At 37.7% G+C, this 72089-nt stretch overlaps 3 protein-coding genes across 3 annotated transcripts; all 3 read left to right on the top strand.

Moving 5' to 3' along the window:
* Positions 1-36364: 36364 nt before the first annotated feature.
* LOC139127151 (uncharacterized) lies at positions 36365-37768 on the top strand. The gene has a single exon (XM_070693071.1). The coding sequence runs from the start codon at positions 36365-36367 to the stop codon at positions 37766-37768; it is 1404 nt and encodes a 467-aa protein (XP_070549172.1).
* Positions 37769-38510: 742 nt separating this feature from the next.
* LOC139127150 (uncharacterized) lies at positions 38511-39734 on the top strand. Its single transcript, XM_070693070.1, has one exon. The coding sequence runs from the start codon at positions 38511-38513 to the stop codon at positions 39732-39734; it is 1224 nt and encodes a 407-aa protein (XP_070549171.1).
* A 2846-nt stretch (positions 39735-42580) lies between these two features.
* On the top strand, positions 42581-44269 carry LOC139127149 (uncharacterized). The gene has a single exon (XM_070693068.1). The coding sequence runs from the start codon at positions 42581-42583 to the stop codon at positions 44267-44269; it is 1689 nt and encodes a 562-aa protein (XP_070549169.1).
* Positions 44270-72089: the final 27820 nt, after the last annotated feature.

Raw genomic sequence — 72089 nt, 5'->3', positions numbered from 1 at the left:
TACCACGGTGAGACCACAGTTGCTGAAACTGTACCATTAGTAGCGATGGAGACAAAATCAGAAAGTCAAATACAGTGTGGTGCAGGACACTTCGCTGAAGCAGTGCAGGACAATGTAGTAGATCCGGCACAAAATGAAATGATGGAAAAGCCAGAAACAGAAGACTGCATTTCAAGAACACTGCCAGGAGAAGGAGAGTACACCCTTCAGTGCAGTAGTGAGACTCAGCATGAAGCATCACAGTCTGATCAAAGTGTAGTGATCACTTCATCAGAATCAAACTTAGCACAGATGCAGTCATGTTCAGACACCTATGTAGATGGAGAGTTGAGCGTAGCACAGAGCTCTGTCGCAGGAAACGAGACAACGTTGTGTGACCAGAGTACAGGAGAAGAAACTATACAGGAGGAGACAGCTCAGCGATATCCTGTCAGAGTGAGACGACAACCTGATAGATTGATGTACTATTGCATGACTTTGTTGTGTCATTTCATAAGGACAAGATCAGATTTCATGGGTAAAACAAGTCAAACTGACCGTTGTGTCGGCCCAGTAATTTTAAAAAATCATTAAATAGGTGTTATAGTTTTAGGTGTTACGGTTGAACGATAGGGACATCGTTCCATAAACTGTGGCCAGGTGTTACTTGCATTGAATATATTTATGGTTAGAATTTCTTTTATTCATTTGTTTAAGCATGCATTTTCATAGTTTCAGTCATATGAAAACTCTATACATTACACTCAATGGGAACTGTCATAAACGCCCTCTTGTGTCAGACATGTAAGGGAAAGTCCCCGAGTTTGACCTTTGACACGGCAACTCACATGGACTTGATCTATCTTTGACATAGGTAAGCGCTCTCTCTTTAAACGTTTATTTATCAGCTTATAACCTAGCCATCCGTCATCAAAACATGCATCAAAGTGTTACTTGAGATCTAGAGTCAACTTTATTGTGTTTATCGTGAAGATTTATTAGGATTGAGTAGTTATTTTTGAAGTTTAAAACTTGTTGTACTTTTGACACGGCAACTCACATGGACTTGATCTATCTTTGACATAGGGAAATAAAGACACCGTGGCCGCTTCGGCGGTTGAGCGCACCAAACGAATTCTATCGGCGTGTGTGTGTCTGCGTCCGCTCTTCCCGCGGGAGGTGTGAGGGCCCTAGTTTACGCCCGTCCCACACGATGCCCCGATCTAAGCGCCACAAGTGTAAAATTCTGAAAAGAAAATCACCTGCTAACAATTTTAAATAGACAATTCAAATCTCTTTCAGTTACATTGAACACTTTACATTGGCACATGTATCTTAATTTTGGGGTAAAAACCTATAAATAAATAGTTTTTGGTACAATATTCTAAATTGTGTCGTCTAGATTTACATTGCCATGAGTAGTTTTGATATTGCAGTATGAAATACTGGTGATTAAGTTAAAGGCAATGCACCTGTACTAATATCTACAATTCGGGGAAAAAAAACACTGAAATTTCAAGTTATTGGTAAAAATGTTGGTTTCTTGTCAATATTTCATATTTCTAAGATTTTTTTGTTAATTTCCAGTAAACAACATTCAGAAAAAAATCAATACATGTGAAGGATAACACATTGGCATGGATCTCCCTTGTTTTAGAGAAAATGTGTGAAAAAGCATATCTTTTTTTGTCAAAAATCTCCCTTGTGACCGTATTCTTATAGGTTAAGTATTTCTTTTCTTTATACAAATACTATTAACAAATATTTGAAGCACATACCAAGTATCTCAAAGATCCTATACAACGAAATGCTATTTCTAGAGCCCTTTTCAGGGTTTGGCCCACAGACTAATCACTGTAATAATATCAATGAAATTCAGTTACAGTTGCATGGGGAATGTGTTACGAGAAATCAACTCGAAGAATAAAAGGAATAATTATTGTTATCCTCATAATTAAATGAGTGCGTAGACCGAAGGATCTTTGGGTCTGCCATCTTGAAGGATAAATAGTAAATTTTGCCGCATTGCATGCTCCATTAGTATCGCTAGCTGTTGCATAAAGTTTAAGGTCGTTATCTGTGACACTTCTATCTGTCTTCGCAAGCTGCGCTGTGTCAGATATACGTTTCTTCCAGACAAAACAATCGCGCTGCTTGCTATGATTACTATGATTGCGATTATTTTTCAGTACCTTTGTTGTTCGTTCCCCATGTTAAATTGCCCGGTTACTGAACAACTATTTTTTTTTCAGATTGAAGATTTTGTTGATCTCTCCTGTCTGTTGCATCTATAATAGGTAACTGTACGCAGTATGTTGTAAGTTCGAACCCGGTTGAAAACACCGTATTTTAACTTTAAGGGACAAAGTCGCCCAGTTTTCATGAATTTTGTTTGATACAAGATACTACTTATTTTGTTTGACATGCTAAAAACTGTATGAATGGGTGACCATGCATATATTTGACGCCCGTTTTAGACACGATAAAGGAAAGCAACGCGAAAATGAATTAATGGTCATGACCATTAATTCATTTCGACACGGTTTCATTTATTTTGTCCAAACCTGGGGTCGAATATTTGCTCTGCTTTTTGTGGAATAAAATCGATGTTCTCCCCTGTGACATGCTGTTGAAGCTTTGTTTAGAGACATATGAAGATAAAGAAATTGAGCATGCAAAGAAGCTGCTATTTGACAACTGCAGCGATGACAAAAAAAAACGTTTCATTCGACGTCAAGGTCAGAATAAGCCTAGCAGTAATGTCCTTGATATGCTGACGAGGTTACACGAATTTGACGAGAACAGTGTCCCGTGCTTTGTAGCACAAGACCTGTCTTATGGCGCGTAATCCATGCCAAAATTAACACCTTACATTTTGAGCCAAACTTCATTCAACTCTCGCCCAATTCGACCCAACTGTGGCCGACTTCATTCAGCTCTCGCCAAATTCAACCCAACTGTGGCCGACTTCATTCAGCTCTCGCCCAATTCGACCCAACTGTGGCCAACTTCATTCAGCTCTCGCCAAATTCCATCCAATATTGTCGCCAACCTATCCAACTTTCAAGAAACTCAATGCGACTCGTTAAATGCATTCGCTTTGCGCCGCGACTCGTTTGAATCATGCTCCCTAGATTACCTTTGAAGCTCAACTCATTTGATGACTCTGCATTCGTCTTGCTTTTTGAGCTGAACGCATTCGTGTCGGGGGATATTCCGTGTTTGGGGGGGGGGCTTGGTTGGGGCGAACCATTTTTGAAATGGGCCCACAGCATGCAGCATCCGATTTAAATGAAGGCACTTTTGAGTTGAAACAAACCACACGTGATTTAGAGTCCATTGCATTTACTTTACTTATGTGAAGCTGATTCTATGTTATGTTATCATCTCTGATTTACTTCCAATTGACCATGCCAGAATGTGGTTCATGGCAGCCGACCCATCATTAAAGTGACCAACTTTCCCATACAACACGAGACATCACAACGCGTCATAGCGACGTCACATGACGTCATTAAAATATTCAGGTGTTTTCTGTCATTGTCCTGGGGATCCAAAAATTTAGCCCGGAAGTTTTTATGTTAATTTTCTGGGAACTTAAAATCCAATAACTTCACATGTTATAGTGAAGCCCATCACACAACTTCATGGTTGGACCATTGTGTTTTCACAGTCACCGCGCATAACTGCATCTCTGATATCAGCATTCTTCAACAGTATATTGCTTCCGATTATTTCCCTATTAGTGTGTGTTGTTGTCTTGATAATCTACAGAAAATGATTCCAGCATACACAGTCCGTTAACTCTGCAAATATAAATTGGTCTTGTATGGATAAAAACTCTCTTAAACAGTATTGTGCATCAACAGGCAGTAAGCTTTGTGATATTGATATAGTTAGTGAAGCATTCGTTTGTCGTGATTCGCATTGTAAACTTCATCTCATGCTGCTGCAATAGATACTTTATATGATGATATTGTGAAAGCATTACGTCTTGCTACTGATACACCTTCCAAAAAGCCTGCCAGCAGTGCACAAAGGTGTGTTCCTGGGTGGAATCAACTTGTGAGAGATTACCACTCAGTAGCGAGAGATGCATTTCTCCCTTGGCGTAACCATGGAAGCCCTCGGTATGACCCTATCTTTGAAATTATGAGAAAAGCGCGTGCAAAATTCAAATATGCTTTAAAGCAATGCAGAAAAAATGAAGATCAAATGAGAGCCAATGCTATTGCAGATGCTCTAATTAAAAAAGAAAATAGACAGTTTTGGAAACATGTTGGAGGCTCCAAAAGTCTTCACCTCTTTCATCTTCAGTTGGGGACTGTATTGGTCATACAGAGATTGCACAGATGTGGCGCGACCTCTTCTCAGGGCTGTTGTCATCTTTCACTAATGTCACTAACTTTTGTACAGGAAAATATTTGTAATGTAGTTTTGATCACCATATGATCGTTAGACCTGCTGAAATAATTTATGTCCTTCACAAGCTTACTGTCGCAAGGCTGCAGCTGCAGGACCTAACAATATAACTTCAGAGCATATGAAATATGCGCATTGCCGTTTATCTATCTTATTATCGATCCTGTTCTCTGAAATTTATGTTCACGGTTATTTACCTTCTCATATGATGGACACTACTTTAGTTCCACTTTTGAACGATAAAAACGGTGATGTCACTAATTCCAACAATTACCGTCCAATTGCAATTACTACTCCCATCTCCAAACTGTACGAAATGATTATTTTGAAAGATGTAAGCAATTTCTCAGCAACAGTGATCATCAGTTTAGTTTTAAAGAAAACCACTCAACTGACATGTGTATGTTTATTTGAAAGAGGTCATTGATTTTTGCAATCGACATAAAAGTACTGTATTTTTGTGCTTTCTTGATGTGACAAAAACAATTGACAGGATTAATCACTGGACCTGGTTTCGTAAATTGATTGACAGATCTGTTCCACTTTTTATTGTTAAAAAAAATAGTTTTCTGGTACAGACACCAAGGTCTTCGTGTCAGATGGTGTTCAGTGCTTTCAGAGAGCTTTCCAGTCAAAAATGGTGTCAGACAGGGGGAATTCTTTCCCATGGCTTTTTGCAGTATATCTAGATAAGCTACGTAATGACCTTGATGGAACATATTTGGTTGTTTCCTTGCAGGAAAATGTGTTAATCATCTCGTGTATGCAGACGATATTTTCTTATATGTCCCTAAGTTAAGGGTCTTAATGTGTCAGTTAAAAAAGCTGTAGTTATATGCTGCTGTCCACGATATTATCTTTTATGGGAAGAAACCGAAGTGCTTGTTTGTAAAACAACCAAGCTAAAACAATTCACGTTTACCTCATATCTTAATGATACTGTGTTGAAATTTGTTGAGAAACATAAGTATTTGGGAGTCATCTTCAACCATTTTGGAAATGACAATGACGACATAATGCGCCAAATGAGATCGCTGTATTCTCTGGCAAATTCACTAATTTCATAGCTGTTCAACTCTGTTCAAAACTAGGCTTTTCCAAACTCTCTGTTCTTCGATGTTCTGCGCCCATTTATGGAGTGTCTTCTCCAAAAGAAGTATGAGTGACATTCTGTTGCTTATAATAATAGTTATATAATCCTTTTGAATATTAAGCAAAGATTGAGCATAAGTGAAACACTTGTACGTTATCACATTTTGACCTTTGACAGTAAATTTCGTGCGGCTAGGTCTGGGTTTTATCTTAGAAGTACAAATACTTTAGTCTGCTCAGCCTTTGCTGGTTATGTTATTAAAGGGAGTAGATGGTGGAAATGTTTTATGACAGATTGTTTATAAGGTTTTACCTTGCTTGTAGAATCTCTCTATTGTATTGTGGAGACATTTTATGGAAGCATGTAGGTTATTGTCTTCGTAATTGTCTGTTTTTCTTTCAACTTTACATTTTTCTATGAGCTGGTTCTCGAAATAAAGGTTATTATTATTATAAACTGTGCCAAAGAAATCAGATGTTGCACAGAGGTGACCTTAAAGGATCAATACTAAGGTTACTAAGATTGCCGAATATGGTGAAATACTCGTACAGACTAATTAGGCCATGGGCTGGATGGGGTCTACATCACCTGTAATACACTAAACCTAATATATGTTATCACCTGCCGAAATGTCGTCAACAGTATGTTTGTGAAACGAAAATAGAGTTTAAAAAACGTATATATGAGCATGTTTACACCATTCGCAATAGAAAAATCCACTCTGGTCTCCCAACAGTTCAACAAAGCCGGTCACAAATGTGTTAGGTATACACGTACGTATACTAATAAAATGCAAATTTACAGTGCACACTTAGTGTGCAAAGGTCTGCATTATGCATAGTCATGATCTGCATAGAAATACGCTACACATATCAACATATTGGAATGTTCCATATACAAAGATATACATTGCGTATGCAATTAATATAGTGTTCGATATACATCAATATACATAAATATGCTAAGCGCATATCATATAGAGCATTTTGTCCAGTGTAGATGTTTTCAGGGAAAAAAACTGATTGATAGCATTATCTGGTAACCACAGTATGTGCATGAACATTCTGAGTATAAAGACACCCTGTCAGTTATTAATGTCATGCAATATAAAAAGGGTGGTCTAGTCCAAATCTCTGACCGTGCTCAAGAATTCGTTGTAGCATTGGAGAAACAGAGAGTTTCATTAATGACCACTGCCAATTTCAATTCTAACAAATCAAACTTGATGGGTTGGGTATGCAGCTATTTGCTAAAGAACATTAGTTTACAGGAACAGTTTTCATCAATAGTTGATCAAACAGAAGACCTGTGCAATACTAACTGCAGCAATGCAGAAGTCAATCCCTTGTTTACGAAGTGTATGCTGATATTGCTCATCGCTATGTCAACATGGGTGCTGGGCAATTACTGACAGATCAGATATGTCAAATGAAACTAAAAAGACAGAGCCACACAGGAAAAAGATCATGCAACGTGACCAGAAATCAAACGAAAGGAATGCCAGAATAGACATTGAGACTCTTAAGAATGACCACAGTGATGAGAAATATGTCACCCATGCAATGCTCGCTGCAAAAATAGCTGAAAACCCCAAGTATTTCGCATCATACCTGTGCACAAAAGATAAAATCAAAATAATATTTGGCCTGTATGATGAACGCTATATACAATGATTCCACAAGGACAAATTAAATGACATTTCTGTGCACAAGATCAAAGTTGACAAAAAATGTCTGGGCCAGACAGACTGTTTTAACATAGACTATAGAGGGGGCTCAAGTAAAATGTACAAGTTAATACATAGGTGTTTTCTAAAATGTCAAAAGACATTGCAAACAGCATTTATTTTACATTATTCCAGTGCACAAATGGTCATTCTCATGATTAGGTACAGTAGCTGTTAAGTTTTGAAAAAATTGAAAAAATCTAAGCAAAAATTACAGCTTCTATATCTGTAAAGGTACATTGTCTATAACTGTAAGTGTCAACAGTTGAAACAATGGTGAGTTCTTCATATAGTTGACAACTATATGAAGAATTCAGCATTGTGTACGTTTCGCTTAAATTGACCACTTTATTATCTATGCACCTAGCTACTTTCGTATTTTACCCACGTACAATTTTCAAGTCCATGAGATAGAAACAGAGAGAATGGCACAAAACAATATCATTTAACCCTTTCAGAACTGACCTTCTGAACTCACTAGTCCAAGCCCTATATATAGGGGTGAAAATTCTGTATAATTCAACTATTTAAATTTTTAATGATTTTTTTGAATTGAGTCAAAATGGTTTTATGGTAACGTATTTAAGGAGAGGGCTCTTTTTACAAATCTAGTAAATATAATAATAATAATAATAATAATGATAATAATAATAATAATAATAATAATAATAATAATAATAATAATAATTAATATAATATATATATATAGAAATAATAACGCGAATAATAATAGTTTCACTTTCAATGAAAATTTCACCATAAGGGTATTTCTGGTCGAAAAGACCAAATATGATATCGATTTCACTGCCCATGTTTCCATGGTAACTATTTTAGGGATTGAAAATTTCAGTTTTTCTAATATCCCATGAAAAGTTACTTTGATTGATATAAAATTACCTAGTGGGGGAGTTCAGGTTAGAGAACACAAAAACAGACTTGTCTTAATGTTTCGAGTTGCCATGGTAACTATTCTGGGATTAAAAATGTTACTCTTTCCCTAATTCCTATTAAAGACTATTGATTGATGTAAAAAAAAAATGATAATAAGGGTTTTTTCTGGTTAGCACACCAAAACAATCACACTCATTTTAATGTGAGATGTTTCCATGGTAACCCTTCAGTTTTTCAAAGATTCCACCAGAAATCCAGTAACCAACAGAATATGTTATATCAAAGGGATATTTTGGGTTAGAAAGTCCAAATATCCAGTGTAAAAATCCAGTAATCAACAGAAATATTATACCAAAGGGTTATTTTGGGTTAGAAAGACAAAACATGATATCAATTTTTACTGCCCTGTACCCATAGTAACGTATTTGCGATTTAAAATTTCAAAGTTTTCCAAATTCCATTAAAAGTAATCCCAGTTACTATGCAAATGCTCTCCTAAGTGTATTTATCACAGCATGAACTCCATGTTCATTTTTGTTTCATGTTGCCATGGTAACCATTTAGGTAACCAGTTTTTTTTTATTTAAAACCATGCATATTTTAGATCAGGGGTATCTTTTTCGTTAAACAGACAAGAAAAGGCTATTTTACAAGATTCTGCCCATGAAGTGAATTTTCTAGTCTTTTGATGTGTATACTTGCACACCTTTATTACCCAAGGAAACCTGGTATAATGGACGACAGTGGGACTCAAAAGTTTTGTGACCTAAAACATCCCGTTTCACTCTCAGAGTTGTATGCAACACTGCATGAAAACCCAATAATTCAGATAAATTCACATTAATGAGTTGCCTGTATTATAGTATAATACACGTGAATTCACATGAATCCACATGAATACAGGCCTGCTGAATACAAAAAATGGATTCTTGACTGTATTCATCTGTATATGCACTCTTCAGCTAAAATACAGGCAATAATCCATGCTAATACAGTAAGTATTATAGGGTTTTTATGCAGTGCAAATTTTAAGTCGCCATGACAACCTGGCAACAACATTGCCTTTTCAGCACTGACACATACTGTAGCAGGGCTAAAAATTGGCCATGGCCCTTCTGCCGGGAGGAGGCATAATTTCTGTGTCATTGTGATGGATACATTATTATCAAAATGCAACGAGAATGCGTTTTTATTGGCCATCGTTTCCTGTGCCTGTCATTCAAGCACGTCAGTTCAGATATTGAAACTCTGTTGCAAAGTTCCACCGCACGGCCGGTCGTCTTCGTAATTTCCAGAACAAAGTCACATGTGCCCAGCTGTGTTTGACTGTGTTTATCTACCTCGTCCCAAAGTGACGGACGGATCTTTCAACCTTTCAGCTTGGTGAAACACGCATTTATTGATTCGCCAAAGGCCTGTGGATTCGCTTATTTTTGCACAAGTGCTACATGGACACAGGAAAAAGTTCGACTCACCTAGCCCTCTCGATTGTTGAATACAACCACGGTCCATTATGAGAGTTTCCGAATCAAAAACTGTAGCCGTGCTCGAATACACATGTCTTCTCATTAAATTACGTCATTCTTGACATACAAGATCTTGTACAGAGTTAGCATTCCAAACCTGTCATCTTTTTTTTTCAAAGTTTGGAGAAGGGCGGTATTTCCATCTGAATGATTGAACGACGTGAAACGCAAAATTCCATCGCATATTATCCGGCAATATGTACACTGTACAGTAGAAATACTGTGTACTCTGCAGCCAGTGCAGGTACGTATTTTACGGTATAAGCTTATACCTCACAAAATGGCCACAGGCGGCGTGAACTTTCTGAAAGGATTTCCTAAACGTCCTACTTGGTACCTTAGAGACTTACATGTGATGTCCTGGAAAGTATTCTCTGCAATAATTCCAGTTTCTGTCAACATGCACACATTTTATAGCTGAACGACATGATAGCACGAGACAGTTCTACGGTATACGGTACTGTACACATTCTCGATCTCGCGCTCGCAGGCTCAATTGCGCATGCTCATACTGGCAGACTACGTCACCTGTGTTTTGCTTCCGGCGCGGCCGACTTGGCAACTTAGGTTGAGCAAACAAATAACGAACAGCCGAACGCACTCTCGAGACGATTGCTCGCCGTGCGCGTGTTGTTGCTCGAATTCTGACCCATAAACATTTAAAAAATGTATTCAAATGTGATAGTGAAAGCTGTTCTCAATTAACAAGGTGGCATACTCAGCATAGCTGGATGTTTATCGCTAGTTTACCTTTGACCTCGCGATATTTGCAGGAGAAGTTTCTTATAGCACGGACAACTTGATAACATAAAGCATGGCGGTCTGTAAGTATTTTCATTAATGTGTTGTGTAATTTACGAGGTTCAGATTTTAAGTAAATCAATTTTAACAAGATTGAAACCGATTTAACCGTGTCCGCAGTGATTTAATCTGTACATTTTATGGCGTGATTTGTCATGGGTTATTTTTTATACGTGTGGGTTTTTATTTACTTTTGTATGTGCGTTGCAGATGAGCATAGTTTTCGGACCATCACGCATGTCTCCCTGGTAACGGGTTTGTTTACACACTGGCATATTTTCTGGCGCCTTTTCAATCGTCTGTTGGCCTACACTTTGAAAATGTCATTATGCTCGTGTGCTAAAAAACCGGTGTCGTATTTGTGCACGGAAAATAAATGGCACAAGTTATCCATGCTCCAATTTTATCGTGGAGTTAAAGAATTGTTTCAGAGTACAGGTTAGTGAAGACATTCTGACGTTCACCCGTCCAATTTTTGTTGTCTCTGTAAGAGAGTCATTGCTTCATGGCAGCAGGCAGAAAGCAATAACAAAACCTATCGGCCAGGGACACACGTAGTGAAATGGTCCAGACACTGTAGAGTAGGGAGATGTGCGGTGTGTGATGCATTGTGTAAGGATGGAAAGAAAAAGAAAGACAGTAAAAACAGGGGCAGACCAAGTCAATACCAAGGCAGTGACATTTCTGGTATCACTGGCAAGGAGACAGGAAAGACGGGGAAACTAGAGAGTGAAACTCATGGCAGTACAAATCTAACAGCAGCTGTAAAACAGAGGGCAGGAAAAAAGATGAGAAGATTCATTCCCTTGCAGAGACAGTGGTTCAATGATCTCATTGAAGAAATGGAGTGTCCCATTTGCAAAGACATAATAGATGGACCAATACAACTCTTGTGTAATGGACCAAATGTGTTTTGTGCTGAATGTTTGTGTCAGTGGTTGCAAGTTTCTTCATCCTGTCCTGTGTGCCGTCTCTCTATTATGTGTGAATCTATTGTAAGTCCCCATTGCCTTTGCAAACATGCTATCAAATGCCACAGTCACATGTGATTATGGGAATGTCGGTTGTAAGTCAGTTGTGCCACTGCAACACAACACGGAACGGTGTGTTTACCAGTCCATTGCTGGAGACCACTGCTACTCGTCAGTGAGCCCATTTCCCTTCAGAAGCCACCCTACTCCAGTCCCAATTCCTGACCCAATCAATACCGAGACATCAAATGATGAAACATCGAGGGATAGGCAGAACAATATATGTGCAGTGAAGGCCGCAGAAATTGTGTTGCAGAATGTATCAGCGGTGCATATGCTGCCACAGTATGAAGAAATGGCAACAACACTTGTCAAGAAAAAAATAGAAGCAAACAGAAGTGATGATAGTTTGATAAAGGTTAAAACCAAGGGCCAGGTGAGTTTTTTACCAGCATTACTCTTGCTGATCTATACCCACATATCAATATACAGTTAGATTTTGGAGTAAATTCTTCTGATAAAGCTACCATGGAATATGATAATTTGTATTTGTAATAACATTTATTTGGTTTTGTAGTACATGTGTGACCTGGTAGTGGTTCAACAAATTAATTTAATCAAGTAATAAGCTAGTACAATTTCATGAATATCACCCACATACTTTTGAAAGATAAATTTGGTTTTTCAATTTTTGGTGGATTTTTTTTCAGCCATTGTGTTTGACATATACACCAAAGCCACGAAAAACAACCTCAGAAGCTAGCACTAGGACAAGACGTCAGAGGGTGTTGCAGTTAAGTCAGAGGAGAGACATTGTCAGTGGTGGTGATGCGATGCTGCAGCTGAGTGAGAGGAGGTGAGACACCAACAAAAGGACAAGAAGGAAAATCCTCCAGATCTTGGGACTCACTCCTGACATACCTCCAGGTGCAGGCTTTCACTTGAAAGTCGCTGGAACAACATGGGCTGCCATGAGGAAATTACGGCGTTACTTCAAGGCATGGCATGTGAATATTGAAAGTGACGTAGTGTTATGCAGGTCATTTTCCCCCACACTCATCATGACCTGAGTTTAATTGGCCTGGAACATTCTCAAGGTCACTGTCCTTCTTGACCTCACAACCATGAATTTAATTAGTCATGTTTGGAATTTTCTGGAAATTTAATTAGTTGTGTAAGAGAGAGAATTTTAGAACAGTAATTAGCATGTCAATAAAAGTTCTAGATTGTTCTTATATGCTCTTAAATAAGCACAAGAGTATTAATATCGGGACAGCAGGCTTGCACTTGCAGTCAGACTTTTGGGATTGTGTGCAAACTCTATTATGATCATGTAGAGAAAGACTGTGGATAAGTAATCTTGTTATTACATATTACTGAATATATGTGTTACTGTCGTCTTTGCATCTAATTCATATTTGTCTTCAGGTCTAGCAAACTTACCTGGCATTGTACAATACCTACCAGTGAAATTTGGATAAAGTTAGGTAGGGACAAGGGTCAGGGAACCTGAGAATGGTTTACCAAGTTGCTAACATCAGTAATCCAAATGTAGCAGATAATACAGTGATTTGGAGTACATTTGCAGCACCTGATACCTATTACAATTTAGAAATAGCTTTAGCTGTTAACAGAGGTCAGGTAGACAAACTGGATGGCACAAAGTGGAAGTAAGGCTAAACATGCATACTGTGTTTTACTAAACAATGAACAGATTGTACCGTATATCTATTTTGGTACAATATTTGGATTTAAGATACATACATATTGGTTATCCAAGTTTAATACATGCATTCTACTGATGATCCAAAAATCTGAAAAACAATGTACAAATCTGACCAAAGTTATGCAGCATAAATATGATTCCTACATTAAATAGTACAAAAGGCAAAGTAGTTTTCTTGCATGTACAAAATGCATTGATGTGTAGAAACATGGGCATTAATTTCGAATGGTGTGGACAATTGTTTTACATTTCACTTTGATTTATTTCAGGGACAAGACACTATTAGCACGGATGATGGGAGATTATGAGTATCTGGCCAAGAGTTATGGATTGCCTTGACCAAATGGTATGAAATGTATACTTGCATGCTATAATTTATACATAAGAAAAGTTGAGGCACTGACAGGACAGGCAGTTTATTGTGTACACTTCGGTTTTACCCATGATATTATATGTGTACGTCCTTGACCTATCAGTTTGCAATATGTGCGTCTGTTAATAATCAGCATGCATTGTGTATGATATGCTGTAGAACACAATTATGATAATTTGTTGTAGTTTTTCGTTGACTTAAGACATTCACAGCTAACACTGGTTAGTCAGATAAATTTAAGGAAGGGGTACACAGTGGGTCAGATCTTGATAAATATTTGCAAGCTATTGACAAATGATTCTTTTCCTCTGTAGAAATTCTTGTGTTTATTTCTCAATTTAATTCTTACACATAGTATTACTATGCTATGTATACTGGCAATGCAAAATGTAGTAACCATGAATTTCTTTGAAATAAATATTTAAATTGATAAGTTTGCATATTACAGGTACATCCTCTCCAAGAGTTCACACATGCACATCAAATTGACTTCATGAACACCAGTCATGTCTATACCCACTAAGGTTTTTAAGTAATTATGTCAGTTTTTGTTCCTTGTCTTCCTCAAATTGAAATATTTTAGGGAAATATTTTTGCGTATGCTGTGTGATCAGCAAGGAACAAGCACAGTTGCCGAAGGAGGAACAACCATTGTCATCAATGAAGAAGAGAACCCTTGATGATATCAGAAAATGTCACAGTGAATTTCTTTCAACTGGTGGAAACCTAAGGCATGCCATGCAGCACTACAATAGTATCAGAAAGCAACTTTTCAATGTACCACTGCACAGAGTATGTACTAATAATTCAATCCACTATGTTGTTTGCTTCCATTGACCAACTAAACATATAGCTCTGTTCTGTTTCAATCAGTTCACTTTACCTTTCTCTGAACAGTTCATCAGACCACACTGTAAACTATCTACATGTATGCTTGCCATTATGTCCATAACGGTGTGCATAAATAGAAGTTTATTAGTTAAGCTATATGCGAAAACAAGTTGAAAATGAAGCCAGCACATATGTCAACATTTGTGATCAATCTAGTTGTTGTATATTTGTATGTAGTGTTTTCTTCATAAATAGGTAGGTATGAACGTTACAAGATATTGTCATACATTAAAAGTAAAATATACATGTGCTAACCCTTATATTTTATCACAGGTTGCAGTCTCAGGGTTGCACATCAGTCCTGGCTTGTTTAATAAAAGTTTTTCACCATGATGGAAGCTAGCTGTGCATTTCTGGATATCAAGATCACAAGCTGGTAGATAAATACAATATCTCTCTTCGACAAATGATCACTGATGGCATCGGTGACATTGGGCCTTAGTTAGTGACCACTACCTATCTGACTTACAGATTGATATATGGCGGGTGCCACATGTGGGGCAGGATGCGCTTACTATTTTCGAAACACCTGACATCACTTCTTGGTCTTTTGGCCAGAGGTCCATATATCTTTCTTTCATGAATTTGACTTTGTTTGTGTACCGTCTATTTACTGTCTGTTCTGTGCTGTTTTGTGTCAATGTTTACAACTATTGTCTTACAAATTTGACCTAGTGTTATTGGATTATGGATTGGTATGATTGCGATTATCACCACGACTCTGGAGAGAGATGATGACATTGATGAACCCGTGCTGGATTTGACACATATGTGGCAATGTTGAAACAAGTCGAGACATTACAGTGTGAAGCGAAAGAACTCCAAGAAGATGCTAAGACCTTGGCTGATAGTGTTGAAAAGGCTCTCCTTGCTGATGATGACTGTGACGATGATGATGATGATGACAACAGTGAAGATGATAGCAGACCGCCACTAATGACCTTGAGCAAAGTTAAAAAAGCCCAGGAGAAAGTGCTGGAACTCAGTGAAGAAGCTGACAGTAAGGTTAGTATTTATGAATAGAAGACCATACTACATTAACAAAATAAAAATACATGATTTTGTGCTAATTTTGAAATCTTGTGAAACACAATTAATTTCAGTGGAAGTGAGTTGCTAGCCAAGTCAAACTTTTTATCAAACTGGAATACTTAGTTGCCATGTTAAGTAAACATGTAATGTTTGTTTAGCATGGTGTTAAATTTCCTGTATCATGTGAGAACACCAACAGATAACCTGTCTAGTGACTTGAGATCTCAGAGGGTCTCCTTCATCTTTGAAATGGCATATTGATACAAGAAGTAAGATCATTTGTGTGATGATAAGCAATAGCATTGCAAATGTCAAGTGCACAGTCATGTCTATGCTGCATTTTCAGAATTTTGGCTTGTGCACATTTGTAGTGCAATCATTACTTTCCAGACATCACAGTGTTTATCTTTGTTTTCTTAGATATCTGAAGCTACAGACTTAAAAGCAAAACTGCCAAAACAATGTGGTTTTGTAGTCTGCGGTAATGACCAAGCTCTGCAGTCATTTGGTGTTGGACGTCTATCTTACCACGGGAAGGCATTCATCGGAAATCATGTGAATAAGTGCTGTAAAGTATGTGTTTTACAACTGCACACTGTTTTCTTGCTAAAGTCCTTAAAAGGTTCAGTATTCTACTTGTCATGATTTTCAAGCTTTCGGTGTCAGATTTATTGTGTGTTATATATATATATATATATATATATATATATATATATATATATATATTATATATATATATATACTACAAACATGTATTTCGTCTACATTATTTTGACCTACTTTCTGTGAAACAACTCTGTTTGCTTCTTTGAAAGAAAGTTATCATATCCTTTTTTATTTTTTGTGTTTCAGGAAGACAACATTCAAAGGTTGTGCAAGAGCGTCATCAGGACCACAGCAAGAATATGCCCACAGCTGAATGAACAGGCTGCACACATTTGTGGTCTGTATAAGCCAACATTTTCAAAATTTGCAGCCTGCCATAATCTTTAGAGTACAAGCAATAGAATGTCAGATGAATATATTAGCATTCTCAGTTCAAACATATCACATTTAATGGCAAATTACAGAGAAAACTTTCCTTATGAAAGTGTACCCCCAAAATGCATATGTTAGAAGACCATGTCATCCCTCAGATTGAAAACACAGGGTTTGCCTTTGGTTTCCTCACAGAACGGTGTAGAGAGTATCCATCATGAGATTAGGAAGGGAATGGACCGGTATAGTAAAGTACCTGGCCATAATGGTTTAAAGAAATTAGATCTTATGGTAAGGGAGCATCATGTGATGACCAATCCCAGTCATGTGAAAGTGCCAAAAACATAAAGGGGTTCATACAGAACCAAATAAGCAACGTAAATAATGAAGGCCATAGTGAAAAAGTAAAGATAAATCATGATAAAATAAACATGTAAAGAAAAATTAATTAAGTCAATAACAAACCCATATGTTAATAAAAACATGAAACCTGGTTCTTTCTATGAATCATATTTTTACTAAATTGATGCTTGTATTTTAGTCCCCACAGATACCGTCTGGGGGGACGTATAGGTTTGGTCATGTCCGTGCGTCCGTGCGTGTGTCAGTGTGTGCGTTTGTCCGTCCATGCATCCGTCCGTTCACAGAGATATCTCAGAGATACATGGAGCGATTTCATTCAAAACTTTGTACAAGGATTACTTGATATGCCATACATATGCACGTCAATTTGTTTTGTCATATGATCCAATATGGCCACCGTGCGGCCATTTTATTACAATTTTTTATGTACGGAGCCATAACTCGGACATGTTTCAACCGATTTTATTGAAAGTTGGTACAAGGACATTGACCTTCATCATACATATGCACATCAATTTGTTTCACAACATGATCCAATATGGCTGCCATGCGGCAATCTTAAGGAGCCCTCATTATTTACGGCCTGGGGGGTCGGAGGAATTGCTTTCGAAACTCCAAAATTTCGAGTAACCCCCCCTGCCAACCATGACGTGTTTGAGTAACCCCCCTCTCTGCTACAGTAAATTTGAGTGACCCCCTGACCCCCCCCCACCCCCACCCCCACCCCCTCCAAAAAATGGGAAAGTTAAATATCTATACAGTAAAATGGATTGCTGCTGCAACAGGCTCTGTACAGACCCTTATTAAACCCTGTGGTATAGGTCTTTGTCGGAAGGAGGTTCCAATTGCTGTGGCAGGGGCTGATGTACAGGTCTGTATCCAGTGCTCTGGTGACATGCAGTTATTCTGTAGGATTTTTTTTCAAGAGGGGAAGATATGGTGCAAAAGCACCACAAGAGAGCGCATAAGCGGTCGCAGGGGGAGGTCAGGAGGGGGTGTCCCCCCTCCTGCCATTGGAGCTTTTGAAAAATAGAGATTAAAATGGTGTTATTTGGTGGCACTTTGGGAGTATTTTTTTCGTATAAAAAACTCAAAGGAAAATAAATCTGAGACAGTATTCCAAAACTTATATTTCAGTTCACTGATTTCAACTATATTTTTGAAACCGAAAAAATAGCCACAGACATACATTTATTCACATTTATTATTTATTATTATTTTCCTGCAATAAAAGATTGGTTTGTTGTCAAGGCATTCAACTGGTTTTAAACTTTATAGCATCAGAATAAGCTTGCTTTACACATTTTCCCCTATCGGTAACCTATACAATGAAGAATATAGAAAGCAGACGTTTCTCATTAATGATCAGGCAAGTATATCAATCTTTAATCAGGAAATACTGAAAAATGTACTCAGTACTAGCCTCTAACATAAGGCTTGCCACGTCGAATCACTGATCATTCTCGTCTGAAGATCACAATAACGTGAAACACATAGTGTAATGAGATTTTACTTTCTACTTAAAACCACCTGTATTATGATATATATATATATATATATATATATATATATATATATATATATATATATATATATATATATATATTATGTGTGTGTGTGTGTGTGTGTGTGTGTGTGTGTACACAAATACCGGGTATGAATATACATATCTTTACTATTATTGTTGTATTAATTCGTAACTCCACTAAATGCTTCAATACATGTCAACAAAATTGAGTAGCCCCCCTTTCTTGTTCTCAACTTTTGAGCAACCCCCCCTTGTAGCTTTCGATTTTTTGAGTGACCCCCCTCAGATTCCTCCGACCCCCCAGGCCATAAATAATGACGACTCCCTTATTACAATTTTGTCATGTACGGAGCTATAACTCAGGCATATCTCAACCGATTTTATTCAAAGTCGGTACAAGGACACTGACCTATGTCATACATATGCATGTCAAATTGTTTCATGATATGATCCAATATGGCTGCATGGCAGCCATTTTGTTACAATTTTTTCATGTCATTAGCCATAACTCAGGCCCGTCTAAATGGGTTTTATTCAAACTTTGTACAAGGACTTTGACCTATGTCATAGTGCATATGCACGTCAATATGGCTGCCATGCCTCCATTTTTACAATTTTTTCATGTACGGAGCAATTACTCAATCATATCTCCACCGATTTTATTCAAAGTTGTTACAAGGACATTGGCTCATGTTATACATATGTATATCGATTTGTTTCACGATATGATCCAATATGACCACATGGCAGCCATTTTGTTATGTTTTTTTTTTCATGTCGAAAGCCATAACTCTGGCAAGTTTCAACCGATTTTATTCAAAGTTGGTACATGGACATTGACTTATGTCATACATATGCATGTAGATTTTTTAGACAGTAAGATTAAATATGGCTGCATGGCGGCCATTTTGTTACGATCTTTTCATGTTCAGAGCCATAACTCAGACATCTTTCCACCAGTATCATTCAAAGTTGGTATAAGGACATTGACCTATGTCATACATATGCACATCGATTTGTTGAACGGCATGTAGCAGTATCATGTCAATTACCTAAGTTTCATAATTAGACTGATATGTCGAGAAATACTGCATCAGATTTCATGAAACTTGGTACAGATGTTAAGCTTACATTGCTTTAACAATGTCAATTTGTATTTTTTCAGTTTCTGTGTACCTTTCCTTTTCGTTTCCTATATTTTTTTGTTTAGCTCTTTATTTCTCCTTTTTTTTAAATGCAACTTTTGTGGGATAATTTACTTTTGATATCCAGAGAGTTTGTTAAAGATGTTCGCCCGAAACTTTGTTACGGTACATGTAATTTATTTGAGTCTTGTCACTTCAAGAAGTAAAAAAAAAAAGTTTTATTCTATATGCACGTGCCTGTTTTGATCATTTATGTTATGGTTTGAAGTAATTTTTAATAACATTACAGTTAATTTGCCATTGTGCTGTTAAAAATCACCGTACAATACAAATAAGGCAATAATACATTGATTTCTGCCTATATGATGAAAAAGGTGCCTCTCTAATTTTTGCCGTTTGTGGCGCTGTTCTGTGGCTTCCGATTGAATGTGTATCCGTAAAGTTCGCACACAAGTTAAAAGTCTGCTCCTGCTGGTATCGCTTAAAAATGCTTTGAGTCACTTTTCCGACAAGCATCTAATTAATTACTCCTTGCCTAATGATATCCCTCTCTCCGTACAGTATCATGCATAATTCTGCGCGCACGTACAACAATCAGCGCTTCAATGAACTAGTGTTATTACATTTCTATATAATACTTACAGCCCCTAAACTTGTAATAATAATAATAATAATAATAATAATAATAATATTATTATTATTATTATTATTATTATTATTATTATTATTATTATTATTATTATTATTTTTATTATTACAAGTTTAGGGCTATAAGTATTATATAGAAATCTAATAACGTTCATTGAAGTTGTGTTGGAATTCTGAAAAAGAGGTGTTGTTTATTTTAATTTGTCAATGGGTGACTTCCAATTGTTGTACGCGCAGTGCAGAATTATGCGTCATACTGTTCGGAGAGAGGGGGATATCATTAACACAAGGGGTAATGCTTGTCGGAAAAGTGACATTTAGCAGTTTAAGCGATACCAGCAGGCCTAGACTTTTTACTTTTGTGCGAACTTCATGGATACACGTTCAATCAGTTCAATTTAATTTTTTGTTTTCTTCCATCAAAACTCACGACTATGAAAAAGATTTCCAACATAAATTACGAACCTCTCTCTCTCTCTCTCTCTCTCTCTCTCTCTCTCTCTCTCTCTGCAGTGAAATTTCTTTTCTGCGACCACCAAACCTCGTAAGCGTCATATTGGCATTGCAGAATAAACATTTTTTTGCATCTCGCATGTTTCGCCCTGCCAGAGTAGCCTGGCAGAGACCGTGCGATTTGCGTTCTTCACTGTTGGAACACGCGCAATTCACGCGCACGCCCTTCAGAGAGCATGCGCAATTGAGTCTATGTGCGCGTGTCAGTAATACTCGTGCTATCGTGTCGTTGAACAGTTGAATGTTGACAGAAACTGGAATTACTGCCGAGAATACTTTTCAGGATATCACATGTGAGTGTTGAGGTACCAAGTAGGACGTTTAGGAAATCCTTCCAGAAAGTTCAAGCCGCCTTTGGCCATTTTGTGGAGTATAAGCTTAAAGCTTACGGAACTGCAGCGTATACAGTATTTCTACTGTACATATTGCCGGAACATATGCGATGGAATTTTGCGTTTCACGTCGTTCAATCATTCAGATGGAAATGCCGCCCTTCTCCAAACTTTGAAAAAAAAACAGGGTGACAGACTTTGGAATGCTAACTCTTGCATAACAATGACGTAATTTAATGAGAAGACATTTGTATTCGAGCACGGCTACAGTTCTTGATTCGAGAACTCTCATCATGGCTGATTCACTGAAACAGCAATGGAGACGGTGAGTCGAACTTTTTCCTATGGATAATGTCCATGTAGCACTTGTGCAAAAATAAGCGAATCCATAGGCATTTGGCGAATCAATAAATGCGTTTTTCACCAAGCTGAAAGGTCGAAAGATTAATTATTTTTGTCGCATGTCAATAGTTTGATATGACTATCGCCTTTTACAATAATACTGGCTATTCATTGAGCATTGTGCTACAGGTCAAAATCTTATTCCTCAGGTTGATATACATATGTAGAGATTTTATAGAAACTATTCCATAGCTATTTACATTTCTTTATCACTTTTTGCGGTTTTGCGGTTTCCTGTTTTTTGTAAGCCGATTAGCCGGCACACGCTAAAACGACTAATCTTTGCCGCGGTTTTCTATAATTGTGAGTTGGCACACGCCAAAACGATTAGTCTATTGCGTTCGTATTTCTGGGCACGTTTATTCTCACTGTTTACCTCCAGTTGGTTAGCAACCGAAGTTTAATTGACAGCCGATTCTTTATATTTAGGGTAAATTGTTGCAATAAGTGTTTCCTACGACGTTCGCACAAGTGAGGGCCCTATACTATGTCAAGTAGGGCAGTATTAATAAACGTGAAACATTTATCTTGTAATTTCCCCCTTGTCTTGGCCTGCTGGATTTAAAAAAAGTGTTTAAAGGTATATAGGCACCATGTTCAAATTTAGCCGTTGCTACCATGGAAAGGGATCTAGCTAATCATAGAGTTTATGGGGTCACGCCAGGTCACACTAAAATAATGCACCACTACATGGTCATAATTTTACTATAGTTAAACAATCAGAAATATATAATTTGTCTTCATTATTCTTCTTGGAATGAGGCAAAGAAATCATTAATTGTAAATCCATAAAATAAATAAGTACCAGTGAATCATGTGTTAAATAAAAAAACTGCGCTACTGTTACTGCTTGTGATAAATAATGGTTCATTGGGTGCTAAGGGAAATGGGGTTCATAAAATTAATTTGAGATACTAGTAGAATTAATTTTATCACATAAAATTAATTCGAAGGCATCAACTTGATTCGATGAATGCATAATAAGTTAGTAATATACAATGTATCACTTATTTGAGATGACTGCATGAAACAAAATTAAGAATGTTTGAACAATTATTTATTTCTGCTCTATATAAAATTAATTCTAACACACTAAAATTAATGGAAAACATAATTTTGACCAGAAAGGCCCCAATATACATTATCTTTATTATTATACACCTGCTTCTGCAATCTATGGAGTTTTCTTCGTACAGTAAATTTCGGTATCAGAGGACACAGAGTCCAATAACTTTGACGCGGAGTACAATAACTTTTGGTGTTTTTGGACACTATTTGACCTTTGACCTCAAAACACCATTACGTCAATGCGGGGAACTTCTATAAACATTCGGTACTTCACAACGTTAGTAGTGGTGAATCAAAAGCCTGTGAATTCAGGTGAAATTATGCTGTCGACCTACAATTTCTAACACGTACACTGCGCTGCGGGGGTTTGAAATTTCGTTCTGTGTGCTTACCGGATGCGCTTAACGCGTTCTCAGTTTGCTTGCGATCGCTCAGTGCAGTGCGGGACAGGCATCCCCGAAAAAGCTTTAATTTTGATTTTTTCAAGGTAAAATTGGATTTAAAAAGGTGTATAATAATCAGGTTATTCCCAAAATACCGGGATTTATGTCCGAGTACATTTTTAATAGGAATTAGGGAAAAAGTAACATTTTCAATGCCAAAATAGTTACCATGGCAACTTGAAACATTAAAATAAGTCTGGTTTTTGTGTTCTCTGACCCTAACTCCCACCATTAGATAATTTTCATATCAATCAAAGTAACTTTTCATGGGATATTAGAAAAATTGAAATTTTCAACCCCTAAAATGGTTACCATGGAAACATGGGGCAGTGAAATCGATATCATATTTGGTTTTTTCGACCAAAAATACCCTAAATGTGAAATTGTCACGGAAATTGAACCTATTATTATTCGCGTTATTATTTCTATATAATACTTATATTAATTATTAGTATTATTATTATTAGAAGTTTGGGGGCTATAAGTATTCTATAGAAGTCTAATAACAGTTCATTGAAACTGTGGTTGTAGATGCAGCGCAGAATTATGCATAATGCTGTACGGAGCCGGAGAGAGGGGGGTATCATTAAGCAAAGGGTAATTAAATGCTTGTCGGAAAAGTGACACTAAGCAGTTTACGCGTTACCAGCAGGCCTAGACTTTTAACTTTACGGATACACATTCAATCGGTTCAATTTAATTTTGTTTTTCTTCCATCAAAAGTCACTATGAAAAAGATTTAAAATATAAATTAACAATCTCTCTCTCTCTCTCTCTCTCTCTCTCTCTCTCTCTCTCTCTCTCTCTCTCTCTCTCTCTCTCTCTCTCTCTCTCTCTCTCTCTCTCTCTCTCTCTCTGTGCAGTGAAATTGCTATGCTGCAACCACCGAACGAATGTTTTCCATACATTAGGGGTAACATTAAAAGTTCGTTATATAAATCTAACTTAATTGGCAAGCTTAACAATTTCACTGCGTAATTAATTTTTATACGTGCATTCCTGTGCGTAGTTTTCTATGGATATATGGCCTTATAGATATTGATTTACATGCATGAGCTGTATCTTTGTAATTATACGAGTATTCGGGACAATTTTTTCAGTGAGTATTGCAATATGACAGAGCATCATAAAAAAGAACAAAAGGATATGTGACACATCTAGAAGGTCACGTGATAATGGCGGCCATATTGGATTTTACAAAAAAAATTCAAAAACTGTTGTATTTTTTGTTATTTCAATATATAAATATATTTTTTTTCAGCGTAACACTTTAAAAATTACTGCTTACATTTTATTAACTCAAATTAAGTAGGGGGAACACATACTCTAAAACATATTCCACATAAATGAGATTAATATGCATATTTATTACAAGTTCATCTTCGAACAACAGGTATCATCTGACATTCAAAAGAGAGATATATTATATATAAGCTTATATACTGGTAGCTAGTCCGATGTGTAATTGTCATTGATGTCGTACAACATCCACAGGATACCCCATCAACATTTGTGACGTCGGTCACCGACCCTTTGTCGCACTTTTCTCTCAGCATGCTCAGCTGGCCTACCTTCCTGTCTTGCTTGCAATCTCTGTCTTTGCTCAACTGGTTCGGGAACATATTCAAGTTTGGTATTAGAGTTGTTATTTGAAATTTGACTTCCGTTATCTCCGTCGAGTTCAGTTTCACGATCAGTGACAATTCCACTATCACTCTCTAGAAAAACATGCTCAAGCGTTAGTCAGTGTTAAACTGTGCCCGCGTCGCCATTTTTAAATACCCTGTGAAAGAAAAACAACAACTGATCACACGATCCTTACAAATCACGGCCGAGAAATGATCGAATATGGCGGCATTTGTTTACAAATTTGGCGTGCATGCTCATTTAGGTTTGACCTCTACCTCGTACACTACGCTAGGCTTGAGGAAATAGTAAACAAACATCATGTAATCAGACAAAGCCAACGTACAGTGCGGACGCACATAGGCGATTTTTCCGTTGTTGCTAGGCGTGTCTATTCCAGATTCTGTCGTCGCTAAGGCGAGACGACGGGCGCCACCGAGTCGAAGCTGACTGACAGGGCGACACATCAGGTAAGCTGAGCTCTCCAAATTTCATTAAATTTTGACCGTTAAATTAGATAAATATGTTTTAAGTGCGTTGGTTCTAGTAGATTGATGGTCCGACAGTTGTTTTGATGGCTTTTCCCCAAACATTTGACATTTTTTTCGGAAATACGACAAAAACTTTCAATGTCAATTGTGGGTGGGTTGTGACATATCTTGCAGAAACTTTCGAAATTAATACCGTCGTTTGAGAAGTTAAGATTTCCGTCTCATGGGTTTAATTTGTAAAGTTTTGGTAAATTTATTATCCTTACTCATCATTTAATGTGCTGTAGCAAAATCGGACTTGGGGAAAATCAGATGGCAGTCTGAGAGCGATTTATTTTCAGCTATGTACAAACCGGAAGTGAGCCGATGAGCCCGTACAACATGTCTGGTAATCGATTGTAGCTAAAATAATATTGCAGGGTTAAACGGAACTGTTATTTTGCAGAACATCTCTTTGGGATGAGTGAAAAATCTTCCTCCGTATCTGACAGTTTCATTAGTTTCCATTGCAACATTCTGTAGAGAAATAATATTTCTTCCCTTTTCATAAAAAAATATATACAAAGATCTGATGACAAGCTCTCTGTTTGATATGCTCAAAGCTGCATTCTAAAATATAAAAGCATCTGTTTATGTGTAGGATAAAAATACTTGTGTCAATAATATGTACATGCATAAAACTCGTAAGGCTGCGTTCACAAAAAAACGGTTAAGGGGGCTGGAGGAATTCAGGGGGATTCGAAAATTTTTGGGTAGTAGAGGGACTTGAAAATTTTGCTCTAAGCTTACCTGTAGAGGGAACTTGAAAATTTTTTGGTTCCCTTTTATGTTTTACATTTTCCAATTCAAAGTTTTTGTAGGTAATTCAATGAAAAATAAATACCATTTTTATGTCATCGAATTGTTGTAATGTTAGTAATAATTTAACAAAATCTAGAACCATTTTTGTCACATTTCATGACTTTTATCTCGAAAAAATCTAAACGTGTGATTTGTCGTAAAAAGCCAAATGAGCCTAGTTACATAGGGCAGAAGCTGCAAATGTTGATGATTTTTGCAATATTTCTATGTAATATATCAACTACAGTTTCTTGCTGTCTCCCTACAGCATGCTCAAACACTCTAATATTCAGTTTGTCAACAAAACCTGTATATATAAATATGTATTTGGTGACAATTTAATTAGAGTTGAGACTGACAGTCAGTGATACAAATGCATGGTACTCATACACAGGCTGTGATAGCAAGCTGAATACTGGACAGTTCAAGATGCTGTAGGGAGTAGAACAAGAACTCAGTTGTTGTATAAACTGAACAAAAATATTGTCAAAATTATCAAAGTATCACTATCAGATTCTGCCCTGCTACTGTAGTGTCACTGTTACTGCATACCTGAGCAGTGCAGAGATAGCTCTGACTCTGATGTACACGGTAGTTGAAGAAGAGTTTCGGTCAAATGACGATCATGACAGTGGTCAGTGAAACATACAGGCCAGGGAGCAACATATGGAAGACCAGGAGACTTGAAAAGTTATCGCGAATTTTTGAATTGTGGCATATGAGAATAATCAAATATTAAAGAAAAAGATGGGGTCACAATGCTTGATTTTCTATATTTTCATATTCTTGTCATAAAATAATACAAAAGTAAAACTTTGAACAGTGAGGACTAAATGAAAAAAATATGTGACTAAATGGAATTATTTATTTTTTAACCAAATTTGCCATTATTACACCCAAAATTTCAGAGATAAAAACATTTATTTGATGGAATTTTTTAGCCATCCAGTATTTCCATTTCGAGTAGCATCTAATTCATATGTCTTGTACTTTTGAAACAAATTTTTGGTAAGTCACTGTGCTCAGTTTTTGACAACATGGCAATGAGCCAGAATTCACAATTTGCCTACTCTCTCATGATCGTCATTTTTTGTCCTCTTGGGCAGCAACAATTGACCTGGACAGAGTTGGATGAACTCAAGATGGCATAGACCGATAAATCCAAAAAGTTCACTGATGCCTTTAAGATGAATCAATTTAAGAACTTGTCTCAGGAATATGACTTTACAAAGTGCTAATAGCAGGTAGTGTTGAACATCTGTGAGCGAAACGCCGCAATACGTGATTTTTTCTTCATACACATCCTTCGCAAATATGTGGGATTGTGATAGTTAGGGGTGGGGAACTTGAAAAATTTTGATCATATAGAGGGGGGCATTTGAAAATTATTTAGGGTATTGAGGGGGATCTGAAAAAAATAAGATTATAATCGCGATTCATTCAGCCCCCCCCCCCCAATCGTTATTTGTGAACGCAGCCTAAGTCTCAAGACACCACAGTAAATGACTAGGTGTTGGAACAGGTGATGATGTGAGAGCTCTATGTGATCTATGTATTGACAGTTAGACATGTATCTAATGACTAAATACCGGTAGGCTAGTAGACCCGACTGTATTGTGCTCAGGGATATTAGCTGAGAAAAGTCTAGTACACCAGGCAGGATAACCACTAAGTAGGCAGATGACCTGACTGTATTGTGCTCAGAGATATTAGCTGAGAAAAGTCTGATAGACCCGGCAGGATAACCACCAAGTAGGCAGATGGCCTAGCTGGCTAACAGTATAGTGTATATAGAAATCTTGGCCTTGAATACAGGAATACTGCTAGGTAGGATGAGAAGTGACTTGAACAGATGCATGGATGTTGTACATTATTGATACACAATAGAAAGAGAAAGTCCAGCAGTAGATAACGAACAATATCATTATATTAGGAAATCACTAAATAGCAGGGAGAACTAACAAGTACCTTTGAAGTGAATAGGGTATTTAGGGGAAGGTATGCTCATTTACATAGTCATAGTACATGTATAGCAAGAAAATTATTGATTCAGTTGATACTAATGTAATTTACCACGTTAATATGCATGTACATTAAGAAGACCCAAGGTGTATTTTTTTAATTGGATACATACCTAAACATGCTATTTATACTTCTCATTTAATGTATTGTCATTACATTTGTTTTCTACTTGCAGATCACGGAACATCTATACAGTGAAAGAACTGGCACAGCAAGTGCAAGAAGAATGTTTTGCTTTTTTTGATTTAATTATGCAATAAAATGTTAACCTTAACAATATTCCTGACTGTCCGGCAATTTTATTTAGTTGTGGCAATATGGAAGCTTGGAATAAGTGTTGAATGTGTTTCAAAAATTGTCTGGGTGTAGTACCCTTAGATAAATTACAAAATGCAGGACACAGAAATATTTTATTCTATCTGAAATGAATACCAAGATGCCTAAATCAAAGTCTCAGCAGTCCTGCAATCATTTTTGAAGGCAATATATGTCTGGATGTGCGCTTAGACATAAGAGCAAATAATACCTGAAATATACAGTAAAGCCCCATTAGCTGTATCTTTTCTACACATGAACTTTGCAATGCTCACCAAAATATACTATCTGATTTTCAAAGATAGCTTTTGCATTCTCTGTCATTACTTGAATCCATTTGGAAGCCAAAAATTATTGTATTGTTAAAAGTCTAAGTTGTACATCTTCACCAATTTTGAAAACTTTTTTATCACATTTTGGGAAGAACTTTGGCTTTAGTCACTTTTGATTGGAAATCATATTAAAAATAATCCTAAAAATACAGCTTAAATGTGCCTTAAAGCAAAACACCTTTTTTTCCTTTGTTAAAAGAAAGGAAAAATCATTTATAACAAGTTACAAAATGGATACGAAGCATGATTTCTGAACAAAACGGCAATGATGATGAAAAATGAAATTCTAAAAAAACGACAGAGATGGCAAAGGTCATCGGTAGAGGGCGGCTTTATTTACTCGCTAGGTCATGGTCGATGGTGTTTTGGGCCAGTTTTGGGCACATTTTAAGTTAACATTTCCGTCTCACGGCTTTAATACAAAAACCGAATACGTAGTCTCAAAGCTCAGTATCTGAGCTATCGATCACTGGCCAAATCTAACTTGGGGACGACAAGGTGACGGAGTAAAACGTTAAAATTTAGGGCGGTATGAGTAATTTTGAGGGTAGGAACGCACGCGACAACTTTGTTTTTCACTATATTTTTTCACAAAATGGACAATTTTGTGTCAAAAGTCTGTACCGCCCTATAGGTTACGTTGATATCTTCCATAGTATTTAGTTTTTACGGCACATGGAACACGGGTAGACAGACCCTAAGCGAAAAATCTCCATGGTTTCTATTGCAGAATGCGGCGATATAAATTTGAATTTTTTCGTTCCATACCCCCACGTAGAGAAGTTCGATTTGGTGCGTTCCGACTATGTGCGTCGCCACTGATATATCGAACGCATATAGACGTGTACGTTCTTGGCGCGTTTACTCGCCTCCCGCAGTCTGACCGGGTTGGCTTAGAATGCGCCCTCCCGCGGTGAAAGTGTTAAGGCAGGTCTCAGACCCCCCTCCCCCCACTCTAACTTAACTGACTTAAAATTGGAAAACATTTCAGACACGTGTCCTGTACTAATTCTTTCATAAACAAGTCATTGACAATGACATAGTCCCCACTTGTAATTGGAGTATTAGTCTTGAGGGGGCAGGGAAATGAGGTCATTAAGAAGTATCACTAAAGTGTATATGTTCAGATCTATGGACACATAGGTCTATGTCATTGTTCCCAATTTGAAACAAGAGGCATGTCTAAGTTATGGTTCTAAATCGGGAAAAAAGATCAAACCTCTAGCTGTATTGGCCAGCCAAGAAATACATATATGCATAATAAATGAGGTACAAGATGTGACATCTTAAGGTCTATTATCCTATCAAAATTGAAGCGTAAAGAACTTGTGATTACTGAGTTATGCATATATATGCATATTCAAGGTCGAAGGTCATCAAGGTCACGTGACATTTTGAAAAAAAACATTGTATTGCTAATTAATCCATATATGCCAAAATTCAGACCTCTAGCTCTATTGGCTTGCCCACAATTATATATGGGCATAATTAACGAGTAAAGCATGTGTTGTCATAAGGTCTCCCATCCTACTAAATATAAAGGACATAGCACTTGTGGTTACTTATTTATTGACATAATCGTGTATTTTAGGTAAAAGGTTATCGAGGTCACATGACATTTTGTCAAAAAGTTTCTATCCTATAGTCTATCCCTATATACTAAAAATCATACATTTACCTCTATTGGCTTGTTCAAAATTAGATATGCACATAATGAATGAGGTACAATATGTGGCGTCATAAGGTGTCCCATCATACCAAATATGAAGGGTGTAGCACTTGTGGTTCCTGAGTTATGGACAAATATGTATATTTGGGGTCAAAGGTCACCGAGGTCATGTGACATTTTGTCAAAAAAATTTAATGCTAAGTTATCCCTACATACCAAAAATCAGACCTCTAGCTCTCTGGGTCTCTCAAGATTAGATATGCACATAATTAATGAGGAACAATATGTGGCGTCATAAGGTGTCCCATCATACCATATATGAAGGGTGTAGCACTTGTGGTTACTGAGTTATGGACAAATATGTATATTTGAGGTAAAAGGTCACCAAGGTCACGTGACATTTTGTAAAAAAAATTGTATTGCTAAGTTATGCCTATATACCAAAAATCAGACCTCTAGCTCTATTCGCTCACTCAAAATTAGATATGTGCATAATTAATGAGGTACAATATGTGGCGTAAAAAGTTGTCCCATCATACCAAATATGAAGGGTGTAGCATTTGTGGTTACTGAGTTTTGGACAAATATGTATATTTGAGGTCAAAGGTCATTGAGGTCACATTACATTTTTTCAAAATAATTGTATTGCTAAGTTATCCCTATATACCAAAAATCAGACCTCTAGCTCTTTTGGCTCGCTCAAAATTACATATGCGCATAATTAACGAGGTACAATATGTGGCGTCATAAGGTGTCCCATCATACCAAATATGAAGAGTGTAGCACTTGTGGTTACTGAGTTATGGACAAATATGTATATTTGAGGTCAAAGGTCATTGAGATCACTTGACATTTTGTCAAAAAAATTGTATTGCTAAGTTATCCCTACATACCAAAAATCAGACCTCTGGCTCTATTGGCTCGCTCAAAATTAGATATGCACATAATTAATGAGGGACAATATGTGGTGTCATAAGGTGTCCCATCATACCAAATATGAAGGGTGTAGCATTAGTGATTACTGAGTTATGGACAAATATGTATATTTGAACTTAAAGGTCACCAAGGTCACGTGACATTTTGTCAAAAAAATTGTTTTGCTAAGTTATCCATATATACCAAAAATCAGACCTCTAGCTCTATTGGCTCGCTCAAAATTAGATATGCACATAATTAATGAGGTACAATATGTGGCGTCATAGGGTGTCCCATCATACCATATATGAAAGGTTTACCACTTGTGGTTACTGAGTTATGGACAAATATGTATATTCGAGGTCAAAGGTCACCAAGGTCACATGACATTTTGTCAAAGTGTCTGAGATATCTGCGTGAACGGATGGACTCACGGACTGACATGACCCAATCTATGAGCCCCCTGGACTTTATCTGTGGGGACTAAAAACTGTGTCACTGCATCCTTTTTGCAATATGAATACGATGAGAAACTGAATTTTATTTATCTTGGTCTTATACATGGGAGCCTATGTACTGCCTTATACATGGGAGTCTATGGACTGCCTTATACATGGGAGTCTATGGACTGCCTTATACATGGGAGTCTATGGTCTGCCTTATACATGGGAGTCTATGGTCTGCCTTATACATGGGAGTCTATGGAGGTGAACCCTGGGGACTAATAAACATTTATTTTATTTACTCCGATCAGTAAGAGCATGAAGAAAGGAGAGAAATGATAGAGAAAACTGTGTGAAAATCTCAGTAATACTTTATGGGTCGCCTGTGCTTATACATGGGAATCTATGGACTGCCTTATACATGGGGGTCTATGGAGGTGAAAACTAGTGTGAAAATCTCAGTAATACTTTATGGGTCGCCTGTGCTTATACATGGGAGTCTATGGACTGCCTTATACATGGGGGTCTATGGAGGTGAAAACTAAAAAGTCCTCTAACATGGCCAAATTTGATCGCATTGTGAAACAAATCGACGTGCATCTGTATGAGGTAGGGTACTGTCCTTGAACCAAGTTTGAACAAATCGCTCCAGGCGTCTATGAGATATCTGCGTGAACGGACGGACGGACGCACGCACGCACGCACACACGGACGGACGCACGGACATGACCAAACCTATAAGTCCCCCCTGACGGTGTCCGTGGGGACTAACTACCAATGTACCAATGTACAATGGAGACATTCTGATGTATAATTTAAAACTTATTCAGACTTACTTCGTAAGCGTCATATTGGCATTCCAGAATAAACATTTTTCTGCATTTCGCATGTTTTGCCCTGACAGTGTAGTCTGGCAGACCCGGGGGCAGACCCTGCGATTCGCGTTTTCTCTGTTGGAACACGTGCGCGCCCTTCAGAGACACGACGCGAATCCCAGAGCATGCGCAATTGAGAGTGCGTGGCGTGACAGTAGAACGTCTCCGATCGCGATCTCGTGCTATCGTGTCGTTGAGCTTAAAAAATGATGGAATGTTGCCAGAAACTGGAATTACTGCAGAGAATACTTTCAGGATATTACATGTGAGTGCCTAAGGTACCAAGTAGGACGTTTAGAAAATCCTTTCAGAAAGTTCACGCCGTCTGTGGCCATTTTGTGAAGTATAAGCTTATAAAGCTTACGTAACTGCAGCGTATACAGTATTTCTACTGACAGTACTGTGTGCCGTAACATATGCGATAGAATTTTGCGTTTCACGTCGTTCAATCATTCAGATGGAAATGCCGCCATTCTCCAAACTTTGAAAAAAAACAGGGTGACAGACTTTGGAATGCTAATTCTTGTATAACAATGACGTAATTTAATGAGAAGATATTTGTATTCGAGCACGGCTACAGTTTTTGATTCGAGAACTCTCATTATGGACCGTGGTTGTATTCAACAATCGAGAGGGCTAGGGTGAGTCGAACTTTTTCATATGTCCATGTAGCACTTGTGCACTCACTTTCGGACGAGCTAGATATATGCAGTCAAACCCAGCTGGGCACAGAAATTTGCCATAATATGACTTTGTTCTGGAAATTACGAAGACAACCGGCCGTGCGGTGGAACTTTGCAACAAAGTTTCAATATCTGAACTGGCGTACTTGAATGACAGACACAGGAAACGATGGCCAATAAAAACGCATTCTCGTTGCATTTTGATAATAATGTATCAATCACAATGACACAGAAATTATGCCTCCTCCCGACAGAAGGGCCATGGCCTATTTTTAGCCCTGCTACACTATGTCTTAGTGCTGAAAAGGCCATGTTGTTGTCAGGTTGTCATGGCGACTTTTAAAATTTGCATACAACTCTGAGCGTTAAACGGGTTGTTAATAGGTCACAAAACTTTTGAGTCCCACTGTCGTCTATTATACCTGTTTCCTTGGGTATTAAAGGTGTGCAAGTATACACATCAAAAGACAAGAAAATTCACTTCATGGGCAGAATCTTGTAAAATAGCCTTTTCTTGTCTGGTTAACGAAAAAAATACCCCTGATCTAAAATATGCATGGGCTACAAGCCACTGTCACTGGGCTACCAACTTCAGAAAATGGTAGCCCAAGTGGACTACCAGGGAAAAAAGTTAATTTCGAGCCCTGGGCAGTATTAAACATGAAACATTTAACTTGTAATATTTCCCCCTTGTCTTGGCCTGCTGGGTTTAAAAAAGTGTTTAAAGGTATACAGGCACCATATTCAAATTTAGCCGTTGCTACCATGGAAAGGGGAGATCTAGCTAATCATAGAGTTTATGGGGTCATGCCAGGTCACACAAAAAATAATGCACCACTACATGGTCATAATTTTACTTTAGTTAAACAATCAGAAATAATTTTTCTTCATTATTCTTCCTGGAATGAGGCAAAGAAATCAAAATAAATTATTATAAAATGAATATTAATACGTCGTTAATTATAATATATAAAATAAATAAGCACCAGTGAATTATGTTTTAAATAAAAAAACTGTGCGCTACTGTTACTGCCTGTGATAAATAATGGTACATTAGGTGATAAGGGTAATTGGGTCATAAATTAATTTGGGATATTAGTAGAATTAATTTTAGCACAAAATTAAGTCGTAGTGTTACAGCCAAATTGCCTTATTACCTTTTGGTGCATTTCAAGCTGGAACAGCTGTTTTCTTTGTTCTCCAAATTCAACTTTCTTTTTACCTTCTAAGAAATTTGTATATGGCCCTTTAGAGGCCAGGAGTGTGTCTCCTTTGATGCCATTGTCTTTGAGGTTGTGACCTCAATCAATTACATAACAGCTGGAGGTAATTTTGAAAGCAGGGTGAAAGCATGGTGTGATGTGGCAACTTTGTTCAGAGAGCTGATAAATTTCTAGGTAATGTTTGAATGATGCTGAACCAACAAATTGAATGAAACGTCAACCGCCCGGTGGCTTTAATTATATTGGTAAGCTTTAAGCTGTTTTAAGTTGTGTATTTTGATACAGAAATTATGAAGCCATGCATTTTGAAATGGACCAGGTTGGAAACATTCTGTATGAGCAACAGAGATTGTTGTGTACGTATTTCTCGTTCCAAAATTTTTGTATTTCTTTATTTTGGCGTAGGAGCACATTTGACGACATTGGCTATTTGAAATGAATTTTGGTTTTTGCATGAACAGTGGGACATATGAATTTTGGTTTTTGCATGAACAGTGGGACATTTCTTCAGTCTTTGATGTACAAAATGGACACGTACAATGGAACAATTATTTGAATATTATGAACATCTTCATATGCATTTTGGCGCTGATTGTAGGTTTTTTCTTCTGTCACTGTGCATGTATTTCCTAATATTTATTGTTCCTTTTAGTTAATGTGTTAGTCCAGAGCAGTGCTGACCCAGACTGAGCCAGCCTAGCAGAAATAAAAGAGAAAATAAGTAACGACTGAATGGAATACTGTGTGTCCTTGAAGATACTCAGGTCAGATTATTTAATTTATTATCATAGAGGACTAACTCAATTAGCAACAGAGTTACAACTGGGTAGTTTTCGTCAGAAGAGGTCACCACTGCAGTACGCAGAAATGGCACCTACATTTCATTAACAATATAAAGCAATTGGTGAAGCAAGTCTGTACTCTGCTGTGGCTGATGGTATTAAATACTGACCGATACAAAATTGATATTGGAAGATATTCCTACTGTTGACAAGTGAACTTGTTTTTTCTGATAACATGGCAGACCTTAATCCTAATATCATGGAGGACTCTGTCAAACGAAAGAGAACATTGACTGAAAGGGGGCTAGAATACAACCGGGAGCAAAGGAAGCAAAAGAGAAGTTACATAGCTCAGAAACTGAGACGTAAGCAAGATGAAATTACTCGCATGATAGACGAAGTTGAAAACATAGATGTCATTAAGAAAGGGTATTCCGAATGGATGACATTATATGGTAAACTCTTGGATAGTAATCATGCATATTATGATCTACTTGGTATGGAAGAACGAGATGCTGATTTTTACAGTGGTTCGAAAAACTTGATGACTCATGTAGGAAATTCAAAGATCTGGTGGCTAGTAAGATTGAATAAACCACTGAAAGAGAATTCATCAACTGCTTCAAGGAATTGCTGATGTAGATAGTACAATTGATAGTACAAGGAGAATCAGCCAAGAGACAGCAAGCTGTATGGAAACAATTAGAAGAATTAAAACATAAAGATAAGATTGAAATGCAGAAGAAGCAACATGAATTAGAAGAATTGAAACGACAAGAGGAGATAGCATTATCAGAAGCTAGAATGAAAGTACTCGAGCAATATGATGATGAGAAATTAACAATCTCTTCTAAAGCTAGTCAACATGGAGCAACCCCAAAAATGAGTATACCTGGAGAGACCCTTGGTGCAAACCCGATTGTCCAGTCATCAGCGACAATATTAGACCAATGTCAACAACTCTTATCACCACCAGTAGCCACTGGTACATACCAGTATTTATCTAAGAATGGTACCTGTGGAGAATCAACATGTACTGGTATGCCCCACAATCCAAGTGCAAGAAGAGCATTGGATGTAGAATTTTCAGCCAATCAAAATGATGATGATATCAGTCCTACATATCCAAGTGGTGCTAACAGATCTTCTTCAGATGTAATTATGGCAGTAGTACAACAGATGAAAAAAACCGTATGTTGATATACAAAAATTTGGAGGAAATCCATTGGAATTTACGAAGTTTAAACGCCAATTTAATACTAGAATCATTGCAAACACAAATAACGATGACGAAAAAATGAACTACTTGGAACAATATACAACTGGAGAAGCAAATGAAATCGTTAAGGAATACAGCTTCCTGGATGCAAGCACCGGATATATGGCAGCATTTGAAGAACTTGACCGACGGTATGGAAATAAAGAGCTGATTGCTGCAGAATACATCAAGAAAGCACAGCATTGGCCTAACATCAAAGCTGATGATAAAGGATATGCAGTTAAAGTACCAGACAAGGAGTTATTAGAAAATGGTGGGAAGATTTGGTACATACCCCACCATGGGGTTTATCATCCTAAAAAACCGAAGAAAATACGGGTAGTGTTTGACTGCTCAGCCAAGTATCATGGCGTGTCTTTAAATGACTTACTGTTGCAGGGGCCAGACCTGTCTAATAGTCTCCTTGGAGTATTGTTGAGATTCCGACAGGAGAGGGTAGCTGTAATGTCGGATATTGAAGCCATGTTCCACCAGGTTAAAGTGCCACAAGACGATTGTGATTGTTTAAGATTCTATTGGTGGCCAAATGGAGATTTGAATAGAGATCCAGCAGTATATAAAATGGTAGTGCATTTGTTCGGAGCTGTGTCTTCTCCCAGCTGTGCTAATATGGCATTGCGCAAAACCGCTGAATACAATAGAGGTCAGTCATCACTGGAAATAATCAATACCATACTGAAGAATTTCTATGTTGACGACTGTCTCAAGTCAGTAAACTCAGAAGAGAAAGCAATTACCCTGGTGCAAGAGTTGGTAGATGCTTGCCAGAATGGTGGATTTCATTTAACAAAATGGATAAGTAATAGTAGAGCTGTCATAGAATCTATTCCAATCAATGAAAGAGCCAGTGAGGTAAAGCCATTGAATCTTCTGTATGATGACCTGCCGACTGAACGTGCATTAGGAGTCTATTGGTCAGCAGAAGAGGTTACACTAGGATGTAAAACAATCGTACAAGCGCGACCAGTAAATAGAAGAGGTATACTCTCGATTGTAAGCTCTGTATATGATCCACTTGGTCTTGTGGGCCCATTCATACTACCGGCTAAGATATTACTGCAAGATTTGTGTTATCACAAAATTGGATGGGATCAAGCTATATTACCAGCACAAGCAAAAAGATGGCAGCAGTGGTTGTCAGACTTGAAGCAACTAGAAAAATTCAAAGTGGAAAGATGTTACAAACCAGCAGGATTTGGAGAGGTGAAATCATACCAATTACACAATTTTTCTGATGCTAGCGAGAAGGGATATGGTACAGTGACCTATCTACGTATTACCAATGCACAGGGGCAAGTACACTGCTGTTTGGTCATGGGAAAATCTAGAGTCTCTCCGTTGAAGAAAACTACAATTCCAAGAATGGAACTCACGCAGCAGCACTTGCTGTCCGTATCAAGAGAAGATTGCAGCAAGAGTTAGACTACCCCATAGATGAAACTTTCTTTTGGACAGACAGTATGTCGGTTCTCAGATACTGTGCTAATGAGACAACACGCTTCAAGACATTCGTTGCAAATCGTGTAACTGTGATTCGTGAGGGCTCTGAAACAGCACACTTGAGATATATAGATACCAAATCCAATCCTGCGGATTATGTGTCGAGAGGTCTGACAGCACATGAACTCCTACAAAATAGGATATGGACCCAGGGACCAGCGTTTCTATGGAAACATGAAGATGAATGGCCTAAGAATGCAGTTATTTCCAAATGTATTCCCGATGATGACTCAGAAATCAAAGGGAATGTCAATGTATCAATGGTTGATGAGTCTACAACAACTATGAGTAAGTTAATTGCCCACACTTCCAGCTGGATAAAATTACGGAAAATGGTAGGATGGATTCTAATTGGTATGAAGAATCTACAATCCTGGGCTTCACAGTGTAAGAGCTCCGAGAAAATATGAAAAAATTGGAGCCAGATGCAATAAAACGAGAGATATTAGTAAATGAAAGAATGAAACAGACGAAGTACAAGGCTATGCTACAATCAAAGAAGAACATCAAAACAAATACCTTTCTACCAGCAGAAGTACTTGAAAAAGCAGAACGAGCAATCATAGGTTTTGTACAGCGCCAACACTTTGCCCAAGAGATTGAAAGTGTACAGAATAATCAACCAATCTAGAAATCTAGTCCAATATATAGATTAGATCCAATTATGAAAGACAGCCTTCTGCGTATTGGTGGACGATTAAGCCATGCTATGCTGCCATATGAAGTCAAACATCCTATGCTCCTACCAAGAGGATCCCTAGTTTCCACTTTAATTCTACAAGATATACACAGACAGGTTGGACACCTGGGACGAAATTCAATGCTGGACAAACTTCGGCAGAAATACTGGATACTACAAGCAAATACAGCGGTTAGACAGATTATTTCCAGATGTACCATCTGCAGACGTTATCGCGCACAAGTAGGTGAACAAATGATGGCAGACCTACCGAAAGATAGACTAACTCCAAATGAACCACCTTTTAGTCGAACAGGAGTAGACTATTTTGGACCCATTGAAGTTAAACGTGGCAGAACCACAGTAAAGCGGTATGGTGTTGTATTCACCTGTTTGAATATGCGAGCTATTCACCTGGAGGTTGCCTACTCGCTGGATACAAATTCCTTTATTAATGCACTACGAAGGTTTATTGCCAGAAGAGGACAAGTAAAAGTTCTCAGATCTGATAATGGTACAAATTTGGTTGGTGCTGAAAGAGAATTGCGAGAAGCAATAAATAATTGGAATCAAGTGAAAATTGGAACAGCGCTTGGCCAGAAGAATATAACATGGCAATTCAATCCTCCTTCTGGCTCGCATTTTGGTGGCATATGGGAGCGTCAAATCCGTACAATTAGAAAGGTACTGTTCTCACTACTAAAAGAACAAATGGTACATCTAAATGACGAAGCTCTCCAGACCTTATTCTGTGAAATAGAAGCTATTGTAAATGGTCGTCCTATTACTAAAGTCTCAGATGACCCAAATGACCTTGGAGCGCTTACTCCCAACCATTTGCTGATGCTACAAGCAAATCAAACATCACCTCCTGATGTATTCAGTAAAGATGACTGCTACGTACGACGTCAGTGGCGACAAATACAATATCTAACAGACGTATTCTGGAGAAGATGGATAAGAGAATACCTACCAATGCTGCAGGAGCGACAGAAATGGACAAAGCCAAGAAGAAATCTACAAGTCGGAGATATTGTTCTCGTGATTGACAACACTATACCAAGAAACTCATGGCCTATGGCAAAAATCACTGAAATCATGCAGGATCACAGAGGTCTTGTCAGAGTTGCTCGAGTGAAGACCAGAATGAATACACTTGTACGGCCAGTGGACAAATTATGCATGATTTTAGAAGCTGAAGACACTTAAATCAGCTTGTGTAAGAACAATTTGAAAATAGTTAAAAAATTGCTGTTTGAATGTCGTTTGAGTTGATCTTGGCTGTTTAGCTAACTTGTTTGTAAATGTTCAAATGTTTATTTTGCAACATTTAGAGGGCCGGGATGTTACAGCCAAATTGCCTTATTACCTTTTGGTGCATTTCAAGCTGAAACAGCTATTATTCTTTGATATCTAAATTTAACTTTGTTTTAACCTTCTAAGAAATTTGTATATGGCCCTCTGGAGGCCAGGAGTGTGTCTCCTTTGATGCCATTGTCTTTGAGGTTGTGACCTCAATCAATTACATAACAGCTTGAGGTAATTGAAAGCAGGGTGAAAGCTTGGTGTGATGTGGCAACTTTGTTCAGAGAGCTGATAAATTTCTAGGTAATGTTTGAATGATGCTGAACCAACAAATGGAATGAAACGTCAACCGCCCGGTGGCTTTAATTATATTGGTAAGCTTTAAGCTGTTTTAAGTTGTGTATTTTGATACAGAAATTATGAAGCCATGCATTTTGAAATGGACCAGGTTGGAAACATTCTGTATGAGCAACAGAGATTGTTGTGTACGTATTTCTCGTTCCAAAATTTTTGTATTTCTTTATTTTGGCGTAGGAGCACATTTGACGACATTGGCTATTTGAAATGAATTTTGGTTTTTGCATGAACAGTGGGACATATGAATTTTGGTTTTTGCATGAACAGTGGGACATTTCTTCAGTCTTTGATGTACAAAATGGACACGTACAATGGAACAATTATTTGAATATTATGAACATCTTCATATGCATTTTGGCGCTGATTGTAGGTTTTTTCTTCTGTCACTGTGCATGTATTTCCTAATATTTATTGTTCCTTTTAGTTAATGTGTTAGTCCAGAGCAGTGCTGACCCAGACTGAGCCAGCCTAGCAGAAATAAAAGAGAAAATAAGTAACGACTGAATGGAATACTGTGTGTCCTTTGAAGATACTCAGGTCAGATTATTTAATTTATTATCATAGAGGACTAACTCAATTAGCAACAGAGTTACAACTGGGTAGTTTTCGTCAGAAGAGGTCACCACTGCAGTACGCAGAAATGGCACCTACATTTCATTAACAATATAAAGCAATTGGTGAAGCAAGTCTGTACTCTGCTGTGGCTGATGGTATTAAATACTGACCGATACAAAATTGATATTGGAAGATATTCCTACTGTTGACAAGTGAACTTGTTTTTTCTGATAACATGGCAGACCTTAATCCTAATATCATGGAGGACTCTGTCAAACGAAAGAGAACATTGACTGAAAGGGGGCTAGAATACAACCGGGAGCAAAGGAAGCAAAAGAGAAGTTACATAGCTCAGAAACTGAGACGTAAGCAAGATGAAATTACTCGCATGATAGACGAAGTTGAAAACATAGATGTCATTAAGAAAGGGTATTCCGAATGGATGACATTATATGGTAAACTCTTGGATAGTAATCATGCATATTATGATCTACTTGGTATGGAAGAACGAGATGCTGATTTTTTACAGTGGTTCGAAAAACTTGATGACTCATGTAGGAAATTCAAAGATCTGGTGGCTAGTAAGATTGAATATACCACTGAAAGAGAAATTCATCACTGCTTCAAGGAATTGCTGATGTAGATATCAAGCCTGAAGATAGTGTATCCCAATTATCAAAACATTCAAGCAAGTCTCGTGCTAGTATTGCTTCTGTGAAAAGCTCCATAACGTTAAGGAGAATAGAGGAAGAGCAAAGAATGGCCCAATTGATAGTACAAGGAGAATCAGCCAAGAGACAGCAAGCTGTATGGAAACAATTAGAAGAATTAAAACATAAAGATAAGATTGAAATGCAGAAGAAGCAACATGAATTAGAAGAATTGAAACGACAAGAGGAGATAGCATTATCAGAAGCTAGAATGAAAGTACTCGAGCAATATGATGATGAGAAATTAACAATCTCTTCTAAAGCTAGTCAACATGGAGCAACCCCAAAAATGAGTATACCTGGAGAGACCCTTGGTGCAAACCCGATTGTCCAGTCATCAGCGACAATATTAGACCAATGTCAACAACTCTTATCACCACCAGTAGCCACTGGTACATACCAGTATTTATCTAAGAATGGTACCTGTGGAGAATCAACATGTACTGGTATGCCCCACAATCCAAGTGCAAGAAGAGCATTGGATGTAGAATTTTCAGCCAATCAAAATGATGATGATATCAGTCCTACATATCCAAGTGGTGCTAACAGATCTTCTTCAGATGTAATTATGGCAGTAGTACAACAGATGAAAAAACCGTATGTTGATATACAAAAATTTGGAGGAAATCCATTGGAATATACGAAGTTTAAACGCCAATTTAATACTAGAATCATTGCAAACACAAATAACGATGACGAAAAAATGAACTACTTGGAACAATATACAACTGGAGAAGCAAATGAAATCGTTAAGGGATACAGCTTCCTGGATGCAAGCACCGGATATATGGCAGCATTTGAAGAACTTGACCGACGGTATGGAAATAAAGAGCTGATTGCTGCAGAATACATCAAGAAAGCACAGCATTGGCCTAACATCAAAGCTGATGATAAAGGATATGCAGTTGAAGTACCAGACAAGGAGTTATTAGAAAATGGTGGGAAGATTTGGTACATACCCCACCATGGGGTTTATCATCCTAAAAAACGAAGAAAATACGGGTAGTGTTTGACTGCTCAGCCAAGTATCATGGCGTGTCTTTAAATGACTTACTGTTGCAGGGGCCAGACCTGTCTAATAGTCTCCTTGGAGTATTGTTGAGATTCCGACAGGAGAGGGTAGCTGTAATGTCGGATATTGAAGCCATGTTCCACCAGGTTAAAGTGCCACAAGACGATTGTGATTGTTTAAGATTCTATTGGTGGCCAAATGGAGATTTGAATAGAGATCCAGCAGTATATAAAATGGTAGTGCATTTGTTCGGAGCTGTGTCTTCTCCCAGCTGTGCTAATATGGCATTGCGCAAAACCGCTGAATACAATAGAGGTCAGTCATCACTGGAAATAATCAATACCATACTGAAGAATTTCTATGTTGACGACTGTCTCAAGTCAGTAAACTCAGAAGAGAAAGCAATTACCCTGGTGCAAGAGTTGGTAGATGCTTGCCAGAATGGTGGATTTCATTTAACAAAATGGATAAGTAATAGTAGAGCTGTCATAGAATCTATTCCAATCAATGAAAGAGCCAGTGAGGTAAAGCCATTGAATCTTCTGTATGATGACCTGCCGACTGAACGTGCATTAGGAGTCTATTGGTCAGCAGAAGAGGATACACTAGGATGTAAAACAATCGTACAAGCGCGACCAGTAAATAGAAGAGGTATACTCTCGATTGTAAGCTCTGTATATGATCCACTTGGTCTTGTGGGCCCATTCATACTACCGGCTAAGATATTACTGCAAGATTTGTGTTATCACAAAATTGGATGGGATCAAGCTATATTACCAGCACAAGCAAAAAGATGGCAGCAGTGGTTGTCAGACTTGAAGCAACTAGAGAAATTCAAAGTGGAAAGATGTTACAAACCAGCAGGATTTGGAGAGGTGAAATCATACCAATTACACAATTTTTCTGATGCTAGCGAGAAGGGATATGGTACAGTGACCTATCTACGTATTACCAATGCACAGGGGCAAGTACACTGCTGTTTGGTCATGGGAAAATCTAGAGTCTCTCCGTTGAAGAAAACTACAATTCCAAGAATGGAACTCACTGCAGCAGCACTTGCTGTCCGTATCAACAGAAGATTGCAGCAAGAGTTAGACTACCCCATAGATGAAACTTTCTTTTGGACAGACAGTATGTCGGTTCTCAGATACTGTGCTAATGAGACAACACACTTCAAGACATTGGTTGCAAATCGTGTAACTGTGATTCGTGAGGGCTCTGAAACAGCATACTTGAGATATATAGATACCAAATCAAATCCTGCGGATTATGTGTCAAGAGGTCTGACAGCACATGAACTCCTACAAAATAGGATATGGACCCAGGGACCAGCGTTTCTATGGAAACATGAAGATGAATGGCCTAAGAATGCAGTTATTTCCAAATGTATTCCCGATGATGACTCAGAAATCAAAGGGAATGTCAATGTATCAATGGTTGATGAGTCTACAACAACTATGAGTAAGTTAATTGCCCACACTTCCAGCTGGATAAAATTACGGAAAATGGTAGGATGGATTCTAATTGGTATGAAGAATCTACAATCCTGGGCTTCACAGCGTAAAGAGCTCCGAGAAAATATGAAAAAATTGGAGCCAGATGCAATAAAACGAGAGATATTAGTAAATGAAAGAATGAAACAGACGAAGTACAAGGCTATGCTACAATCAAAGAAGAACATCAAAATAAATACCTTTCTACCAGCAGAAGTACTTGAAAAAGCAGAACGAGCAATCATAGGTTATGTACAGCGCCAACACTTTGCCCAAGAGATTGAAAGTGTACAGAATAATCAACCAATCTAGAAATCTAGTCCAATATATAGATTAGATCCAATTATGAAAGACAGCCTTCTGCGTATTGGTGGACGATTAAGCCATGCTATGCTGCCATATGAAGTCAAACATCCTATGGTCCTACCAAGAGGATCCCTAGTTTCCACTTTAATTCTACAAGATATACACAGACAGGTTGGACACCTGGGACGAAATTCAATGCTGGACAAACTTCGGCAGAAATACTGGATACTACAAGCAAATACAGCGGTTAGACAGATTATTTCCAGATGTACCATCTGCAGACGTTATCGCGCACAAGTAGGTGAACAAATGATGGCAGACATACCGAAAGATAGACTAACTCCAAATGAACCACCTTTTAGTCGAACAGGAGTAGACTATTTTGGACCCATTGAAGTTAAACGTGGCAGAACCACAGTAAAGCGGTATGGTGTTGTATTCACCTGTTTAAATATGCGAGCTATTCACCTGGAGGTTGCCTACTCGCTGGATACAAATTCCTTTATTAATGCACTACGAAGGTTTATTGCCAGAAGAGACAAGTAAAAGTTCTCAGATCTGATAATGGTACAAATTTGGTTGGTGCTGAAAGAGAATTGCGAGAAGCAATAAATAATTGGAATCAAGTGAAAATTGGAACAGTGCTTGGCCAGAAGAATATAACATGGCAATTCAATCCTCCTTCTGGCTCGCATTTTGGTGGCATATGGGAGCGTCAAATCCGTACAATTAGAAAGGTACTGTTCTCACTACTAAAAGAACAAATGGTACATCTAAATGACGAAGCTCTCCAGACCTTATTCTGTGAAATAGAAGCTATTGTAAATGGTCGTCCTATTACTAAAGTCTCAGATGACCCAAATGACCTTGGAGCGCTTACTCCCAACCATTTGCTGATGCTACAAGCAAATCAAACATCACCTCCTGATGTATTCAGTAAAGATGACTGCTACGTACGACGTCAGTGGCGACAAATACAATATCTAACAGACGTATTCTGGAGAAGATGGATAAGAGAATACCTACCAATGCTGCAGGAGCGACAGAAATGGACAAAGCCAAGAAGAAATCTACAAGTCGGAGATATTGTTCTCGTGATTGACAACACTATACCAAGAAACTCATGGCCTATGGCAAAAATCACTGAAATCATGCAGGATCACAGAGGTCTTGTCAGAGTTGCTCGAGTGAAGACCAGAATGAATACACTTGTACGGCCAGTGGACAAATTATGCATGATTTTAGAAGCTGAAGACACTTAAATCAGCTTGTGTAAGAACAATTTGAAAATAGTTAAAAAATTGCTGTTTGAATGTCGTTTGAGTGGATCTTGGCTGTTTAGATAACTTGTTTGTAAATGTTCAAAAGTTTATTTTGCAACATTTAGAGGGCCGGGATGTTACAGTCAAATTGCCTTATTACCTTTTGGTGCATTTCAAGCTGGAACAGCTGTTTTCTTTGTTCTCCAAATTCAACTTTCTTTTTACCTTCTAAGAAATTTGTATATGGCCCTTTAGAGGCCAGGAGTGTGTCTCCTTTGATGCCATTGTCTTTGAGGTTGTGACCTCAATCAATTACATAACAGCTGGAGGTAATTTTGAAAGCAGGGTGAAAGCATGGTGTGATGTGGCAACTTTGTTCAGAGAGCTGATAAATTTCTAGGTAATGTTTGAATGATGCTGAACCAACAAATGGAATGAAACGTCAACCGCCCGGTGGCTTTAATTATATTGGTAAGCTTTAAGCTGTTTTAAGTTGTGTATTTTGATACAGAAATTATGAAGCCATGCATTTTGAAATGGACCAGGTTGGAAACATTCTGTATGAGCAACAGAGATTGTTGTGTACGTATTTCTCGTTCCAAAATTTTTGTATTTCTTTATTTTGGCGTAGGAGCACATTTGACGACATTGGCTATTTGAAATGAATTTTGGTTTTTGCATGAACAGTGGGACATATGAATTTTGGTTTTTGCATGAACAGTGGGACATTTCTTCAGTCTTTGATGTACAAAATGGACACGTACAATGGAACAATTATTTGAATATTATGAACATCTTCATATGCATTTTGGCGCTGATTGTAGGTTTTTTCTTCTGTCACTGTGCATGTATTTCCTAATATTTATTGTTCCTTTTAGTTAATGTGTTAGTCCAGAGCAGTGCTGACCCAGACTGAGCCAGCCTAGCAGAAATAAAAGAGAAAATAAGTAACGACTGAATGGAATACTGTGTGTCCTTTGAAGATACTCAGGTCAGATTATTTAATTTATTATCATAGAGGACTTACTCAATTAGCAACAGAGTTACAACTGGGTAGTTTCATCAGAAGAGGTCACCACTGCAGTACGCAGAAATGGCACCTACATTTCATTAACAATATAAAGCAATTGGTGAAGCAAGTCTGTACTCTGCTGTGGCTGATGGTATTAAATACTGACCGATACAAAATTGATATTGGAAGATATTCCTACTGTTGACAAGTGAACTTGTTTTTTCTGATAACATGGCAGACCTTAATCCTAATATCATGGAGGACTCTGTCAAACGAAAGAGAACATTGACTGAAAGGGGGCTAGAATACAACCGGGAGCAAAGGAAGCAAAAGAGAAGTTACATAGCTCAGAAACTGAGACGTAAGCAAGATGAAATTACTCGCATGATAGACGAAGTTGAAAACATAGATGTCATTAAGAAAGGGTATTCCGAATGGATGACATTATATGGTAAACTCTTGGATAGTAATCATGCATATTATGATCTACTTGGTATGGAAGAACGAGATGCTGATTTTTTACAGTGGTTCGAAAAACTTGATGACTCATGTAGGAAATTCAAAGATCTGGTGGCTAGTAAGATTGAATATACCACTGAAAGAGAAATTCATCAACTGCTTCAAGGAATTGCTGATGTAGATATCAAGCCTGAAGATAGTGTATCCCAATTATCAAAACATTCAAGCAAGTCTCGTGCTAGTATTGCTTCTGTGAAAAGCTCCATAACGTTAAGGAGAATAGAGGAAGAGCAAAGAATGGCCCAATTGATAGTACAAGGAGAATCAGCCAAGAGACAGCAAGCTGTATGGAAACAATTAGAAGAATTAAAACATAAAGATAAGATTGAAATGCAGAAGAAGCAACATGAATTAGAAGAATTGAAACGACAAGAGGAGATAGCATTATCAGAAGCTAGAATGAAAGTACTCGAGCAATATGATGATGAGAAATTAACAATCTCTTCTAAAGCTAGTCAACATGGAGCAACCCCAAAAATGAGTATACCTGGAGAGACCCTTGGTGCAAACCCGATTGTCCAGTCATCAGCGACAATATTAGACCAATGTCAACAACTCTTATCACCACCAGTAGCCACTGGTACATACCAGTATTTATCTAAGAATGGTACCTGTGGAGAATCAACATGTACTGGTATGCCCCACAATCCAAGTGCAAGAAGAGCATTGGATGTAGAATTTTCAGCCAATCAAAATGATGATGATATCAGTCCTACATATCCCAGTGGTGCTAACAGATCTTCTTCAGATGTAATTATGGCAGTAGTACAACAGATGAAAAAACCGTATGTTGATATACAAAAATTTGGAGGAAATCCATTGGAATATACGAAGTTTAAACGCCAATTTAATACTAGAATCATTGCAAACACAAATAACGATGACGAAAAAATGAACTACTTGGAACAATATACAACTGGAGAAGCAAATGAAATCGTTAAGGGATACAGCTTCCTGGATGCAAGCACCGGATATATGGCAGCATTTGAAGAACTTGACCGACGGTATGGAAATAAAGAGCTGATAGTACCGTACTATATAACACTTATTTGGGATGACTGCATGAAACAAAATTAAAATACTTCAAATTATTTCTGGTCTATATAAAATTAATTCTAACACACTAAAATTAACGGAAAACATAATTTTGACCAGAATGGTCCCAATATACATTATCTTTACTATTCATCCTAGAATGAAGGCAAAGAAATTACAATTATTATTATAGAACAAATTTCTAAGTTGTTACTTAGAAATCCATAAAATAAATAAAAAACAGTGAATTATGTTTTAACATAGACCCTCTCGAGGGTCTATGGTTTTAAATAAAAAAATTGTGGTTACCAAAATGGTTACCAAGGCAACATAAAACAAAAATGAACATGGAGTTCATGCTGTGATAAATACACTTAGGAGAGCATTTGCATAGTAACTGGGATTACTTTTAATGGAATTTGGAAAAAAAAATGAAATTTTAAAATGCAAATAGGTTACTATGGAAACACAGGGCAGTAAAAATTGATATCATATTTTGTCTTTCTAACCCAAAATAACCCTTTGGTATAATATTTCTGTTGATTACTGGATTTTTACACTGGATATTTGGTCTTTCTAACCCAAAATATCCCTTTGATATTGCACATTCTGTTGATTACTGGATTTAGGTGGAATCTTTAAAAAACTGGTAATTTTTACTCCTGAATGGTTGCCATGGAAACAATTCACATTAAAATGAGTGAGATATTTTTGGTGTGCTTACCAGAAAAACCCTTATGATCAAATTTTTACATCAATCAATCGTTCTTTAATAGGAATTAGGGGAAAAGTAACATTTTCAATCCCAAAATAGTTACCATGGCAACTCGAAACATTAAATTAAGTCTGATTTTTGTGTCCTCTAACCCGAACTCCCCCACTAGATAATTTTCATATCAATCAAAGTAACTTTTCATGGGATATTAGAAAAACTGAAATTTTCAACCCCTAAAATGGTTGCCATGGAAACATGGGGCAGTGAAATCGATATCATATTTGGTCTTTTCGACCCAAAATACCCTTATGGTGAAAATTTCACGGAAATTGAACCTATTATTATTCGCGTTATTATTTCTATATAATACTTATTTCTATATAATACTTATATTAATTATTATTATTATTATTTTTATTTTTATATTTATTTCTTAAAAAACGCCTTCCATATAAAAACAACACCTCATGGCGCAGAACATACCAAGCTTAAGTTTACAAAGTTATATATTTAAAATAATAATAAAAACAATCTTTAAAAAGGTAAGTTTTAACATGAGATTTAAAAACATCATAGTAGTTAAAACAGTGGAACTAAGATGGAAGCTTATTCTACAACCGTGGACCTGAAATAGCAAATGATAACCATAAAAAAGTGGTTTTACCAATTGGCTTATGCAAACTTAGTGCACCCGCAGCAGTCGACGGAAGGGTGTGACAGGAACACGGATATTTAAAAGTTCTTTCAAATACAGAGGAGCAATGTCATGCAAAACTTTGTAAATTAAACATAAAGGTTAAAAATCAATACGCTTATGAACCGGAAGCCAGTGTAAACTCTACAGAACAGGTTGAATATTATCTGCTTTCTTTGTCAGTGTGACCAAACGTGCAGCAGAATTTCGAACCAGTTGTAATTTCTTGGGTTGATAATGTGGTTAGCCAAAACGCAAACTGTTACAATAATCAAGCCTGGATATTATGAGTGCATGAACTAATTTTCAGTGGAATTGCTATCTAAAAGTTGGCATATTTTACCAATTTTCCATAGAGCAAATGCAGCTGATTTACAAAAATTGTTAACATGAGCTGACATGGATGCTGATGTATCTAGAATGACACCAAGGTTACGAACTTCAGGAGAGGAATGGATGCTGATTTTACCAACATGTATATTACAAGTTCGTGATCGTCCCAGATTGCTAAGCTTTGAGAAAATCTAATAACCTCAGTCTTACCATCATTCAGAGCCAACATGTTGTTAGACATCCACTGACGTATCTCCTCGATGCAATTTTCAATTTGTGAAACAGGGACAGAAATATGAGAACAAGTAATATAAAGCTGGGAGTCATCAGCGTAGAACATTGTTTCTAAACCATGTCTTGTAATAATGTCCTGAAGGGGTGTCGTGTATAGACTGAAAAGAACAGGACCAAGAACAGAGCCCTTGGACACCCCACAATCAAATGACTGAGCCCTTGACACCACTGATCCAACACAAACTCTCATGTCCTGCCTCTCAAGTATGAAGTAATCCACTTTTTACGTGCAAAGAAAAAGAACAAAAGGGTGAACTCAGCAGTTAATGTTTAAACAAAATTTATTACGAAAATGAACTAATTGATAAGTCAGGGATAGAGTACAAGTTTTAAAAGAGTACAGACTACTTATCTCAACTAGGACGGCAAAGCTCCAGTCTCAGAGTTGTAACAGTCAGTCGTCGATGAATGAACAGTCCTTTGGCTTGCAGGCTTGAAGCTGCACAAAGTCCACAGTATACATCCAGCGTTGGCAGTGAAGGTCTTGAAAGGTCTTGAGAATGACTACTGCTGGAGTTTAGTAACACACAAGAGACACGATCCCAAAAGTCTGACTGGAAGCTGTGCACGTCCCTTTTATACCCATGTGCTTACATAAGGGCATATAAGAACAAACTAGAACTTTTATTGACATGCTAATTACTGTTCTAAAATTATCCCTCTTACACAACTAACTAGTTTCCAGAACATTCCAAACACCACTAATTGAATTCAAGGTTGTGAGGTCATTAAGAGCAGTGACCTTGAGAATGTTCTAGACTAATTGAACTCTGGCCATGATGTGTGGGGAAATGACGTACATAACATACCCCCTCTTCCAAAAGAAAATTTTTCAAAGAAAAATCTTTCTTTTACAAATGTAATCTTAAAAGTGTGAACAACAATAAACTCTAAATACGAGAGAGACAGTCTGCAATTAAATTGTCTCTGCCTTTGATATGTCTAATGTGAAGATTAAACTCCTGTAACATTAAACTTCATCTTAGCAATCTCTGATTTTTGTCTTAAAATTTCTGCAGTAAAAGCTAGAGGGTTGTTATCAATATAAACCACTATTGCCTGAGTTAAAGAAGTAATATAAACTTCAAAATGCTGTAAAGCTATATCAAAGATAAACACTATTTTTCAATTGTAGAGTACTTTCTCTGGAATTTGTTAAATTTGCGTGAAAAATAGCAAACAGGATGATCTATCCCATGATTATCCTCTTGCAATAAAACAGCACCAGCAGCCGTATCACTAGCATCTACAGCTAATTTGAATGGCAAAGTGAAATCTGGTGCAGACAACACTGGAGCACTTTGTAGTATGGCTTTAAGTGTATCAAATGCCTGTTTGCATTGTTCTGACCAGACAAACTTTACTTTCTCCTCCGTCAGAGGGACTTGCCAAAATCCCTTGAGTAGGTCAAATTTCGTCACATATTTGGCTTTTCCCACTCGGTCGATCCAATCATCAATCCTCGGGATTGGGAAAGTGTCTGTCTTTGTTAAAGTGTTCATTTCCTGTAGTCCGTGCACATATGATAACTGTGAACTGATTTGGGCACAAGTATGCACGGCAAACTTCAGTTACTTTTACTAGGTTCAATAAAGTCAATGTCCAGCAGGTATCTGACTTCTTCCTGGAGATATTTCACTTTTGTTGGATTCAGTCTGTACGGATGTTGTTTTACAGGCTAACTGTCCCAAACATCAATGTTGTGATAGATGACGTTTGTCCTCGTTGGAATATCTTGAAACAGGTGTTTATATTCGTGGAGCAGTTCTTTCACCTGTTTTTTTCTTTGTTCTGGCTGGAGGTGTGCCAACTTTGTAGACTCCAGATTCTCCAGGAATTCTGAGTTCTGAAGCTTGACGGGGCCCAGCTTTGAATTTAGAGTATTTTCACTCAAGTCAGTTTCAGTATCGCTATCTTCATAATGGCTAGAGCTGACTGCACAGACAGGCTGTATTATAATAGGGTTATCCCTATCCAAATATGTCTTAAGCATATTTATGTGACATAGCTGTTTTTGTTTTCGCCTGTCAGGTGTTTTTTATGATGTAATTCAAATCGCGCAATTTCTTATCAATTATAGATAGGAACCAAAGTAACGAGCAATGAGTGGTTTGCCAGGAACCGTAAGAAGAACAAGAACCTTTTCAACAGGTTCAAACTTCCGTTTTAGGTGTTTTTATCGTATTTGACTTTCATTGACTGCTGAGATGACTCAGGATTTTCTCTGGCTAAACATGCTTTAGAAAGTTTTTTACGAAATTCTGACACATATTGTAAAAGATTCAGACAATCATTATCGTCTGATAGGAATTTCTCTTTAACGAGCTTAAGTGGGCCACGGACTTGATGTCCAAATACAAGCTCAAATGGGCTAAAGCCAAGAGACTCCTGAATTGACTCTCTAACAGCAAAGAGCAGAAAATGAATTCCTTTATCCACTGCTTCTCTGTGTCAAAACAGTAGGTCCTTATCATGTTTTTCAAAGTTTTATGAAATCGCTTAAGAGCACCCTGACTTTCTGGATGATAGGCGGATGACCAATACTGTTTAATACCTAGCTGATTGAAACTTTACTTGTTGAAAAATTCCAGACATAAAGTTGGAGCCTTGATCGGACTGGACACATTTAGGGAGGCCGAATAAAGTGAAAAAATTGACTAAAGCTTTCACTATAGTCTTTGTCTTTATGTTTCTCAGTGGTATGGCTTCTGGAAACCGAGTAGATGTACACATAATTGTCAACATGTACTCATTTCCTGATCTTGTTTTTGGTAGGGACCCAACACAGTCTATTAGAATCCTACTAAATGGTTCTTGAAATGCAGGAATCGGCTGTAAAGGGGCCTTTGGAATGGTCTGATTTGGATTTCCTACCATTTGACATGTGTGATAAGTTTTACAGAAATGTGCTACATCCTGCCTGAGATTAGGCCAATAAAAGTGACTGAGAATTTAGTGATAAGTTTTCCTGACACCTAAGTGACCAGTCAAGGGGGTTTCATGGGCCAGGTGCAATTTTCAGCACGATATGATTTTGGCACCAGAATTTGATGTTTTATAGCCCAATCGTCATCAACCAAAATGTCTGGAGGTCTCCATTTACGCATGAGAATACCAGATTTTGTATAATAGAAAACAGGACTATCTGAAGTTTCACCTTCGTCATCTACCCTGTCAAACAAACACAAAATATCTGGGTCTTTGTGTTGTTCTGCAATGAGATTTGATCTAGAAAATGTCTGACATTGGTCAGCAGAAGTTTTACTGGAAGTTTCAAATCCACGAGGGATAACGGAATGATCTGTGTCAAACACCTGACTGAGAAAGGTGTCATTTAAGTCAACATCTGTGACATCATTTTTGAGAGTATTTTGATTCTCAGAAGTTTTCTTTGACATGGCTCGAGTAATAGCAAGTGAAGTGGAAAGCCTGGGAATTTCTTCCTCTATTGGCTCTGGATCTGATCTAAACTAGGATTATCAGTCATAAGTGGATTAGTAATGACCTTGTCCCCAGCAAGGTCGTTTCCAAGAAGACGGTGAATCCCTTCAAAAGGTAAAAAAAGGCCTTATACCTAAAGTCACATGTCCAGAAATTTGGAACAATCTGACACTAAATGGCCATCTTTCTTACAATAATTACAAGAAAGTGTACCAAACTGTTTGTCAGAAGGAGATCGAGACTTGGGATCTGATGATGTGGGAGTGTTACTTGAATTTTGTGAACTGTTGTCATTTGATTTTCTCCTCTCCTTTGATAAATTCTTGAAAAGGACTGGGATGGTTTGCTGAGAAATAAAGATTTGTGGGTCAATGAATAATCATCGGCCAAACGTGCAGCAACCTCCCATGTATCTGCCTTTTGTTCATTGATAAATGTCTTGATGTCACTCCGAATGCACATTTTAAATTCCTCAATCAAACAAGTCGTAATTTTTTCAAATTCTGACTGACCTTTTCCGGAGAACACCAACGATCAAACAGTTGTTCTTTTGTTCGAGCAAATTCAACATAAGTTTGATCCTTCACCTTCTCACAATCCCTAAATTTCTGACGGTAAGCTTCAGGCACCAACTCATTGCCCTTGAAAATTAATTCCTTCACAGAATCATAATTTGAAGCCTGCTCTACTGACAACTGAATGTACATTTCTCTGGCTTTATCCACAAAAGCACTCTGCAAAAGCATAGACCAGGACTCCTTAGGCCAATGAGACTCTGAGAAATTTTCTCAAAATGAAGGAAATATTTATCAACATCCTTTTCTTGAAAGGGGAACTAACCTGAAATGCTTAGTGATGTCAAAACCATCTGAAGGGAAGAATGTCCTGACTTTCAAAGCTCTAAACATCTCATTTCTAACTGCGGTCGGTGTTCTGCTAATTCTCTTTCCTTTTCTTTTTCCTCTCTTTCTTTCTCTCTTTGTCTTTCTTCCATTTGCAATTCTTTTTTCCCTCTGTCTGTCTTCCATTGCCGATCTTTCCTGCCTATCTTTCTCTCTGTGTCTTTCTTCCATTTGTAACTTTTCACGTGCCAAATCTGCCTGTGTTTCTAATTCTAGTTTTCTCAGTTCAAAGGAAGACTCAGGTTAATATTCTTTTAAGGCAGACTCCTCAAAATGGCCTGAATTAAGTAAATGTTTTGCAATCTTGGACTGTATTTCTCGCTTGCGCATAAATCTTTTGACATCTACTTTAAGGAATTTGCCAGTGCTATGAGGTTTCTTTTCTGAGGAATTAAATGTGTTCTGATCAAGGTCATCCACAAATTCGTCTGGCTTGAATTCTGCCATGATTGAATTTCGCTGAGTTCACAGTATACAGTAGTTTTGAAATGGCAGGCAAAAGGTTGTCAAACGGCTCAAAATATTCGTATCCGGACAAGCCCCCAATTTTGTTACGTGAAGAGAAAACGAACAAAAGGGTGAACTGAGCTGTTAACGTTCAAGCAAAATTTATTACGAAAATAAAACTAATTGCTAAGTCAGGGATAGAGTACAAGCTTTAAAAGTGTACAGACTACTTATCTAAGCTGGGACGGCAAAGCTCCAGTCTCATAGTTGTAACAGTCAGTCGGATGAATGAGTAGTCCTTTGGCTTGCAGGCTTGAAGTCAACAGTATAAATCCAGCGTTGGCAGTGAAGGTCTTGAAAAGTCTCGAGAATGACTACTGCTGGAGTTTCCAAAGACTTGAAGTAACACACAAGAGACAAAATCCCAAAAGTCTCCCTGCAAGCCTGCTGTCCCAGTATTTATACTCATGTGCTTACATAAGCATATAAGAACAATCTAGAACTTTTATTGACATGCTAATTACTGTTCTAAAATTATCCCTCTTACACAACTAATTAAATTTCTAGAACATTCCAAACACCACTAATTGAATTCCAGGCTATGAGGTCATTAAGAGCAGTGACCTTAAAATGTTGTAGACTAATTGAACTCTGGTCATGAGTGTGGGGGAAATGACCTACATAACACACTGTAAAACAGTGCCATCAATTTTAAACCTACAACAGAGCTTGTGTAATAAGATATCATGATCAATGGTGAAAAAAGGCGCTGAAAGATCAAGGAGAATTAAACTAACATCTTGCCCTCGATCAAGTGCACGTAGTTCATCATTCTGCACCCGTACCAATGCAGTTTCTGTACTATGTCCCTGTCTATAGGTCGACTGACATTTGGCATACAGATTGTTACTATATAAGTATGAATTAAGTTGGAGTAAAGCTGCCTTTTCAATGAGCTTAGAAATTCCTGTTAAATTGGAAATTGGTCTGTAGTTGTTTAAGGTATTCTTATGAAGACCTGGTTTCTTTAACAGTGGTCAAACAATTGCAGATTGACATGACTAAGGAAAATCAAATGTGACAAAAGAACGGTTAATTATATGTGTAATAACAGGAGCTACTTGATACAAACACTGTTTCAACAACACTGTAGGTATGGGATCCTGCTTAGATGATTTTGCAGGTAAATTACTAATAAGACCTTTGACAATGTCAACGGAAATCAAATCAAAAGAACTCAGACTGAAGTTAAACATGGACACTGGGTCAGATGATTGAACAAAGGACAAGTTCCAACATATCTTAACAATCTTACAATGAAAAAATCTGCAAAGATATCTGGTAAAGTAGTGGGGTCTAAGTCCGGTAAGACTGAAGCAAGTACACCTTTCATGCCTATGAAGTTATCAATGATCCGAAAAAGGCTTTTTGTATCTGCTCCAACAATTCGGTCATGGTAATAGGATGCATGCGCATCACGAAGACTTGCAGTGTATTTGGTTAGTAATAATTTAAAGATTTTTTCATCTACAACGAGACCTGATTTTCTCCACTGCCTTTCCAATCGGCGAAGATTTTGTCGTGCTTTAATCAGTCCTTCATTGAACCATGGAGCGCGAACTTTATTCAAGAATAACTTGTTGACGACTGGTGCACTTTCGTCAATAACTGAAGATAGAGAACTGTCGTATGTGTTCACAAAATCGGTCGGGGAACTGTCCGCATCAGTAAGCATCGATTGTAGAGATTATGCAACCTTGTGTTGAAGTTCACCAATGTTGATGTTTGTAAGTTTTCTGGAAGACCTGATGACTTTCAAAGGGCGTGGTTTTGTAAAAGAAGTAGAAAAGTGAAGAGCAGCATGGTCTGACGGCAGAAGCCAGTCCGATTCGATATCTGTAACACATGGGTCGTCTTCCCTGGTGATAACCAAATCAAGAGTGTGACCTTAAAATGTGTTGGACCAGTCACCTGTTGAACCCACTCCATAGATTCCAATAGATCGATGAACTTTCCAGAATCTGTATCATCGGGGTTGTCGACGTGGATGTTAAAATCGCTGACAACAATCAGTCTCCCTCGTGAGTGAATAACAGTCTCCAACAAGGTGGCAAATTCGCACAGGAAGTTGTTGATATTCCCCTTCGGTGGTCGATAAATAACAATTAGTCGAATCATAGCTGATGAAGTGATAATTTTGCCATCGATGACTTCAAAAGATTGAAAAGCCGCATTCTTATTTGTTGTGAACATTAAATTAGATTAAGTTATGACAGCTGTACCTCGATCTTTCTGTTTTTGAACGCGGTACCTGACATATGTTATTACCAGTAAGTGATGATGAAAACCGGGCTGCTATGGTATTTTTGTTTTCCTTGAACCAGGTTTCAGTCAATATGAATACGTCAGTCTTGTTTTGTATGATAGAAGTGGAGACAGATTGTAACTTCTTATCTACAGAACATGCATTCCCTAGTGTAAACTGAATGTTCCGAGCTTTTAATGTTACAGATTCTCTATTCACAGTGATGAGGTTTGATGGATTCCTAGAGCGCACACAATGTTGGCGTTGAAAATGTCCCCACTGTACTTATGCATTTGTTTTCAGTATGTACGGGGGTGCAGAGTTTTGACTTTGTAATGGTGGTGTAAGAATTCCTGGGTTGAACTGGTCTGCTTAAAAGAAGATTCTTGTGAGCACCCGCCCTCTTGCCTCTGTGAGTCAATGGTCTGGTATGCAGACCACGTGACTTGATAACTTTCAAGACAGCAGCTGGTAACTTCTCATTGAATGGTTGCTTCCCAATCAGGTGTAGAAGATTTCTGCTGTACTGCATAAGCATGATTACCAAATGGCGCTGGATGTGTTTTTAGAGACACTTACAAGCAAAAAAGTTACAAGAAAAGTCATACAAATACAGCAAAAGTAGGCCACTTTTGAAATTTCGACCGAGAATCACTGAGACACTTGGTGTTCACGAAGACCACACTGGGTACAGAAAAGCTTGTACGACGTTATTGATGACAAAAGAGAACAAAACTCAGGAGCTCCAAAATGCAGAGGCTGCCAGTACGGCGCACATAATAGTATTTTGTGCACACTTAGTGCATTGTGCTGTGTTCTATTGTTTATAAAATTATATCATATATCGAGATAACATACTTTGGGTGTCATTTCCGCCCACTCGTACCCTTACACTGCTGCATTTCCCTCTGTTAATCCCAAAGGACCAATAAATCAGGATTACTATCACAGGCAGTTTTTTTTCTCATGTTGATGTGAAAATATTCTTAAAATCTTCATGGCCCTTATTTGCAAATACAAGCATTTCTTCTTTTAACTTCTGACGAAGCCTTTGTTCCCTATTCAGCGCAATACGTTTCTGATATCTTTCTTCATAAATTTTTTCTTTCAGTTATTCTTCACTCATCACTTTATCTTCCAAGGAGAGATCTTTCCGACTGTTTCTCGCCAAAGTAGCACAATATTTAAATGCTCTTTCTGCATTTTGTATGCCCAGCAACATATGACATCCCGTTGACCTGTGTATCAGTAACTCTACTGTTGTGTGCTTGTCTTTTCGAACAAAGCTCTCTACGCTGCCTATAATTACCTCCTTTGTCGATTTATGTCTTTTCTGCAGACAACGTCAAACCCGTGACAAAGCCTAGCTTTTGCTGCTATTGTAAACAAAGTGAATAGTTCGTGTTTATCACCACTGAGAGCCGTTGGTATACCAAAACACTGTGAGACCTGTCTGTTTAGGATGTGAAGAGTCCACGACAAATCCTCAAAACCTTCTGATTGTCGCAAGTGATATCATTATCGATGAGCAACCATTCACGATAGTGCTGGCCGTTGTCACTCTGGTGTTGACCTCGCGGAATCCAGCCAAGTGCAGTAACGTCGAATGTTATCAAATCGGACCATCCAAGTTTTTCGGGCCACTTACGTAGACAGGCGTTCGAACCCCTATCAAGGTTGAAGTATATGTTACTGGTATCTGGGTTAAGTTCAATAGCCAGTGAAATGTCTATTTTTCCGAAATATGAAGGCGAACATCCACGTGAAAACGCAAACACAACACGAATACAAATAACAAACACACAAATTTCCAGAGTCAAAGTTCAAAAGTCATTACGTCCTCGACCTTGCTTCGCCCTGTTAGACCCGTTCATAGAAAGTCTCGTCGTCTGTCTGTGCTTCGATGAAGTACAAGTTTCGACTTTTAAGTTTTCTTTGGAGAGAACAGTGAATTTTCATGGACTTGACAGATTACTACACATATAATATGAGTGAACACTGACTTTAAAAGGATACTGTTGCTTCAGATTTCCCAATGTACACAATATTCTGTATTGTACTGATCTGAACAGCTGTCGAACTATCCCACCCTTTCAAACGGCGCAAAGCTGTACATTTTCTTCTCGATCCCCTTCCGTCCCAAAAGACATTCCTTCAACAGGGACGCTTTTACCTGGTGCCTCATAAAAATGTTGGCACAGCCTCTAACGAATACCCCAATTAAATCATGGCATAATAAAGTCGTTATTCGGCACTTAAAAAAATAGTAGGTGACAGTAGTGTAGGACTTGCGCGAGAACTGAACGCACATCAGGAATCGACATTTTGATTTGCGCTATAGGTCCAAACACACATTTCTAAACGCCTGTGTTTAAAAATTAAACGTTTGCTCTTGTATCCACTTTTGACTCTCTTCCACTATGATTTGTGTTATGAAAATGGAAAGGCGTCTCCTAACTAATGATGGTCACGTTTCATATTGGTTCGTTGCAAGAACTAGTAAAAGCCTAATTGCATTGTACTTTTACAGACCGTACAGCCCAAGTCAGACTGTCTGTACTGACAGCAGTTGAAAAAATTAAGTTTCTTACTCACCACTTTGCAAAAGAGCAATCTACGTTTTGACCTTTTGACGGCAGAGTATCGCTGGTCGACTATTTCGCTAAAACATTTAATAATAATAATAATAACAAGGCAGTATTGCTGAAGGCAATGAGTACTTGGGCCGTGATAGAGTAATTTTGAGGACAATATATACTACTATTCAATATGGTCTTGAATTTCCTCCTGTCAATTAGGCATTTGATTAACTGGTTATTAAACGAAGCAATGGCATGACAACGGCAAAATATGTCTGGCAACTTTTGTGGAGTTTGAGGCAGGGGTTCTTTATTTATAGTGAAAATTGCTTAAACTCCTTAAATATTCAAATTACAGCAAATTTCTTTTGTTCTCGATGGTAGATGTCTAATATTTAGATGGGCATATTTAGATTTCTACCCTATAGTTATTCCTATATACCAAAAATCGGACATCCAGCTCTATTGGCTTGCTCAGAATTAGATATGCGCATAATTAATGAGGTACAATATGTGGTGTCATAAGGTGTCCCATCATACCAAATATGAAGGGTGTAGCACTTGTGGTTACTGAGTTGTGGACAAATATATCTATTTGAGGTCAAAGGTCATTGAGGTCACGTGACATTTTGTCAAAATAATTGTATTGCTAAGTTATTCCTATATACCAAAATCAGACCTCTAGCTCTATTGGCTCGCTCGCTTGAAAACAATCTCATAAACCTGGCCATATGGGCAACTGTGTATGGGCAGCTGGATGCTTGACTTCCCGGAGAAGGCGAGCTGTCACGTTCAAGCTCAGGATTATTTGTCGATCAAATTTCAGTAAATTTACCTTACCTAGATGAAATTTTGTCTATAGGCTGAAATTTCGCCGAATTTTGACGAAATTGCATCGATTTTTCAGGTTCATATCCGACATTTTTGAGTTTTGAGTGCAGACAGAAATAAGTTTTGAGGCAACATGGCTGCGACCCCATGTTGACCCCGGTATCTGCTAAAGTGCGGGTTGCGGGCTGCGGGTTTTTAGAATTATGGCTAGATTTCTAATATATGTAATATGGCATTTAGTATATAAGAAATAAAACCTTTAGAATGTGTCTATTATCAATAATGATGATCAGGTCTATCGTACAGTATCCCTTTTCCTGCGAAGTCCATATTTCACCATCAGGTCAAGATGGTTAAAACCCGGGGTTAAAATTAATGAAACACTACTATATGGTGTATTTTAACGTAATACTGTATATTTGATGGCTGTTGAAAACATCAATGCTGTAAACTTGATTTTTTGGACTAAAGATGCTATAACAGACCAAACCAAATGGGTGAAAATACGTCATGTTTCTGAAAAAATCAAAATCTGCTAAACTAAAAGCGGCGATTCCGAGGACCAATTTATTTATTCCGAGCTGCCTGGCCATTACAAATAATTAGGGATCTGAATCACTTTTCTTTCTTGCCATGGATGTGAGTGAGAAATATACGTAATACCAGACTGACAAAAAAAATCGCGCCTCGGAAATGTCGCCACTTATCGCGGAATGAAAATTGTTACATTTCTAGTATCAGGCCATAGGAAGTAAATTCTCTGTAATGCATCCATTCACAATTCGGTTCCAGGGCAACTCATACAGAAAATTAAACAATGCCTAGTTAAATGCAATGCATAAGGAAAGATTTGACTTAAAAAAGCGTAGAAGTGATGTGTATTGTAAATGCCGTGTATTTTTCATGAAATCTTTAAAAAGAAAAAGACGTACAACAAAGGACTTAGTTTACTTTGCCGTTTCGGTTCAAGCGAGGTCGCGACCTCAGAGAACGACATTCTGCTAACATTTTACGCGAGAATTACAGTGGGAAAAACCGCCGGTGCGTTGCCTTATTTTCAGGAATCGATCTAATAGGAATATTTTTGGATGAGTTTGTGTTCTGCAGCTCTCAATAATTTGTCTCCTAATATCATGAACGTATGACTTGCACCTGCAGTATGATAGTCGCTCCATGCCGGTATGCCCCCTTCAAGCATTTGATCCAGCGTGACTTTGAAAAGTTTCCTAGGACTATAATCGTGTTCACCACAATAAAATTATTTGAAACGGCGTTGAAAACGATTTTGAAAATTGTGCTTTTATCGGCGGTTGAACTAATCTGAAGTGTGAGAAGGGCGAAAATGATATAAAAAAACACACATTTTTTCATGCCCGCAACCCGCAAAATAGCGCATCCGGTTGACCCTGCCTAGCCCTGCGTACGATGCTATGTGCTACAGCTAACACGCATCGTACGCAGGGCTAGCGAGAGAGTTGCCGACATCGACGGTTATTTACGAGAAGTGAATAAAAGACTGTCATTTTTGGAAGCGATCGAGTAGCTGAGGTAGGCTGGGATACGACTTGGGCCCAAGAACGCTGAATTTCGGCAGTAATTTGGCTTTTTACGTGAAGTCCCAAAATGGATTTGAAGTCACCGACCCTACGTACGGGTCTTTGCAGGACTGTGAGCGGTGCGATTAGCTGTAGCGGAACACACAGCATCGTACGCAGGGCTAGTTGACCCCAAGTGAAAATGTGTTCGCGATCAAATCTTCCTATATTTTTTTCAGAATTTTCGACAAAATCATTGCTTCTTAAATCTTTTGTAAAATATAAAATACTAAAATAAAAATGCGATGTGCCATGTCTCCAGATTTCTAAAACACATCGTTCGTTGACCGTTCGACGGAATACTCATTTCGCAAACTTGTGACGCAGTTGAAATTCAATACTGACCGCCAAGCAATCTTAATGAGACGAGATCATTCTAGACCCCGCTTCTAGACATCCTCCAAATTATCCAACCATTCGCGTTAGAGTTCAGCTCGCTTAGAGTATCATAACATTCTTCGGCCTTCGTTTGGATCGACCCTAATCTCTCCCATTTAGGAAATAAATACACAAGCTACCTCGACAAAACTTCGTGCACCATCCAGGACCAAACGCACTACAAATCTGTCTTGACGTCATCATCTCCTTACATGGTAATCGGCATACCGTATTTTTTAGCAAAGGAGACACAGAATACGTCGGAGTATTCAGTTTCAAAACGTATTACATTGTGTGATGTTGTCAAAAAAAGGTAATGTTACTGCAGTGGTATAAATTACAAAACACAAAAGTTCAAATCAGTTTATTTTGGACTGGCTTTACCCAACATTTCATATTGTTTCTTATGCCAGATTTGACCACGTACTTACTGGCGACCCCTTTACATGCAAATTTTGTGTCAAATGGTGTGTTCTCCTGGAAAAACAACGTACGATTTCTATATGAAGGAGGCGAAATTTGCCCTCAAAACTCGAAACCACCCCTTTATGGGGTGTACCTAGCTATTTTGAACGAGCTTCTCGAATCTGCAGCTCTATTTCGAAATGATGGTCTGGTTTTCTCAGCTCAAGGATAAGTGTTCTCCATCGCTGTGGGCATTACTATTCTCAACTGGGGGTACAGTTTCCAGTCGTAATGTTTTTCATTGTGTCCGGGATATAAAACATTTCCTTTTCAAACTTTCACTTTGATTAACACTAGTCCACATCTTGTCAGTGATTAAACATGTTTCAGTTTAAATGTTAAATTCTGGTCTCGAGCCCTCCTGTTCGACCAAACTGAAATTACCCTCCCACTTTGGCTCGTCCAGTGGGTGTAGCAAGGGTCGTGCCATCGCTTAGGAAACGGAGGGTGCATTAATTGTTGCATTTCGATGCACATTTTGATTATATTCAGAAGATTTTGTGGCAAAAACTCAGATAGAGAAGCATTTATATTCACATCTCACTTATTCATGACTGGCTGAGAGCAGCACTTCCATTAAGTTAGCATCATTACGCCATTTATTATGCCAAGAAAGATGAAGCCAAGACATTTTGCCCTCCCTGGTCTCAGCAAGAAATGGTTATACCTTACAGAGTTTTTTCCCACGGAATGAAAACAAATGTACTTGGGCTGAGGCCCAAGTACAATAATACTAAAGAATATTTATAATGCGCTAATCTCAAAAGGGAGCTCTAGGCGCAGGACAAAATACACTATTTTCTGAAAAAATATGTCTTTAGGGCATGGTGGAATGAAACATTTGAATCCATATGGCGTAGGTTGACAGGCAGACTTTTCCAAGTTTTCGGTCCTGAGTGGGAAAATGACCTTTCACCAAAAGATTTTGTGACAACACGCGGCATTCTAAAAAGACGTTCGTCAGATGAAGAACGTAGGTGTCTTGAAGGAGTAAAAGGTCAGAGAGATATTGTGGTCCGGTCCCTGAAACCAAGTCGAAAAAAACTGTAGAAAGTTTTGAAATGTCCAGTAGCGCCATGCCAGTTCCGTGTTCTATCAAGCTGCCACTCAAATGCACAGCAATGGCAAAATATTCTAGAATTATGCATCGTCGACTGCGAGCCCATTTCCCGTTTACTTTTAAATAATGACTTGTGTATCTTCCTGTTTATTTACGAACTCATAAATATTTTATGGGTCCAACAGCTTTACGCATGACATCGTGACACTGTGTTCTGTGATCTTCAACCTCTTCCTTATTTTACTACGTGTGAGATGGCTGCGTCGTTGACGTAATAAGCTAATCCGCTGATACGCACAGTCACAATTTTGCAATGTTTAGGGAGCAATTAGAGTGGTATGTGCACTGGTTGAAGCGGAGATAAGGAATTGTAGGTAATAAAAACACAGTCAGACAGTTTGGAGTCGAAAGCTTTATTTGAAATGTCACAGTCAAAATTAATAAAATCAATTAAATTAACGTTACACAAAGACCCATCCCTCCCCACCAAAGAGGACTGATATTTGTGACCTGTGCTTTACCCTGTGACCTTTAACCCATGTCATAACAAAGACAATGAAAACATCGAATCAGCTGTCAAGAGGACAAAACACATACTGAGGAAATCTCACAATGCACATAATGATAAATACCTTACATTTTTGACAAGCACAATATGTCAATACATCGGATAGGTCTAAGTCCTTTTGACATTTGATGATCAAAGAGCAAAAAGCTTTAATTCAAGCTCAGGAGAGGAGAATATTGAGTAAAAACTGCTACAACAGGTAATGTACTTCAAATAAAATGCCCGCAATCTGAAACCTCTAATGAGAAAGGTTATGTCCGCATGAAGCCATTTACTATTGGTCAGAAAAAAAATTAGCAAAAGGAATAAGTTTCTCGTCCTTTAGATAAGAGATCAGACATATATTGCGGGCAACTGTCTGGCACAAGTATCTTAGGTATACATACCATAGCATACCAAAAGCAATGTCTTTGCTGTGATTACAGTTAAAGATGAAATATCTCTCCTGTAAATTGGAAACACCAGAAGCTACATACTGACGCAACAGGGTGCGCCTGAAGAAAATTAATGAGTCGTCGTTTGTCAGAGCTTCCACCACTAGGCAAAATGCTTGATACACAACAATATATACACATATACTGATTCTGTACATGTGTCAAATACGTTAAGTATACACGTACGTATACTAATAAAATGCAAAACTACAGTGTACACTTAGTGTGCAAAGATCTGCATTACGTTAACTCATGATCTTCATAGAAATGCGCTACACACATCAACGTATTGCGTATGCAATTGTTTGTGTTCCATCTATGTCAATATACCTAAATATGCTAAGTGCATATCAAGCATTTTGTCCAGTGCACTGAGCAGTGTCAGGACAAGGAAATAACTCAAGTATCCTATTAGTGCTGGGTGTCTGCGACCTCACTAAAGATGCTGACAGAGTTTGAAGTAATGGTGACTTCTAACAGTGTGAGACTGTGCCAGCTCTATACCCCTTAGGTTTAGGAGCTGTCGTATTACTAAACCACCTGCTTGTTTGTGTGACTTTACAAAATAACTGTTGAACATTGCCTGTTTTGTGCATTTCGATACATTTCTGCATACACTGATAGCATTTGTTTGTTTTTTTATGCATTGTGAATTTTTATCATTTTGGTTTGACATGCACTCTATGAAAGATCTAATTCTCTGGTGTAGTAATACGCATTACAAAGACTGGCTTGACAATGTCGTTTTTGAACGATTAAATATTGGCTTCTCTTACAATAAATCACAACAATAACAAACTAATCTTAAAACACACAGTGTTCAGGAGTGTCAAGCCCAACTACGTTAATACTGGTTAACAGGCTGTAACCCAAAGTCCGCCACTCAGGTCAGACAAATAACCGAGAAAGGTAGTATAGGCACATGGTGTGGAGGAAGAAAAAAGGAAAACAAAACGAGGCAAGTTACTGTTTCTGATTTCGGGTGAAGAACATCAAAACTAACAATAGTGTACCCTGTGTAACCTACTTCCACGATTATCTCAGACACAGCCTCAAACCCATCGATTTCAACTTCAATACACGAGTATTATTGTATACTGAAATGTTGGTTACTCTAGGTATAAACAACAACAATAACGAAGTAATAGTAAGAAGAGGCAGGCACACAGTGTTGGGGTCAAGATCAATTACTTTAATACAAGTTGGCAGGTTGTAAGCCAAAGCCCGCAAAATTTCCTTCAACACTGGTTGTGGGTGCTAGCACTCCTCTTGATTGCATAATGTGAGGGCTGTGGATTTTTGACTTTTATTTGTTGTACGGGTAGGACTTTGTGACAGCGAGTTTCGTATTGTAAACAATATTCATATCATCCTAGCAGACTACAATGTGCAGTGGGTCAACATTTCAGTGACCTTTCAAAATTACATTCCATGAACACACAGGGACTTGTAACCACCCTAATCTAATCAAAATACATTGATATCAATAATCTCTAATCCCTTAATGCACATATTAACCGAGTTTTGTATTGTAAACTTCATCATAGTTTCCTCATAGACTACTGTGTATAGTTGATCAACATTTCGGTGAAATTCCAAACTCAAATGTTATGCACGTTGAGGTACTTGTAACCACCCTAGTCTGATCAAGTACATTAATATAAATAATCAAGCGTAAATACATAGATTTACCAATTTTTGTAGTGTTATAGTTTCTTCATAGACTACAATATATAGTAGATAAACATTTTCAGCGAAATTCCGAAATAATGTTATAGTACTTATATGTACATGTAACCAACCCTTCTCGTCAAGTAAATTATGTCAGCTATTCAGGGTTCATATATATGGAAGTATTGCACGTTTTAATTTGGGAAAACACTATTCACACTTTTGTCATAGACTCCCAATTACAGTATATCAACATTTTCAACGAAATTCCAAAATTATTTTTTTTTTCACTCACGTGCTCTTTTAAACACCCAATGCCAATTAAGTACATTTATATCAGTTATTAAATGTCTATAGATGAACAGATGTTGCTAGTTTTATGTTGTAAAATACGTGTTCATAGATTTCTCATACACTACCATGTATTGTGAATCAACATCATTGATCGAATCAAAAAATCCATTCTTTTGTAAACATGTACATTTGTTACCTGCCACTTCAAGCAAAGTACATTTTCAGGAATTGTACATAAATGTAGAGATAAAGCTGGTTTTCAATGAAAAAATGTTAATAGCTTACCCAATAGACTGCAATGAATTATGATTTGATATTTGTGGATGGAAAACGATATCAGTCATATTTTGCCTTCTGTTGAGAGAGGGAGTCTTAAAAATTATAGCAGGTCAGAAGGGAAGACTTGAACACATTGCGAGTTTGTTAGGCGGGTATTTGAAAAGATCTGAGAATTTTTTTAGGAATCCAACCCTCAGAGATGTTTGTGAATTCAGCCTTAAACTACAATAAAACAAGTAATGTTGCACACGAAAGGGTATTACATAATTATATGAATTCGTAAGAAAAGTAGATCGTTAATCTATCTTAATGCCAAAGTGAGGTTGATGATGTCATAAGTCATTGACAAGTACTTTCTAGTTCCTTCCAGAATATAAGTGCATAAGCATGTTCAAATGATCAACAGGTCGCTACACTGGCTTCCAGTTGTTCTTCAGTTTTCGTCACTTTTGGTGTGATTTGACGGAAAAGTGGTGTATGGACGACAGCTCTTGGTACACGGAATACTCTTGATCACTTTTGTTATCTGTAAATCTCTGCGGTCTCGCTACATTTCGTCAGGTGTTTTATCGTCGAGCCGTAAACTTTCGCCTATTTTGCTTAGGCGGGAACTCCATTGTCGCAGCTCAATTTGCATCATAACACAGAATGCCAGAACAAAATAAATACAACGAAATTGATGGCCCAATCGAACTCGAACGGAGAATCAAGGACAAGTACATGGCTTATGTAAATATGATGTCTATGAACGAACTAAAATCATTCTGCAAATGGCCTTTTGTTGAAGAAATGATCAGTGATATGACCTATCTTTTTACCAAACGTTTCAGCTGATAAAATAAGATCTACGTGCCATTACATTGGTAATATTCTCAACAACTACAATCATGTTTGCATGAATGACTCTAACAGAAAAAAAGCAACTCTCCTGAATTCCATCTTAGACCTAGTTACTTCCCCTATCTAGTCACTGATAAAAAGTTCTAGCTATAAGGAACACGTTCAATCTGAGAACGACTTTACAACGGCTGAACCTAGTCCAGACTCTTCGTTCACCCAAGTGAAAACCCATAAATCAACGAAGAAATGAAATGCTGAAAAGAAACTTTCCATTTAGTCAGAGACGGCTACTGTAATATATTGTATCGACAACTGTTGTCCGAATGACTCTGGCTCTGGAGATATGATACGGTGTAGCCTATGCTACAAATGGCTTCATCTTCAGTGTATGAATGTCACCAATGCAGAAGCGAATGGTTATTTTGGGCCCTGCAATGACTGCAGTTCATATAACACAACATCAATATTCTTAGAGATGAAGTCTCACAATTACAAAAGACGAATGCTTAACTTATATCTCTGTACACCATATGTACTCAAGAAAATATCAACCTGATGGAAAAACTGTTTGTACTTCTCGAAGAGAAAGCAGGGGAAAAACTGCGTCTTCATGATTTGGAAAGTGCTTCACCTACTCAAGGAAGTTTCTACGGCAAGAACCTGCTCATCTACACAAACAGAATATGTTGTACACCAAGAACGTAACACAAATGAATTAAACCAGTGCCCTGTCCAAAAATCACTGTACTCATTGGTTATTCTTTACTGTGATTTATATCGCCTTCCAACCAACGAGCTGCTCTTCAGTCGATATCTGGTGCCACCGCCGGAGATAGTCGCACCAAACTTCCAAACAATAACAACAACAGTAAAGAACTTATTCTCCAAATCGAGACAAATGACATAAACAATGGCAAGTCAATAGTTTAGAGCTATGTGAACTTGATAAAACTTACAAACTCCAAATCGAATGATCACGTTGCTGTACTGAGTATTCCTCCTCGGAAGGGCAATCCAAATCTATAAATAAGTATTGATGATGTCAACTCTGCTCATGAACGTCTTTGTCAGGGATAAAATGCAACTTTTGACAGCACCATTGACACCTCTGCACTTTACCATGAAAGTGTTCAACTGAGTGTTAAGGGTCTGCATCAAATGCTTCTGAATGAACATCTGGGTCAGATATATTCAGTTAGTAAACGGTTTTGAATCGTTTCAACATCAATCATTTTTTTCTAACCATCACCGCTGTATCAACGACGTAATGTCAACACAAAAGGCCGATTGCTCGACCTGGAAATCGACGAGTAAATTATACGAACCATTGGAATCGTTTGAACACCAAAGTCACTGATGGATACACCAATCACAAAAGTTGAAATAGACAGTCGCATTCACAATGTTTCGAGTGTGGAAAATTTGGCCATGTGAAACCGAGATATCCTTTCCGACAAGATAATGTCCAAAATCGGTCAACCAAATCAGGTGCCACTACTGTACCTAATAGGGCCATACTGCCGTAGTTTGTGAACATGGCGATGAAATTCGCTGTTGGAATTATGAAGAACCTGGCCATAAATCCAATCGATGTTTTTGAGCATAGGAACTCGGCCATGAAGGTAGTGCCGTTTGCAAGTATCGACAAGACGCAGTCGACATCAGACACATGTGTACTCGTGCATTTCAATTCCAAGAACTAACCAGTGGCAAAGGTCTGCGCAACAGCTTTATGGAATGTTCAACATATTACCAACAATATTGACGAACTCAGGTAATTGCTTTCTCACGTTGACAAGCCTTTTGACATTTTAATTTTAGGTGAATTTTTCTCTCTCTGAATCCCCCAAGATCTTGACATCTTTGTGTTTAGGTATGATTTGAAAAGCAAAGACAGAATTTTGGAGCGGGCGCGGGTCTTCTTGCATATATTAACTCTGAAATTTCCTGTATCCGAAGAACAGATTTAGAACTGAGTAATCTTGAAGTTGAAGATATTGAATCTGTTATAGAATCAGCGTACTTTGAAAAAAAAAGTAATAGAATCTCTGAATTTTGAGCAACTTGTTACTGTTCCCACTACTCCATCCTCCGGTACTCTTCTTGACCATATCTACATAACCTGTCCGATGAATATTGCTGATGTTTGTGTTCCCAAAGTTGGTACTTCAGATCTCTATCCCTTGTGTATTGTGAGGCATTTCCATGCCAGTAACATTACAACAGGTTCTCATATTTCTATAAAATGCAGACAGTTTAGTAATTTTTCGACACGTAATTTTATTTGTGATTTGTATACTACCCATTAGCCACATCGTTCTGAGATACATGATGTGAATGAACTCATTGATAAGTGGATTAGTTTTTAAAGCAGGTTTATGATACGCATACTCCTTTTTATTAAGAAACGAGTGGAAAGACTCAGACAACCACCATGGTTCAATCCGTACATTCTGGATCTCATTCATGTCCGGGATAATCATCTTGTTAAAGTTACCCGATCTAAGTCACCCAATGATTGGCAACTTTATATCTTAAGAAACAGAGTTGTTTACGGTATTTTCCAATGCAAAACGACATCACTATCGTGACATTTTCAGGCATCTTGTAAATTATATTTTATCTCATGATAATTCTCGTTCACAAAGTCCTTGCAATCAGTATGAGGGTGGAAAGCTAACCAATCGTAAGAATATTGCCAGGGTTTTTAATGCAAATTTTACAGGTATGTTATTGAGTATTATTCCCGTCTCAATGCTTCAACTGACGTGGGTCATACTGATAACTAGGTTAGTTCAAAAAATGGTGCTACCATGGCCATTTTAAGATTCCTCCGATTTCAGTTAATTTTGTCACAGAGCAGCTTTCTATACTGAATGAATGTAAAAAAGCTAGTAATGACAATGTCTCTCCCTAACTCTTGAAAATTGGTGTTTCTTGTATTGCAATAACTGTTACAGAAATGTTTACTTTGTCAATTATCAGTGGTACATTTCAAATGTGCTAAAGTATTCTGATTCATAAGGGAAGCTCGGAGAGTAATGTAAACAAGTAAACAAGGCCATTTCCCTTCTACCAGTTCTCTCTAAAATAATAGAAAAACATTTATCTTAGTCTGAACGATTTTATGCATTCAAGCGATCTTTTTGTCAGCTCACAATCTGATTCCCTCATTTTCCTGTTTCTGAAGTGGTTTTAATCATACCTAACATGTAGAAGCCAATTTGTTAGCTTTTTAGGTGTACATTCCGATATTTTGACGATTACATTTGGTGTACTTCAGGGGTCCATTTTGGGTCCGCGTCTTTGTTTCATCTTCATTAATTCCTCTACATGGGAAGCTTAGATATGTTTGCCGATGATCAAAACTTTGTGTGTTTCCGTAATTAACATTAAACAAGTTGAGGGGAGATTGAATGGAGATCTCGTTTCAATCTCAAACTCGGTTCATAACAATAACATGGCAATTAACACCACTAAGACAAAATATATAATTGTTGCGTCTCGTCCCAAATTTTTTTACTTATGCTACTCTTATATTCCATTTCACATTCAGATCAATAATACTCTCATTGGCAGTGTTGCTGTTTACAAACTACTTGGTATTTAGATAGACAACATTTTATGCTGGAATGATCATATAGATAATTTGTGCAAGACTTCGTCTGAAAGAATTGGTGTTATAAGACGACTACGCCCCTTTTCTCAAGGGAGTACTCTTTTGTTAGTTTATAATGCTTTGTTCTAGTCTTTAATTAAATACTGTTGTATTGTTTTGGCTAGTACGTGTAAGACACACCTTCAAAGATTGTACAAATCCAAAAAAAAAGCTAGTGGGGTAATTCTCGGAGTTGACAAAACTTTTCATTCTCG

The sequence above is a fragment of the Ptychodera flava genome, unplaced genomic scaffold, assembly GCF_041260155.1.
Source record: "Ptychodera flava strain L36383 unplaced genomic scaffold, AS_Pfla_20210202 Scaffold_29__1_contigs__length_4469600_pilon, whole genome shotgun sequence".
Taxonomy (NCBI): domain Eukaryota; kingdom Metazoa; phylum Hemichordata; class Enteropneusta; family Ptychoderidae; genus Ptychodera; species Ptychodera flava.
Note: the sequence above shows the minus strand (reverse complement) of the source record. Positions and strands in the feature narration are given on the sequence as shown.

Excerpts from the sequence above, each read along its gene's own strand:
- LOC139127151 (XM_070693071.1), top strand. The coding sequence starts at position 36,365 with ATGAACTACTTGGAACAATATACAACTGGAGAAGCAAATGAAATCGTT.
- LOC139127149 (XM_070693068.1), top strand. The coding sequence starts at position 42,581 with ATGTCGGATATTGAAGCCATGTTCCACCAGGTTAAAGTGCCACAAGAC.
- LOC139127150 (XM_070693070.1), top strand. The coding sequence starts at position 38,511 with ATGAAAGACAGCCTTCTGCGTATTGGTGGACGATTAAGCCATGCTATG.